Source organism: Panthera onca, chromosome C2 (assembly GCF_046562875.1).
Source record: "Panthera onca isolate mPanOnc1 chromosome C2, mPanOnc1 haplotype 2, whole genome shotgun sequence".
Lineage (NCBI taxonomy): Eukaryota > Metazoa > Chordata > Mammalia > Carnivora > Felidae > Panthera > Panthera onca.
The window spans coordinates 46,482,536-46,549,522 of NC_138347.1; the positions used below are offsets into that span (position 1 = coordinate 46,482,536).

The window sequence follows — 66,987 nt, forward strand, 5'->3', positions numbered from 1 at the left end:
AAAAGTTATATTGTTACATGTACCTCAGTATCAACTTCTGCTGGCAGCATTGGATCTATTCTTTTTAAATTTTTATTTATTGTATGGCATTGAAAAAATCCAATTCATAATAATAAATATCTGCAAATGGTTCTTTTTTAAAAATTTTTTACTGTTTATTTATTTTTGAAAGAGTGAGAGGGAGAGACAGAGCATGAGCAAGGGAGGGGCCAAGAGAGCAGGCGACACAGAATCCAAAACAGACTCCAGGCTCAGGTCTGACAGCAGAGAGCCCAATGCAAGGCTTGAACTCACGAACCGTGAGATCATGACCTAGGCTGAAGTCTATGCTTAACCAACTGAGCCACCCAGGCACCCCTGCAAGTGATTCTTTCAAAGAACTCAACTTGCAGTCTCGGACTATTTCCATTAAGCTGAATCAGAACTTTTAAAGAGCACTAATTTCTTGCATTCTTTAGTGTAAATACAAAAGTCTGACACATATCCAAAATTCACAGTTAGCATTAACACCATCTGTATAAAAATATCAAAATATGACCAAGTTATGTGCTCAATTGCTTCTATCTGAGTACTGATGTATGAGGAAAACAGTCACCAAAAGGCATTCCTGGGTCTTGCCAGGACCACAATCATGTAAGCATTATCATGGTATACTTAGCGGTGTGCATTTATAGGCTTAAATCTTGCAAATGTGAAGCTATAAACTTTTTTAAACAAATCTCTTATCTGCAAGAGCAATGTATGAGCAGAGCCAGGGTAAACTCTGAAAGAAAAGACCATTAAAGAGGACTAGCCTTGCCAGATATTAGAAGATATTATAAAGCTCTAGTGATTAAACTGTGTGTTGAAATAGACAACCAATGAAAGAGAACAGGGTACAGAAATATATATATGAGATATGAATATGATAAAGTTGAGCACTTCAGTATAAAAAAGATGACTTTACCATTTCTTGGGGGAAAAAGCCATATGGAAAACAACAAAAAAAGAACCTGGATCTCTCTCCTCCCTTATGTCAAAATACATTTCTGGTGCAGTGATGTGCTAGACCTGGCATATACCAGCTGGCAGGAGCCCATTGTGCACATCTTTTCCTAACTAACTCTGTGTTCAGTTCACATTGATAGCTGATAATTGAGCAGGATGGGAATGTTTACACTTCAGTAATTGGCAAATACTACAGATCAGGGCTGCTGTTGTTTTTGTGTTTTGAGACCCAATTTTCCAGTCACCACTGCTGGTAGAAAAAAATCATACAAGATACGAACCAGAAGATAACATGAAGATTTTTCTTTTTACAACCTTAGAGGTGATAGAGAAAGTTTTTTATACAATCCAAAATATTTTTTAAAAGATACACTGACAAAAAGCAAAAACCTACTCTGAAAAAATTCTATAAGTCATGTTAAAATTTAAATGTCAAAAGAGGGAAAAATAAACACACATATAAAAAAGGGCTCATTTTCTTATGCAGAGAGCTCTAACAAATTAATGGGGAAAAGCTGAGCAATTTAATATGAAGATGACAGACAGCAATTGACAGTTAACAGAAACATAAATATAAATGGCTAATAAGTACATGAAAAACATGCTCAACCTCATGCATAATGCGAAATCCAAAATGAAAAACATATATATATTTTTTAATCTATAAAATGGCAAAAATCTAGTGTAGGCTGTGATGTTGAGGGTAGAAGTGATGTAGCCCATTCATTCACTGTGGGACATTGTTAAATTAAATTTAACATTATTAAGTAAAATTTACAATTCACACTCTTTCCAACTCAGTAATTTTACATCTAGGAATTTGTTTTATAGGCTTTCACAGTCTCATAAAAATGAGCAGATGTGGATGACTGTTACGGTTCTGTGTGTGTAGTAGTTACCTATTACTACATAAGAAATGCCCCCAAGACTGAAAAGCTTGAAGTCATGTTAAACATTATTATCTTATACAATTTCTGTGTCTTGGGAGTTGGAAAGCTGCTTAGCTGGGGGAGTATTTTTCAGGAGATTGTAGTCAAGGTGTGGGCGGAGGTGTCTGAAGGTCATTGACTGGGGCTGGAAGAGCCAGTTCCAGTGTGACTCACTCATATGGCTGACAAGTTGAAGGAAGCCTCAGTTCCTCACCCCCCAGACCTAAGTCGGATTACTGGAGTGTCCCCATGACACGGTAACTGGCTTCTACCAGACTGAGTGACCCATGAGAGAACAAGGCAGAAGTCCCAATGCATTTTATAACCTACTCCCGGAAGTAATACATCACCATATCCATAATATCTTCTTGTTACACAGGTTAACCCAATCCAGTGAGGGATGAGAATATACCAAGGGCATGAATATCAGTGGATGAAAGACACTGGAGGCCATCTTTTGAGGCTGATCTCAACAGCCACTAATAAGGTGCAGGTTAAATAAATTTCCTAACTTAATGAAATGTCGTAGAACCTTTGAAAAGAAGGAAGCGGGAGCAGCCTACATGCACTGCTATGGGGAAAATGCCCAAATTTGAAGCACACATTTATGTGTTTATAATACGAATCTCTGAGTATTCTTATAAATATAGGCATATATGCACAGTTGCATAATTATATGCATAAGGGTACACAATTTCTGCAACAATTTATAAGGAGTTTTATTAGTGGTTAGTGGTTAAAGATAGGTAACTTTTTTTTATGCACTGGTAATGTTTGAAAAAACGTTACTATGCACATATAATACATTCATAATTTTTAAAGCTAGTTTAAAAATATGCTTCACAGATATTTACAGGACAGATAAACAAAGGGAGATATCATTTTAGCCAAGGTCAGATGACAGACTTCCTCCTTACTCTAGCCCTTGCTCAGAGGAGCTGAGGGATAAGCAGGAAAAAACACAACAGGGTTTTCTGAATTGAGGGTTGAGCACTATGAAGTCTCCCTGATCTCCAGGTCTCCAGACTCTGCAAAACTGGATTACATGAGACAGGAATTATCCCAAAGGAAAAATCTGCTGTGGTCGATTTCTCCCAATTCTGAGGCCACAGAGTCCAATGGAGGGTCTGGCAGCTGAGAACGTGCAGGAATGTCAAGGCTTGCAGTGGGTAGCAGTTACACAGGGTCATTCGACCATGGAAAGCCTCTCAACACCTTAGTGTTAGTGAAACTCAGTGCCCGTGGATTCCTTCATCATCTGCTCCTAGGAAAGCAGGGCATGTGAACCTGGGTCCTAGAAGATCCTCAGGGACTACCACTGCAAGAGTGATCACTCTTGGTGGATTATGATGATGGGGATGTGGACACAGAAAGCCCATGCTCAGTTTATTACGAGGTCCAGCTTGTGTTACAAGGTCAAGAAGAGCTCCGCTGGGTTGAGGGAGAGGACAGCTGAGAACTGTGTGCAGCAAGCATGAGCAAGATAGAGTTATAGATTTTTAAGGAAGCTTCCTAATAGCTTGTATAAAAATCCCAAAAACACAATGATAATAATTATATTATCAGATGCAGCTGATATTTACTGAATGCTGATTATTCATTTACTAATTGTGCCCATTTTAAAGTTTAAAATGCTGAGAATAGGAGAAGCCAAGCGATCTTCCCAAGGATATTACATAACTTATTTTGGAATTTCAGTTTTAACAAATAATTCAAAAATGTAATTTAAAAACATTTTGAATCGAACATTTTAAAGTTTTATTTATTTATTTTGAGAGAGAGAGAGTGCATGCACAAGGGGGCGGGGGGCAGGCAGGGAGACAATTCCAAGCAGGCTCCACACTGCCAGTGCATAGCCCAATGGGCTCAAGCTCACAAACCATGAGATGATGACCTGAGCAGGGATCAAGAGTCAGATGCTTAACCAGCTGAGCCACCCAGGCACCCTTGAATCAAATATTTTAAAAGTAAGTACTCCCGCTCAAGAAATCTGAAAACTACTGCTTTGCTGATCCAACACTGAACCAGTGAGCAGAATTTACAGAAGGGTAAATTTCTGTTCAGTATAAACTTATTCATAATGGAAGTGTCAATCATGGAAGGACATTTCCTGAGATAGAAAGCTCCCCATGACTGGAAATGTTCAAGCAGAATCGCTACCACCACCTGTTAGGTATCTTCTAGACAAGGGTGAGCAGCACCCCATTGGTTCCTTTCATAGCTAAGCTCTGATGTTACCACTGAGAATAGAGCTTTACATGTTACCCTTCAGGTTGAACTGAGCTGAAGCTGCTGATTGCAGAAGACGTGATTAAATATATTTCCTAAGATTGGGGGGTTTTAGTGATAATAGCAAATACATACAAAGCACTTAATTATATGCCTGGCACTGTTTTAGGTGCTTTACATATATTAACGTACGTGATCCTTTCTATCACCCTAATGAAGCATGTGTTATTTACACAGAATTATCTAAGATCCTAACCTCAAAATCTGGCTACCAAATCCATGCTCTTCAACACTGTGATATTGCAGTGAGATAGTTGCAATTTATCCCTACAAAGGGAGAAGAGTTTAGCTAAAACACTGCAGATAAAAGAATAAACAGACACAGGAAGTGGTTTGTTATGTAATAGGGAGTTTCTGTCCATGTTTCTAGTTCTGTCTCCAAATCACAGGTTGATACTTCAAAAAAAATCAGTGCCTCGATATCAGTAACATTCCTTGTTTCTGAATTCAGTACAAGTCAGTTTAACCTAAAATTTTTAACTTAATGGAGAAAAAAAAAGATAAGGAGAAAATCATAAGAATAGCTTAGTAGAATAAGAGACTCTTAAATTAAAACTGAGAACAAACTGAGGGTTTATGGGGGGTGGGAGGGAGAGGAGAGTGGGTGATGGGTATTGAGGAGGGTACTTTTTGGGATGAGCACTGGGTGTTGTATGGAAACCAATTTGACAATAAATTTCATATATTGAAAAATAAAAAAAAAATTAAAAAAATAAAAAGAATAGCTTAGTAGAGTGTAAGTTCCCTAGCCTTTTTTTTATTTTTTTGCATAACAATGGGATTTGTTTTCACAGATCAACAACCAGGCACATTTACAGGTCCCTTATTGAATGCAAACCATGGTTAAGTGCTGAAAGTGGCCAACTGTGAGGCAAAGTCTCTCCAGTCCACTCGGAGGCGCTTTCCCACCTCAGTGATTCAGAGTCAGACATGGCTCTACACAGGACTCCGTCCTGTGGGGCAAATACTCCCACCCCCACCCCCCACCGCCCCACCTCCCCACACCTCAGTTTTTCTCATACATGTAATGGGGATAATAGTACCTGTCTCATAGGAAAATTTCTTTTCTTTTTTTAACGTTTATTCATTTTTGAGAGACAGAGCATGAGCTGGGGAGGGGCAGAGAGAGGGAGACACAGAATCCAAAGCAGGCTCCAGGCTCTGAGCTGTCAGCACAGAGTCCGACGCAGGGCTCAAACTCACAAACTGTGAGATCATGACCTGAGCTGAAATCAGATGCCTAACTCACTGAGCCACCCAGGGACCCCCTCATAGGAATATTTTAATACTGAGTAACCTCATGTAATTTTAGAACAGTGCCTGGTACACGGTAAATCGCCAATTAGGTTAGCTATTAATGTTAGCTAGTGTGAGGAGAAATAGGGCATTTATTATTATTAATGTTTATTTACTTATTTATTTATTTATGAGAGGGAGAGAGACAGAGCATGAGCAGGGGAGGGGCAGAGAGAGAGGGTGAAGAATGTGAAGAAGACTCCAGGCTCTGAACTGTCATCACAGAGCCCGACGTGGGGCTCGAACTCACGAACGGTGAGGTTCAACTGAGCCGAAGTTGGATGCTTAACTGACTGAGCCACCCAGGCGCCCCAGAAATAGACCATTTAAATGTACATCTAAGTTTACAAAGACATAAATGATACTGCTGAGCAGTGTGTAAGAATCTGATGAGTTACAGATACTAAGTATGCCTGGGGTCAACATTGGGTGAGATGGATATGGAGAGAGGACTGGGGCTGGCTGTCAGGGTGGGGAGGCTCCTGCAGGGCCAGGAAACCAATTCTTTTGCCCACCTTTGATGTGGCATAGTTTCAAATGCTGTTAGGAGTCTGTGCTGCACACTGGACCATAAGGGAAAGAAACAAAATACAAAGAGAATTAGAAAGTTAAACAACAGATGGGAAACAGTGCTAAATAAAAGAAGACACACAGAGGTTAACATGTTATTTCCTTCTGCAATAAGTAAATAAATATATGTATGTATGTGTGTATATATTTGTATAGATATGTGTATATATACATATACAGTAAAACCTTGGTTTGCAAGCATCATTCGTTCAGAAAACACGCTTGTTATCCAAAGCGCTTGTATATCAAAGCTGATTTCCCCATAAGAAATAACGGAAACTCAGATGATTTGCTCCACAACCCAAAAATATTCATATAAAAATGATTGCAATACTATAATATCATACAAAATAATAAAGAAAACACAAAATAGAAAGAAAAATAAACAAATGAACCTGCACTTACGTTTGAAAACCTTCCTGGCTGGTGTGTGGGAGACAAGAGACAGGAGGGTTATTGTGTAGGATGACTTTCACTATCACTAAGAGAATCACTGCTAAATGGAATCTTTTTCTGCATGGGGGCCAGTATATACGCATACAGCCGCACAGATGTTGACTACAGTACAGTATTGATAAACTCTTGTCATATACTGTATTTAATGTAACTGGCAATAAGGCAGCAGAGGAAAGGGTCTATATCTGCAGGCAGCCTGACCTAGAATGAAGCAGAGCAATCCTAAGCTTACCCTTACATGGAAAAGCAAAGGGCCGTCCATAGGTGCTTTGAAGTGACAAAAAATGCCCTAGTACCAGTTGTGAACACCTTCCAATGTTCTGAAAATTCACTGATTTCTGCCAAACACCACAGACTGAGACCAAGCATCTGATCATGGAAGACGATCATCCACAATCCCCAGAGAGAGAGAAAGAGAGAACCGTTGGGTCAGTTGTGATCATGTGATGTATGGCATCACATACCACTCGTATTGCAAGACACCGCTCATTTATCAAGTTGAAATTTATTAGAAATGTTTGCTTGGCTTGCAGAACAAGTTACTCTCAATCCAAGGTTTTGCTGTATATAAGTGTGTTTAATATTTTGATGTATGTGTAAATATATATTACTGAATTGTTTTTCACTTTTCCAGCTAAATTCCTCCTTCAGATGACTCAAATTTCTTAGTTTTAAAACTAACGATTATTTTTGACATTGACTAGAAAAAGTGAAAAGCAATTTACCAAAGCCTCTCTCTGTAAAATCTAAACATGTGTGGGCATTTATAGTTCCCACCTGGAGGGGATTCCTGATGAATCTCATCTACTCTTTCAAGTGTCAACTACTCATTCATCTACTTTTCTACCTCGTCACTTGTTTTAATGAGTTTGGTGTGGTTTTAACTGATTTTCTAGGTACCTAATAATGTTTGGACAACAACCAGGTTACTGAGCTCTTTCCCACACATTATGTCACAGTAATGTTGAGAGGGGCATATTACTCATTCTAGTCTACAGAGTAGGTAACTTGAGAAGACAGTCTATGTGACTTTCCCTAGATCACAAAGGGGTGACTGGTCTATGTGGGGCTGGATGGTATGGGAATCTTATAAAAGGTTTCAGAAATGGCATTTAAGGGTCCCCTGGTGTCTGGTTAAAAAAGGAAAAGTGGGGGCGATAATACAGAGTCTCTGCTTGTAATTTTGTTGTTGTTGCCATTTATTGGTCTTACTTTGATTTCGTTTTTGATCTGAAAGAAAGCTAAAGGGTTATTTTTTCCTCACAAGCTTCAGAACCCTGCCAGAGAGAGCAACTAATTTCCACAACCCCCTGACAGTGGTCTGGGGTCTCTATTCAGGGGAGCAAGAGGTGTAGTGATGGAACAGAATCCCCCTCCAGCAGCAGGGACACACTGGACTGCTGGGTCCAGGGAAACTCTTCCCAGAACTGCCCCATTGCCTCATCCTCATTAGGGATTAAAGTAAATTATTAAAGCCACAACCCTGTGAACTGGCTGCATTAGCACCTACAGCCTAGGTTGGTAAAGCTACTTCCTACTATGAAACACTTTAGCAGAAGTGGTGGTTCAAGACAGGCCTGTAACAATGTAAGGATTTTTACAAGAGCCTGGGGGGTGGAGGGGTGGGAGGAGGGACATTGGAGGAGAGGTTGGCAGGAAGCCCAAGGTACCCCAGGAGCCTATGCATAAGCAGTCCTTGGCCACCAAAAAGGTGAGGAGCTTTACCCAATCCTGGAAATATGAACTTGTGGCCTGATGGTACTCTTGGAATTGAGTCTCTTTAGTGTAAGATGTCAGAAAATAAGGATTGAGAGAAGCTTCAAGGATTAGGGAAAATGGAAAGGGGGCATGTACAGAGGAAAACAAAGGCAGGTGGAGGGTAAAGGCAAGGAGCAGGCATTAGTGGTATGATGGTTAATTTTATGTGTCTACTTGGCTGTGCCACAGTGCCCACATAGGTGGCCAAAAATTATTCTGGATGTTTCTGTGAGGGTGTTTTCAGTGAGATTGACGTTTAAATCAGTGAACTTTGAGCAAAGCAGATTGCCCTCCATAAAGTGGGTGGGCCTCCTACAGTCCTCTTGAGGAGGGACCATAAGGCAAGCTGAGGGCAAAGCACAAGCTAGCACAACTCCCCTTCCCCCAGATGGGATGTGTATGCTATTCCTCAGGCACTCCTGGATGCCCAAGAACAAAGGAAAGGGAAGAAAACAGATGGTTAACTGATAGAGATCACAGTCATGAAGGACAGGAGTCTTCACCAGTTTACAAATGTCTTAGTAAATTACAAGAAAAAGGCAATCTTATCAATAGCCTAATCTCTAGAAACCTATAGACTCAGTTTCCTGGAACCCCTAATATCACCCTCCCCGCCCCCCAGAGTGATGTGGAGAACAAAGGCAAGATGGAAATGACAGGTAAAATTAACTTTCTTTATAACTTGCAGCCCATTGACAAATACTTGAGGCAAATACAGAGTATAACCCCCCTAGTGTCATCATGTTAATGGAGGGAAAACATTAAAGGAGGGAAAACAACCTTAACCTGACAATAGCAAGCCCCCTGGCATCTTATCAGTCCTCTTTAGCTTATGAAAGTCCTTCTGGAGGCCTCCCTTTTGTCTTTACTGCCTCCAACTCCATAGTATATAACCAGTCACTCCTCATAACCCCAGTGCAGCTCTTTCTGCCCACAGGTCCTGTCTCTTTGCTTTAATAAAATCACCTTTTTGCACCAAAGATATCTCAAGAATTCTTTCTTGGCTGTTGGCTCCAGACACCCACCACTCCACAACCTGATCACTCTGAACGTTTGAATAGAACAAAACACCCAACCCACTTCCCCTGAGCAAGAAGAAATTCTGCAGTACTTGGCCTTCATTTGGACTTGAACTGAGGCATCCACTCTTTCTTAGGTCTCCAGTCTGTGGGCCTTAAGAAGTGAACTGCAGGTTTTGGACTTGCCAGCCTCCATAACAGCATAATGCAATTCTTCAAAATAGGTCTCTTTAAGGGGCACCTAGGTGGCTCAGTTGGTTAGGTGGCTGACTTTGGCTCAGGTCATGATCTCGCGGTCTGTGGGTTTGAGCCCCAGGTCAGGCCCTGTTCTGGCAGCTCAGAGCCTGGAGCCTGCTTCCAATTCCGTGTCTCCCTCTCTCTGCCCCTCCCCTGCTTACTTCTGTCTCTTTCTCAAATAATAAACATTAAAAAATTTTTTTTAAATAGATCTCTTTAATACATATATACATCTATATATTTCTAGATCTCTTTAATATATATATGTAATGCCCCCGATTTCGAATCCGAGAGACCACCAAGGAGCTGATACCGATGCAAACGCACGAGGGTTTTTATTTACAAGCTCGAGCTTGGGCCCAAGCTTGGGCCCAAGTATACCCGACACAGCGGAGCAGGGACTTGGACCCCTAGGTTAAGAGGCGTAGCAGTTTTATGGGGTCCAGTGGCCAATGAGATTGTAACACACACAGAAAGTTGCACATTCATGTCAGTCCACACGCAGGTGGCCAATTGAATTACAATTTACCCTATAGTAACTGTTTGAACTAGCCTATCACTCTGGTCAGAATTGACACGCAAGTTTGGCGGGCAAAAGGCGGGGTTTACATTCTTTGGCGGTTAGGGGTTCTGCCTTCCTAAATGAGCCGGTTTCCAGTAAGGGTGTGCTCAGAGGCTTGACTAGGGTAGGGGAGTGTCTTAAGCAATAAGTAGGTCATGTGGGGGTTATACATGAGATGGTGGGTGTAGCACAAAATGGAGTTAGTCTTGCTCTGCTTGTCCAGGGGTACAGGATTTTTGTTAAATTTCTTGAGTCCCACAATATATATACATCCTGTTGGTTTGACTTCTCTGGAGAACCCTGACTAATGCAAGTGAGTTGTAATCTTCAGGCTACAGGAAAGAAAATTGCAGCCGGTGAACAAAAACCAGGGATACAGCACCAAGAAGCCAAACTGTGGCTCTGTTTGGCAAGCATACAGATACTGACTACACTCTTGGCTTCTTAATTTCTCAACATCAGTTTCTCTTTGCTAATCTTTCTTATTTTTAATTGAATTGATCCCATCATATCTTATGTGTTATTATTATGAATCACCTTAATTCTTTTTCAGGATAAGTTAGAAGTATAAATAAATAAGTAGATTTCATCATTTGAAGTCATTATGTAAGGCTAGATTTATATTTCTACATATAAGGAAAGAACATATGAACTATCTAAATTGAAGAAGAAATGATGAGATATAGCTGATAAATTCCCAGAACTTAAAAAGATGTTCAATGAAGTCCTAGTGTGTGTGCAAGGAAAAATATTTTAGTAATAGAAAAGAAAGTGTTTTTTTAAGTTTATTTATCTTTGAGAGAGAGACAGAGAGAGACAGAGAGAGGGCGCACACCCTCACAAGCAGGGGAGGGGCAGAGAGAGAGAGACACAGAGAATCCCAAGCAGGCTCCACACTGTCAGCAGCATGAGCCCAACGCAGGGCTCAAACTCACAAACCGGAGATCATGACCTGAGCCAAAATCAAGAATTGGATGCTTAACTGACTGAGTCACTCAGGTGCTCCCCAAAAAAGAAAGTATTGAAATTAATCCAGAGGACAAAACATCAAGCTACAGAGATGGGTTAAAGAACCAAAAACTCCACATTAAAAAAAATAAAGGACAGGGGCGCCTGGGTGGCTCAGTCGGTTAAGCGTCCGACTTCGGCTCAGGTCACGATCTCGCGGTCCGTGAGTTCGAGCCCCGCGTCGGGCTCTGTGCTGACTGCTCAGAGCCTGGAGCCTGTTTCAGATTCTGTGTCTCCCTCTCTCTCTGACCCTCCCCCGTTCATGCTCTGTCTCTCTTTGTCTCAAAAATAAATAAATGTTAAAAAAATAAAATGTAAAAAAAAAAAAAATAAAAAAAAATAAAGGACAGTTTACAAAAAGGGGAAAATGAGTTTGTGTGAGTTGATCTGCCTAAATTTTTATGAGATTTATGGAATTAAAAATATTTTATGGTGGGAGAAAATTAAAAGTTTCAAGGAAAAGACATATATATGAGTAATGAAACATTGTGCTATATTGTCTCTGTACATCTGTTTTTCAAATGTGTATACTTCTAACTATAAACTATTTTTCTAAGTTAATAATAATTCAGGTACAATTTCATGCTATGCCATCAGGAGGAGTCTGAGACATTCATGAGTTTATGTAAGATTATAGCAAGGCACTGAAAAATTCTGAAGAGCAAGCAACTGTGAGAGATTGTCCCACCACAAAAGGGTAATAAGATAAGAGTGAGGACTCCAGCCCACCTGTCCACATGAGAACCTGGCCAGCATGCAAACCCAACCCTGTAACAGCATTGCAGGAAAGCCCAAAGGTTTCAGAAAGAAGCATTCTTCAGCTTATAACTCATTTCTCCTAAACAGAAAGTGTCCTTCAATCTCATCTCTTTGCTCACTTGTGTTGTATCTCATACCAATCCGACCACAAAGTAATGGCATTATGGTGGCTGCACATGAATTGTGTGACAGTCCAGGGAGGAAGCCAGATATTTTCTCTAAGACCTTGGGTTGGCTCATTTCCTCCATACAGCTTCCTCTGATTTGGTGGGAATCAAGAGGGAGCATGAGGAGTTGTGGGTTTTTGTTCTTTAATTGGGTAACTTTCCCTTCATTTCCCCATTCTAGTGATTGCCAAGGAAACCATGTGGAGGTTTTTCAACCATTGGTAGCCGGCCCTTCAAGTGTCATTAAAATATAGTTTGAAGAAAACATAAAGTAAAGCTATAAAAACTGAATATGAGGGGGTTTTTTAGGTTTCTTTCTTTACAAACACAAATATGCTCAAGTTCCTCTATAACTCATGACATGCCTTTGTGGTTGAGCCTGAAGGCTACTGCATTAAGAAAACATAACCCAGAAACTGTGGTCAAGTTGTTAGATGGTCATTGATTTCAATGTAACTTCTAATCTCCCAAGCTTAAACTTTAAAGAGGTCACGTATCTGGGGCATTGTCCAGCATTCAACCTCTGAAATACCTTCCCCACATACCTTGATGTGTATGAATTGTGTATGAAATCTGTGACTATACAGTTTGAATTTTATGAACAATAATTTTACTTAAAGCATATTAGCATATATAGAAAAGATACTTGAGTGCCAGACAGAAAGTTCTATGAATCCTGAAGAATTATTAGAACCTGTTAAATAATTCTTTTTTTTTCTAACCATATCTGATCTCTTAAAGTTAGAAATAGTTAGAACATAACATGCATTTAATTAATCTTAACAGTGAGGTTAAAAACAGGAAGAGGTCTTTCAAAAGCACCGATAATGACAAAAAAATTAATGTATCAGAATGGAAAGTTCTTTCTGATAAGAAAAACCTACATGATGGAAAAATATGCATAAAGAAATGATGGTTTGAGACGTTAAAAAAATCCATGGCTTTTACTGTTTAATATTTGTATTAATCTAATAAACAAATGTCTGCAGTTTAAAAAATTGAATATAAATAAAGGCTTATAATGAAAAACAGCCTTTTTCTATTCCATTTCTATCCACCCCTGGTCCTGCTCTCCAAAAGCAACCACTTTTATTTTTATGTTTTTTTATTAAAAAATTTTTTTAAACCATGAGAGAAGAGAGAAAAGAAAGAAAAGGGAGAAAACATGAGTGCTGGAGGGTCAGAGAGAAAGGGAGACACAGAATTTGAAGCATGCTCCAGGCTCTGAGCCCTCAGCACAGAGCCCAACACGGGGCTTGAACCCATGAACTGCAAGATCATGACCCAAGCCAAAGTTGGACGCTTAACCAACTGAACCACCCAGGTGCCCCCCCCCCCCCCGAAGTAACGACTTTTAAATCTCTTACATGTATTTTCTGTTTGCCTCCACATTTCTAAATAATAAATTTAAGCTCTTATCTATCTGAGGATATTTGCACTACAGGTATGTTTGTCTATTGTTTCTGCTTATTTTTCTCTCTCTTTCTCATATTTGGGGATTTCCCCCAAATATCTGATGATCCCTTCCTTTAAAGAGCACTAAAAACTGGATTGGAAGCTCTGGGAGTAGAGGGTTGGTGGTGGGAGGCGGGGGGGGGGGGGGGGGGGGGGGAGGGAGACACAAAGGATAGAGCTAATCATTTTGTGATGAAAACACCAATGCTCCCAGTGGTGAAGTATTATTTTTTTCCTTAGAACTGCACTAGAAAATAGTTTTCTATAAAACAGCCCTTGAATCTTCTGCCCAGCTGGAAGCCAAATTCTCTGGGAGAAAGAGGGTGAGCCATGGCTTTGAGCCCCCTGCAAATAGCTCACTTTCAAGAAACCCATTTTCATCTCAGCCTATCCTATGCCCTTGAAAGTCTAAAATAACAGCGGGAAATACTTAAGACATAAAGGGGAAAAATCAGGATACAAAATTATATACACATTATGATTTAACTATATTCAAATGTGTGTGAGATAGCTAAAAAGAAATACACCAGAATATTGAGTGGTTATGACTATTTCTGAGGAGTGCTATAAAATGTGATTGCTATTCCCTTCTTGCTATTTTTGCTTATTTTACAAAATTTTTCTACAAAGCATTGGCATTCATTTAAATATTAGGGAAAAAATTTGGTTTTTAAAGAACACGTATCAAGATGTCAACAAGAAAACCCACAGAGGTGTATGTTGATATCAGAGAAAAAAAGTTTCTTGGCTCCTAGCTTAAAAGATTTACAAGTAAATATTTAATATGTATTAACATTAAGAAATACGAGTAAGATGCTAAGAAATTTCGTATCGATATGCTGATATATTAAAATGGCCACTTGAGAACTTGGAAGCCCTGCATAAACCCTGACTCAATCCTTCACCTGAATTTGTGTTTATCATTGGTTTTTCATTAGTTTTATCATTTAAAAACAGTCTATGTGAAAATTACAGCCTGGGGCATATAGTCTGTAGTATTCTAATAATGTTATATGATGGCAGATGATGACCACATTTACTGTGGTGGGCAATGAGTAACATATAGAATTATTCAATCGAATTGCTATGTTTTACACTTGAAGCTAACACTGTATGTCAACTAAACTTCAATAATAAGAAAAAAAGTCTGTGGTCTAGCTTTGTATCTTTTGAATTTTATACAAATGAAATCATACTGTATGCCTTATTCTACAGGGATTTTTTTCGTTCCATGTTTATGAGTTTTGTGAATAATTGTGGTATTTATATTTCTATTCTAGTGAATACCTCCATTATCACATCTTTATTGAACATCTTAGCTCTCCATTTCTTTATTTTTATTTATTTATTTATTTATTTATTTATTTATTTATTTAGAGAGAATGAGTGAGCAGGGGAGGGGCAGAGAGAGAGAGGAGAGAGAGAGAATCTGCACTGCCAGTGGAGAGCCCGATGTGGGGGCTCGCACTCACGAACTGTGAGATCATGACCTGAGCTGAAATCCAGAATCAGACACTTAACTGACCGAGCCACTCAGGTTCCCCTTCATTTCTTTGGACAGTATCCATTAGTTCCCTTTAAAATCAATGAGAAATTAGCATATTTACATTTTCTCCCCTGTAACTCCAACCGGAAGCCAAGATGCATTGTTATTGTTTTCTTTCTTTGATTTATCAATATATTCTGCTTATTTCTCCACTTTCATGTTTAGTCCTTAAAAATGTAAAAATGCACACTATTTATATGCATAAGCGAATTTTGAAATTTTTTAATTATGTGCCACTAATTTTATACCCCTAAAATATTCTTGCTTATTTATAAATTAAATATATGCATTAATGTACTAATTTATTGTGGACAAATCATTAAGTCACACACAAAAATAGAACTTTTGAAGGGATAAAAAAATGTTTTCTTACCTTTCTTCACTGAATATCATGCACTTCCCCTGGGGTATAGGTGCTTTCCTGATTTAGATGAACTGTCCTTAGTCTTTCAGGATCATGTATCCTTCTGAACATCAAATTAACATTATGGACTCTCAGAAAAATGCACACATTTCACATGGTTTCAAGCAAACCACAACTCAGGAGCTCCCTAGGAATTCAACCTTGCTGGGTTTATAGACATTGCCGACTCCAGAATCTGTAATAAAGAGAAAAATGAAACATAGTGGAGCCATTTGACAAGACACAAGCATCCTAGTTAAACTAACCCTCTGTGATTAAATATGTAATACAACTTGTTAAGATAATCTCTCCAATAGTCCCATAGTTGAATGAAGGAGAGATCTCACAGTTCTCTTATCTTCTCTCCTGTCTCCCTCTCCTTTTCTTTCCTGTTCTCCCTCTCTCACCTTCCTCCTCTCCCTCTCTCCTTCTCTCTCCCTCCTTGTTTACTTCCCTTTACTTTTTCTTCCTTCTCCTCCCACCCCAAAATAAACCCTCCAAAACCCAGGATTAGATTTTCTTCAACAAATGTGCTCCACCTACTGGTACTTTAAAGAATTTCGTATTTAAATACAATTTGGGGGCGCCTGGTTGGCTCAGTCGGTTGAGCGTCAGACTTCAACTCAGGTCACAATCTCACGGTCCGTGGGTTCGAGCCCCGCGTCGGGCTCTGGGCTGATGGCTCAGAGCCTGGAGCCTGCTTCGGATTTTGTGTCTCCCTCTCTCTCTGCCCCTCCCCCGTTCATGCTCTGTCTCTCTCTGTCTCAAAAATAAATAAATGTTAAAAAAAATTTAAAAAAATACAATTTGGGAAACTGGAAACACTATCTGACACGTTAATGGAAATTATTTTATCACCTAAATTTTAGTACCTTAGAAGATCTTGGTAATTTAGGGTCTAAGATCATTTTTAAAAATCTAAACTTAATATGTGATTTATCAAACTTATTTACATAGAACATGTATTATTTTAATGTCTTCTCATATGTGGAAACACAGTCACTGTATAATGTTTTAAACCTCATTACAATCACATCCAACTTGTCCCTTTTGATTTCCTTCTTCCCTGTTCCATTTGCTCCAGGAGCTGCTTCTCTTCCTCCTTCCCTGACCCCTCTTCTCAAGCTCATTTCTCTGTCCCCAGTTCAGTCTCTGACTTTGCTTTCTTATGACACTGCATGCACTTCCTTGGATGACTCCCCTTCTTTCACTTTTTCAATTATCAATACAAATAATTGGTAAATATTTGTTTCTAGACTGGACTTCTCTACTGAGCCTTAGACCTGCATCTCTAAATACTGGCTTGAAGGCACGTCAAGACCATCAAAACTGCTCTCCTCTTTTGTTAATGGCATCTAACCCGTTCCAATGTCCACTGCACTTGAAGAAGCCACCCCAAATTTAATGACATAAAACAGCAACCATTGTATATGTTCACAGATTCCATGAGTCAAGAGTTCTGACACAGCATGTCTCTGCTCCACATGCCTGGGCGTTCTCTGAGAAGACTGTCTTGCCCTTACAAGGAAGATACCATATTTCCTTCACATTACTACAAAGGAGAGAGAGAGGTAATGATGAAAAGTGGGTCCTTATTCTTCGTTTCCTCAAAATATTCACATTATTTAAGTAGTTCACTGTTAAATGGCATAGAAGATCAAGTTCATAATAAAGAATAAAAACTACTCCCAGCAAAAGTTAATTTGTAATGATATAACTTAAACGTTCTTTGAGACTATCTACTGAAATTTTTAAATAAACTGCAACTTTAACTGCAAGAAATTGATAAGCTGGGTTGAAATTGTGTATATTAAACTTATTAGAAGGATGTCAAACAGCAGGCATGGAACATTCTGAAAGTCTCAGGCTGCCTCACCAAATCAGCAAAAGGGAAGCAACTTTGACCAAACCTGCATTTTATCTACAGATGCATTATTCCCTTGTTGTTAAATACAGGCATCCAACTGGTGCAAATTTATTTATAAACTTGAATTTGATACCTCCCTAACCATTTCATAAGCAGACGTGTCCATGATGGAGTCAATGTTGCAACTCTAAACAACTGCAAAGCCTAAATGACTTTCCTAAATGACCCTATTTGTGTCAGCTCATTGAAACCAACGAGGATTGAACTGTGCCAACTTCTGTGCAAGCATGTTTTGAAGTACAGACTGAATTAATAGGTGAAGCATTCTTTATAATACTGATTACTGATGAATGAGTTTAACTTCTAGAATCAAAACCAAGTACGTTGATTGGAAGGTGAAAGGCAGTTTAATTACCTTACTCAGCTGGTATGCTAGTGTGTACCTGGTATTAAGGACCTGTAGAAACAGGTCTGTGAGGTTTTATGCTGTACCGCCTGACTTGGTTTCAGGCAACAATACCAAATCTACTCAGCTATTTGTAAATATCTAAGCTTCTCTACTTAAATGTGCTAATTTAGGTTTCTTATGAAATTGGAATTTTACACGAGTGTTTCTTTAGGAAGAAGGATCAATTTTTTTAAATATGGGATTTCAAATACATAGTACTTGTGGCAGAGATAATAGAATACATCCCTGAGAACCATTTTTTTTTTTAATATGAAATTTATTGTCACATTGGTTTCTATACAACACCCAGTGCTCATCCCAAAGGGTGCCCTCCTCCATGCCCATCACCCACCCTCCCCTCCCTCCCACCCCCCATCAATCCTCACCTGAGAACCATTTCTAAATGGGTTCTAAGAGATGCATACAGGGAACTTCTGTCTTCACAGACTAGGAATAAGACAATTACATAGAAAGCCAAGCAATACCAAGCCTGATTACACAATATGTTGCAAAACAGCGTTGGAAGGGTTAACAAATCACCCACAACATAGTAGGCAGGCATTATAAATAAGGGAAGAGCCACCTTAAATATTTTCTGTGGTGAAAGCAATGCTAAAGATAAAATGTGCTGAAGGGGTGGAGATTGATTCCAAGGAAAGTTCTTGGAAGTCTGAACTGGCTATGGAAGGATGGACAGAGCATAAGAGATTGCAAACAGGGGTTGTAGCAGCCTGACTAAAGGCCAGATGGGAGAGATTTAGAAACTGTTCAGAATAATGAGTAGGGTGCATGAAGGCTGAGGCTGAAGGGCAGGGGAGAACTGCAGAGGAAAAGGCAGAAAGGAAGGACTGGGGTCAAATGAATAGCCTTGAATATCAGGTTTATCGCATCTTTTCTGTAGAAGTGGAGGATGAATAGAATATTTGAGGAAAGCAATAGTCTTGGGATTTGGGGAAGTTATTGTGAAGGGAAAGAATGGAGGTCCAAGTGTCCAGAGACAGGTAGGGTGTTGGAAAAAGTTCAAGTGAAAGAGAACAGTAGAGTGCTGACAGCAGACAGATTAGGAAACCAAGAAATATTTCAAAGGGATACTCAACAGGATTTAATTAGGGCAATAAAAAGAGGGAAAGTCAAATCTACTTTGTGGTTTTGGGATCTAATGCCCTTCCCCCTTGAATCTGAAGCCGGCCTTAATGATACACTGTAACCAGTGCACTTTAGAGGACGTGATACTACATAACCTCTGGGGCTAGATGAGAAAGAAGAAACCACGCTGCCTCTGCCTTGTTTGGTGGAATACCTGTTCTCAACCACCTGTATGTTACAGACCGAGCTGAACCTAGTCTTTGAAGTTGTCCCAGCCTAGGCATACAGGTGTCAGATGATTCCTGTCTGGATGAACTGTAACAGCAATAGACACATGGAAGGATAGATTGTAAGGGAACAGTGTTTGACCTAATATGATGCTCTTTAGCATGCAGAAGTTTTTCTCTCATTGAACATTCAGTTGAATATGTGGGTAAGCAGAGTTTAGTGATGGATATAAAATAGTGGTTAGAAATTTGCTCCAAAGCATTTACACACCATTCCTCAAATTTCCACCCCTTATGACCACTAATATGCATGTTTAAGACACCAGCAGTTAGGTGTTCTGGCCATTTGGAGGTACACCCTGGGCCTCTAGGAGACTCAGAATAGACATCAATATGGATTTAAAACAGAAATTCATTTTGAGGAACAGCAGAATGATCTATTTTCCAATAGTTATGCAATTCTGTCTTTTCTCCCATATTCTCATCTGTAAGAGGAATACACACTTATTGAAGAGTATGAAGAACTGATGCCCTGAAATTTTGAAATTTCATCTTAGTCGAATGCCCAGACCCCAACAGCCCTAAACACAACTAAACAGACTAGCAGATCTTTATAAGGCAATTTTTATCGTACAAGGTAAACTGAGGTTTATTTGAACATTTGTTCCTATATGCCTGTATATTTTTTTCATTGAATCAGCTTTATTGAAGTATAAATCATATACACAATAAAAGTCCATGTTTTTCAGTGCCCCAGTCAATAAGTTTTGATAAATGTAAACAGTCTGGTAACCACTGCCACCATCAATAGATAGACCATTTCCATCCCCTCAAAATACTCCTTGGTTCCCTTCCACAATCAATTCCCCAGCTCTAGCCCCAGCAACTACTGATGTGCTTTCCCTTGTTCAAATTTTGGCTTTTCTCGGTTTTCACATACTGTAGTCATACAGTGAGTCTTCTTCTGTGTCTGGCTTCTTTCCCTTGGCACAATGCTCTTCTGCTATTCACCAGAGTGGTTGTTCGTTTTCACTGATGAGTAGTATTTTCACATACTGGTAAATCATCCTTTGTTTATCCAGTCATCTGCTGATGGGTATCGGTGTTGTTTCTAAGTTTGGGCTATTGCGAAAAAAGCTGCTATGGAAATCTGAATGCAAAACTTCTATTTTTCTTGGGTAAAATACCTAGGGCTGAGGAATGATGGCTTTAGTGCTAAAAAATATTTATCTTCCCTATAGCAATTACCCCTAAAAAAATGAAAAATAGAAACATCTCTTAGTCATATTTCATAAAATTTATCAGCAGATCTGTTGTAAGATAGTTGAAGAGTCCATACATTTCCCAGCCCTAAAGAGTCACATACACAATCACATACATTTAACATATTCCAAGATAATGCTTAATAATATGAAGATACTATTCCTTACAAACTTCAACATATTATGAGTAAAATAAAATACACTCACATTATTATATGAACAAAGAAGACACACTATTCTATTGTGATTTACTACACAATCTCTAATTTAAAAAGAGGGCAACTTTAACTAGTCCATCTTACAAAGAAATATATTTATAAAATGCCTACATGCTTTTCACACTAGTTATGTTGACTTTAATTAAGGAAGGAAAGTATTTCTCATTTCCCAAATGAGAAACATTTCCTAACTCAAACATGCCCAGGATTGTTCTTAATCTAAATTTGCATATAGAAATGTCTGGAATAGAAAATTTTAAATATCAGACTCCAGGGTTATAAGCTTTCACATTCAAAAGTGCAGAGAATCCAACATTAACAAATTATAGCTCTACAAAAATCAGAATTACATCTCAGATGTCCCTTATTTAAATAACAGTGATGTCACTTTAGAGTTAACAACTACAGGGAATTATTGAATTGTAACACATGCGGATATTTAGGAAATTTCAAGTGTTCCTAAATGTCATTATAAAAATGAACATTTTACAATATTATTATCTCTAGAGAAAAATATATAAAGGTTACGATCAACGAAACTTCTGTCATGACAAAGTAAATGTTTTACCTTCATTTCAAATTGCTTTCTGAAATTGTTATGAAGTTGCAACCTCACTGAATTAATGAAAATAAAATTTATCCCACCACAGATTTTCGGTGGCAGAAGCTAAAACTTTAAAAAATAGATAAAACAAAAAGAGCATGAAAAGTTTCCTGACGCAAGTTATATTTAGATTCCCTTAACTCAACACTTGGAAACTCAATTTTGTATTTTGTAAACTAGTCATATAAAATGATTCGGAAAGTATAAATGAGGTTTTTATCAACCAATTGACTCTGACAAGCTGCCATATCACCACCTGTCACTGGCAGCATCCTATGGAAACTTGTAGTACTTAAAACACACTCCGCGTCTGCCAAGGAAGCAGACTGCAGAGTGGAGAAGACTGGAGCTTAACACACAGGTTATTCACTGCCACACAGTGGCAACGCTGTGGGCTGGTGGAATGGGGCACTCATTCTGTGTCCCCCAAGCCCCGGGCAGGCCACTCCACCTGCATTAATGCACCCAGTCTCTCGGATGGCGCAGAACTTCCAGAATTTCCGCTTCTTTGGAGTTCTCTGGGGGTGAATGCATGTACTCCCATCTATACAGGTCCAAAACAAAAGCAAAACATGCAATAATAATAAAAATAATAATAAACAACACACATACCTCTTTACTTAAAATAAATGAAAATTAAAATTCTAAGAGTAAAAAATTTCTTGTATCTCCTTGTCTCCAATGTACTTAATATGCCTTTTACCCACTAGGCTTTTAAAAAATATTTGCTGCTAAAGAAATAAAATATTTTAATAATTCCTGAGCATCCTTTGGCTAATATTAATATCTCAGAGCTAAAATACACTTTTACTAGAAACCAGGTTTCACAAAATGTAGAACCACAGAGGATCCACAGGCAAACTTTTTTTAGCTTGGCATTTATGCATTTATTTTAATGTGTTACTTTCTATTTACAGCAATATTATCGGTTTGCCTTTTTAAACAAATTCTCTCTCAGAAAAAATAAGAGTATAAAATGTAAGTGAATACCTCAGATAATATACAAATATAGTCAAAATGGTTAAGCTGTAGTATGAAGTCTGGCAAAACCTCGTTTAGACCAGGGGTTAGCAAACCTTTCCTACAAAGGGTCACATTAATAAATACTCTATTTTTACTTTTTTTATTAAAAAACTTTCTTTTAATGTTTATTTATTTTTGAGAGAGAGAGAGAGACAGAGTGCGAGCAGGGGAGGGCAGAGGGAGAGGGAGACACTGGATCCGAAGCAGGCTCCATTCTCTGAGCTGTCAGCACAGAGCCCGATGTGGGGCTTGAACTCACAAATTGCAAGATCATCACCTGAGCTGAAGTTGGATGCTTAACTGACTGAGCCACCCAGGTGTCCCATATAAATACTTTAATTTAGGCTTTGTGGGGCCACATACAATAAAAAAAAGAATACAACATTCTTTTTTGTTTTTAATAATCCTTTAAAAATGTAAAATTCATTCTTAGCTCAAGGGCTGTACAAAAACACATCACAGGCGGACTTGGATTCATCTTGCAGCCTCAAGTTTGCACGCACTTGGTATAGACTAGAAGAAGCTAAAAGTGACCTGTCATGTGAACTATGCAAATGAGCAAGGGATTGATTTATAATCCACCCATATCTGCAGCTTACAATGTACCTTATAATCAGGGGCCAGCAGTAATCAGGAGGACTACCTGAAGCCCTTAACTTATCTCTAGTTTTGGGGCACCTGGGCAGTTCAGTTGGTTCAGCTCCTGACTCTTGATTTTGGCTCAGGTCATGATCTCACCGTTCATGAGTTCAAGCCCCACGTCAGGCTCCACACTGACAGTGTAGAGCCTGTTTGAGATTCTCTCTGCCCCGCCCCTACTCATGCACATGCATGCATAGGCTCTCTCAAAAATAAGTTAAAAAAAAAAAAAAAGAACTTATCTCTACATCTTATTCACATCTCACCTCTAGGGTGTCAGGAATACCTAACAGTGACATATATGAGCTTTTGCTACAGACATGAGATCCCAAGAACAACAGTTTTACAAGGACAGAGACAATGCCATTTTGAAGACAGTGACAACTATATGGGCTACTAATCTCACCAGGCTAGATCTGGATGGCAGAATGAGGCAAGGCAGACCTTTAGTGCCATCCAGCAGTCCATTCTTTTTTTTTTTTTTTTTTTTTTTAATGTTTATTTATTTTTGAGACAGAGAGAGAGAGCATGAATGGGGGAGGGTCAGAGAGAGAGGGAGGCACAGAGTCTAAAGCAGGCTCCAGGCTCTGAGCTGTCAGCACAGAGCCCGACGCGGGGCTCAAACTCACAGACCAAGAGATCACGACCTGAGCCAAAGTCGGCAGTCCATTCTTATTTGGACATCTACCCTCAAGGAGAAATGAAGATTCTAGTGCTTATAAAACAAGCAATGGTAATTTTTTTTTAATCTTTTCTATTTAGTCTGGACACACATCATTCTCACTTTCTTATACACAAAAAGTCAATTGTAGATCTTTATTAACCTAATAGCACCAACAGAAATTTCTTTCTTTCTTTCTTTCTTTCTTTCTTTCTTTCTTTCTTTCTTTCTTTCTTTCTTTTCTTTCTTTCTCTTTTTCTTTCTTCTTTCTTTCTTTCTTTCTTTCTTTCTTTCTTTCTTTCTTTCTTTATCTGTCTTTAAAATCCCCCTCCCCCCCATTTTCAAGTAACCTTTCTGGAAGCTCACCACAGCATCATGTAAAGCACAGACAGAACGTGGAGCATGTGCAACAATCCCTCATACTTTCACACATGTTTGATATTTCATAGTGGAGAGTAAGACTTCCTCACAGGTGTAAAAATTACTAACAAAATTAAGTTGAAAAACCTGACATACGCTAACAAATTTGCTTCGCCCACAGCTCTTCTTAGAAAATCACTGAGTGGGCAAGGTCATTCTGGGCCCCTACACACCATCATCCACCCTATCTTCTTATTCCCTCTATACTTTCTCACCCCTCCCCCACAGAGCCATATCATTCATCCTGCCATTCATTCGTTAAAAAAAAAAATAATTTTCCAGGGTGCCTGCATGGCTCAGTCAGTTAAGTGTCCAACTCTTGATCTCGGCTCAAAACATGAACTTATGGTTCGTGAGATTGAGCCCCATGTCGGGCTCTGCACTAGCAGCACAGAGCCTGCTTGGGATTCTCTCTTCCCTTTCTCTTTCTGCTACTCCCCAGCTCACTCGCTCTCTCTCTCTCAAAATACATAAACAAACATGAAAAAAAAATTTAATAAAATTAATTTTCCTTAATTATTTGACTGTGATTTTATTATAAAATCAGCAATATCAAAACCATTGAAGTCGTTAGGTAAGACACTGGAGTGTTCATATTTTCACATTTTGTACGGGTTAGCAGATTGGGAGTGGAGGAATAATTACTATAATGAGTTATTCTTACCGAGCAGTTAGAGGTAAAGACATCAAGATGCTTTCAATCCTGGATCCTGGAGTGAAGAGGCCAAACTTTGTACCTCGATCATACACAAGGTTAAATTCTACATACCTGACGTAAAGACAACAAATAACATTAAGGGCCAGTTGAGTAAAATCTTTCTTGGCCCATAACAAGTACCTCAAGGGCTTGGGGCGGGGAGGGGCCTCTTCCTGCCCATTGCCCCTCTCCCTCCCAATCAGCTGAACTGGCACAGGGAACACCAATCTACAGTCAGTTCGGTCTTGCCCATCTGGACAGGCATAAATAAAAGGGTATCCTACCCAACAAACAACAGGATATAGATTCGGCCCCAACATGGCACAGTTACAAAACAAGAAGATTATGTTTTCCAATAAGAAAACAGAATGGACACAAAAATGAGAACTTCAAGGCAAAAAAACAAGAAAAAGAAACGACATCCTGTATTAGGACAGAACAGCTCTTTCTGGTATTCCCCCATGAACTGAGATGTTTCAGAAGACCTCATTTCACTACCTAACTTCCATTTACTAAGATAGTGCAAAACGTTCGTAATTGAAAGGCCAGGCACAGCTAACAGCAGTCTATTAATAATTACTAATATATCCTAGATATTCCCTTTTCTTAAAGTAGTTGATAGCACTGAAACGCAGTCATATAATCCAGTCTTCCTGCAGATTAATGGCAATCAAAATAAAAAGCATTGGTTGGGTTGCAGGGCTAAATTTTATGTTTCTAAGAAGACCATCCTTAGCATCAACTGAAATTTGGTTTGGTAAATTTGTTTTCCACTAACTGCCACATGGTGTCAGATCTAAACTCTGTCTAGCTGAAAAAATCTGTGATTGGCTTTAACATCATGGGATCTCTTGTAAAAGGTCATTTAAACTCCAAAGATAATTTTTACTACTCCTAAGAATTTAGAACGATCCATAAAGCTGAAAATTCAGTGAATAGACACCCTTTCAGATCATTTCTCAACTCATTCAGAAACTACTTTCTTGGTCTAAACTTCCCTCAGGGGGCACCTGGGTGGCTCAGTCGGTTAAGCGTCTGACTTCGGCTCAGGTCATGATCTCATGGCACATGAGTTCAAGCCCCGTGTTGGGCTCTGTGCTGACAGCTCAGAGCCTGAAGCCTGCTCATTTGTTCACCCACTGGTTAGTCTTTAATCACACCTGGAGGAAGATATTCTCTAGAATTCCACAGTACATCAATTTTTAGAAAACACCCTTCTGTGTGCAAACTTGCCAAAGGCCTTGAAAAAATTTAAATATATCCATGAATCCCTTTTTAGTCCTCAGCATTCATTTATCATGGATTGAATTTTATGCATTAATAACTATTTAACACCTTCTTATAAGCCTGTTTCAAAAGATAATGTAAGTGAAACTTCTTAATTTCTTCCTCGCTAAGAGCACGGAAAAGAATTTGTCTCTCAGCCACCTTTTTCACCCCAATGCTGACTTTCTAAAACATGGTATTTAAGGGATGGCTGGGATTCTCTAGTTTGTACTAATGTCTCTTTCAAAGACTCCTGTATGGAACTCCCTATATGAATTTGTTGTAAGGATCCTTGAACTGCTTTCCTTTTTTGGGTGAAGGATGCCCCTTTCCTGACATTAGGCTGACTCCTATAAGGTTTCACTTAGTTCTGATCTTTCTTTTTTTTTTAATTTTTTTTTTAACGTTTATTTTTGAGACAGAGGGAGACAGAGCATGAACAGGGGAGGGTCAGAGAGAGGGAGACACAGAATCTGAAACGGGCTCCAGGCTCTGAGCTGTCAGCACAGAGCCCGATGCGGGGCTCGAACTCACGGACCGCGAGATCATGACCTGAGCCGAAGTCGGCCGCTTAACCGACTGAGCCACCCAGGCGCCCCAGTTCTGATCTTTCTGATCCTTCCCATACATTTATCCTCTCTGAAGTGCCTGTAAACCATGAATGAACTTTAGCCATTCCCTTCAATTTAACAGATGCCTAAATTTTATCTTGTTTCCCTTCCCTAAAATACAGCAAAACAACAGTAAGTTAAAGATCTTTTGTTTCCTGGGCACCTAGCTGGCTCAGTCGGAAGAGCATGTGACTGTTGACCTTGGGGTTGAGAGTTTGAGTCCCATGTTGGGTGTAGAGATTAATACATACATACATAAATTTTTTTTAAAAAAATTCTAATAAAAAAAAAAGATCTTTAGTTTCTGCTCTCCTGTGAAAAAGAAGACTGCAAGAGTGAAGTTCAAGGTCTGGGGAGAGAATAGTAGAAGTAGGTAAGAGACTAAAGGAAATTCCCAAGTAAGGGACTCAAGTCGAAAAGGAAGCAGCCTGACCACAGCAAGGGAAACTCCTACTTGGAGGGGAAGGAAAGGAGCGAGGTATAACGTGTGAAGGATGCAGATAGGGCTGTGAGTGCAGTGTGTAAAAAGGGGAAGACAATGCTGACAACCGTAGTCAGGACCTGTGGTTATCTGAAGGCTCAGAGTTTACTGCCATCTTAAGGCCCAGAGATACAGGGGGTAGGAGGTTCTCAGTGAGAAACGCTCCCATGTCGCATCACAGAAAATTCATCTAACACCCCACACTTATACGTAACTCAAAAAATACCTGATGTGCAAGGATTCACACAAATGGAATTTTCAAAATGTCTTGTCATTACATAATGAAAAAGCAGAAAACAAAAGAACGCAAAACATTGTTCCTATGTCTAAGAAGTTTTAAGGCTTCACCTCATTAGTATTCACAAAATCTGCCAGCTTTGCACATCAAATCCTGGGCAAAACTAGAATATTGTACTTTCCAGAGGGTTTTTTGCAAATTTTCATTGGCTATTTAATGTATAATCAACAGTGCTATGTTGGTTTCAGGTATACAATATAGTGATTTAACGATTCTATACATTACTCAGTGCTCACCACCACAAGTGTGCTCTTAATCCCCTTCCCCTATTTCAGCCATGCCCCCATCACCTCCCTTACAGTAACCCCTAGTTCGTTCTCCGTATGTGTTTTTCTTGTTTGTTTCTTTTTGACTTTGTTCGTTTGTTTTGTTTCTTAAATTGTACATGTTATTCAGCCATAAAAAAAGAACGTGTCTTGCCACATGCAACCACATGGATGGAGCTGGTGGGTATCATACTCAATGAGTTAAGTCGGTCAGAGAAGGACAAATACCATATGATTTCACTCAAACGTGGAATTTAAGAAATAAAACCGCATGGAGTTTTAAATCATCCTCTTAGGTATACCTTCCCCCACTAAACCATGAGCTTCTTTTCACAGATGCATGTTATACTCACCACTGTAGCCGGGACAGTGCCTAGCCATAAGGGTTGCATAATAAATATCAAGGAAATGAAAAAAGGAAGGAATAGTAAAAGTATTATTTGAGAAATCATGGGACCAAAGAAAGAGTCCCAAAACAGATGCACTAAGAAACTTCTAACAAGAAAACTTAATCAACTTCCATTTTCCCAAATTTCTAAATTAAAGGACCAGATAACACAGGCGACCATAAGAAAGAATAAACACAGATATTTCTCTTTAAACTTGAAACATTATTTAAGTTGACCTCTTCAGGGACTAACTTTACCTCCTCAAATACTGAAAGTTTTATTTGCCTGAGACAGAATTGACATGAAGGAGAAAATCCATGTTACAGCCATGGACCAGTACTACAAATGAAATTAAGACAGCAGTGAGAAATTGATGTGAGCTCGCAGGGTGGATCATTGGAGCTGATCTGCAAATATACCTCGGGTGAAGATGACCTCAATGTGGTCACCCAACTGGGCTCTAAGCTCAATGCACAGAACAGGGTGGCTGAGGTTGAGTATCTAGTAAGAAATCCAAACCTGCTTCAACTACTTAACTTCCTTTGTGTATGGGAAAGACTACCAGTTTTGAGGTCACGGTGACCTGCTTCTACATCTGGGATCTTTTATTTACTAGTTGTAATCCTGGGCAAGAGACTTACTTTTCGGGGAGGAAGTTTTACCACCTGTAAAATGATGATAATTACACCAATCTCACAGGTTTGTAAAGAAAACTAGATGCAATCTGTCTAACACTGGCTGGCACACAGTAAGGACTCCATCATTAATAAGTATTACCATTAAGTGTAAATAATTTCTGAAATGGTTATTTCCATTATAACAACTTCCATGAAACCTTAAAATGGATGGAAAAGTGTGGGCTTCCAAATCTACAAAGCAGCAAAAACATTAAGTGATGCCCATATCTTGGCGTAAGGCTGCAAGGAACTGCTAGAAGACTAAAAGAAATCAGCTGAATTAAATTCAGCAAGTACTAATACATGGCTCCTACGAATCTCTCACATACGGACAAATGAGGTAACCTCTGCTATTTTTACAACACTATTTCAGACAACTCTTAATATTCAGTTGATATTCACCTAGTTACCAAAAGAAGTTCCAGTTAGTACTAATACAACTCTAACAAAGTACCTGCCCAAGGCAACACATCACCCTCCCTTCATTCACCCACCACAGCTGCTCCACCCTCCCCCGCCCCAAGTCTTGCAATGAGATGGTCTATTCTCCTGTCGCTCACTCGTTCGCTCACTCGTTCACTCACCGTCCTCTCCGCAGCTGCTGCCACAGCTTCTCCTGGGGGGTGAATGAGTCATCACAGTGCTTTTTCACAAGAGGAATGTATGAAGGAACCACAGCCTGGGCGCAGCTCTGCACGAAGCGAAACACTTCTTCCTTGGATGGAGAGTCAAGGTCATCAAAAAAGATGCCCCCGATGCCCCTCCGCTCCCCACGATGGACTATAAAAAAGTAATCATCACACCTGGAAGACACAGCAAGGCCATGTCAGGGATCAAAGGGGGAACAAAAGGCATGAACGTCAATGTGAGCATTTCAGCTTATCCTTGACTAATGCCAAAGCAATGTCCTTACTTTTCTGCCCAACTATGAAAATGAAACTAGGGCTTTAGACACATTTCCTGTAAGTAGCACCCATGTAGAAAATGCTTATGCTTTCATCTGCAAAGCAAGGAATGGAACACATATTTAAAGGATGTGGAACTCTAAGAACTTTAGTGAAAAAGAAACAGAGTCCAGTATTAAGAGTGTGTTTTTTATTTACTTATTTTGAGAGAGAGAAAGAGAGTGCATGTGCTCTCGAGCACGAGTGGGGGAGGGGCAGAGAGAGAGAGGGAGAGAGAGAATCTTAAGCAGGCTCCACGCTCAGCATGGAGCTGGATGCAGGGCTCGATCCCATGACCCTGGGATCACGACCTGAGCTGGAATCAAGAGTTGGATGCTTAACTAACTGAGCACTCCCAGGCGCCCCAACAGTGTATTTCTTAAAACAAGTGATGCTGCTGCCTTCAGCAGCACTGGGGCTTTTGCAAGAGGCAGGACAGGAATCCTCCACCAACACCGCCAACCAGGTCTGACTGGGTGCCAACCCTTCGGCTCTCAAGTCAGGTCCTTTATTCGCCAAAGGAAGGCACAGCAAATAATGTCTAAGGTTCCTTTCATCAATACAATGCAGAGTCTCCATAGCGGGCATGACTGAGGGAAGGGCTGGTGGAAGGAGACGTTCAGAGAACGTCTAGGGACGTATGAAAGCTTACCCCTGTGAGCCAGCACATGAAACTATCCATCTGCTCCTGAGGCTTTCCCCTCTGTGCCCACTAGAACAGCTTTCCTAAAAAGTCATTTCCTAAATGCTCAATTTGTAGAAAATAGTTTACATTGTGGAAACAACTTTTTAGATGATCTCTATAAACAGAAAAACCTGTACAAACAAAAACTAAAAGCTATTTAAAAGGTTCCATTAAAAATAGCCTTAATAGCTTAAACCAACGAAACAAAACAACAAAAAACAAAACCAGTAGCAGATGCAAATCCCTAGAACTGATGCAATGGTATAATTCACCTTGACTTGTGACTTGTTGGCTGTCCTTTACAGGCACATTTTATTAACATAGTTGAAGACCATCCTGGGCAAGGCGGTGAAGTCAGCTTTAACCAAATCACACTATTTCAAAATCACCAGAAAATTAAGAAGTTTGCTAAATACTTATACTAAAAACTTCTTTTTTAACTAGCCTGCATCCTAGATGTCTTAGTAACTAATATCACTCAGATAAAGTCATCTCAATAATGGCAATAAGAGGAAACCAAAAAAAGAGAATGTCACCCAAACCAGTCCTCTTCCTGGAAGGAGGCTGATTTGTGTGTGTGTGTGTGTGTGTGTGTGTGTGTGTGTGTGTGTGAGAGAGAGAGAGAGAGACAGAGAGAGAGAGAGAGAGAGAGAGAGAGAGAGACAGAGGGAAAAATCCCTCCATCTTACATTCATGCTTCCATAGCTGTGCAATTTTCATTGGTAGTATCAATCAAAAGGAGAATATATCTTTTCTGAGAATTTTAAAGCTGAATTCCATACCCTTACATAAATAATATCAACATCCCACAATTATTAGCTCTAAAAACAATGCAAAACAACAACAACAACAAAAACACCAAAACCTTTCCTGTTCTTCCTTTTTCAAGAATGTCAATTAGCTCTAGGCAGAGTTGAGTACTTTATTCTTATTCCAAACAATTTATGCTTATACTCCATTTCACTTCTGCCAAATATCCTGGATCTCCTCACAACTCATTTGTTTCCCTTTTCTTTACCATTAGAGTTTCCTTAACCAAAGTTTCCAATCCCAGTCTTCTTCTTGTCCAAATCTCTGGTATATCTGTATCTTTCCCTAACAGTTCTCTGACTCTTCCCATGTCTGAATATTCCCATGGCAACGAACGTTCTCATCTGGGATGAGAAGTTAAAAGCCTACCCCAGGATTAAAAAACCTCTGATTCTCAGGCATAGATCACCTTAAAATTTATATTCTAAATCATTTGGGATCAAAAAATACACTGCTACCCAATTATTCAAATATTCCTAAATAAACAAAATAAAACCACTTCAAACTAGCATTCTACTTCTGGTGCCAAAAAAAACCCAGATCAATCTTCATAAGCTGAAAAACATATTCAGTGACATAATATTGCCTTCAGGATCTACAGGAGGAAGCAACAGAATATATTTTAGGTGTTATGACATCTTTACCTACCATTTTTTAAATTTAGGGTAGAGATCAGGACCATGCTGGTCACAAGCCTCCTTTAGAGTTCTGTGGAAATGGACAGCATCTTCTTGGTTCAAGTATGTTGGAGTGAGGTCACATCCACCACCAAACCACCACAGCTTGTTACCTACAAAATCGAGACGTGTGATTTTCATGCAGACTTCGGACTTTGAGATGTAGCACACTACTCACTGTATTAGCAAACTTAATTTATCAGCTTAGCTTAACATGAAGTGGGTGACAATCAAAAAATATTTAGGGGCATCTGGGTGGCTCAGTAGGTTAAGCATCCAACTTTGGCTCAGGTCATGATCTCATGGTTCATGGGTTCAAGCCCCGCATCGGACTCTGTGCTGACAGCTCAGAGCCTGGAGCCTGCATCTCCCTCCTTCTGTCCCTCTCCTGCTCATGCTCTGTCTCTCTCTCTCAAACATAAATAAACATTTATATATATATATATATATATATATATATATATATAAAATATAAATTTATATAACATTTATATATATATAAATGTTATATAAATTTATATATATATGTGTATTTATATATATATATGTGTATGTGTGTGTATATATATATATATAATTCAACTAAATTTAGCTCTGAATGGCCAGTAAAGCCTAGGCAGGAAAGAAAAGGTAAAAGAAGTATGAAATCAAAAAGTGACAGAGTAGATCCAGGCAGGAAAATGATATGCATGGCAGAGAATGATGAAACACCACATGGGTGGACCAGGAAGTAGATCTCAACTCTGGCTGCACATCAGAATCACACGAGGAGCATAAAATGCCTCTGCTGGGTCACAATTAAAAAAGAAACAAGCAAACAAAAAACAAACAACAAGCAAATCTCTGGCCCAGGTATCTGCAGTTTATAAAAGTTCCCCAGGAGATTCTGATGTTCCCTGTATTAAAAACCACTGCCCGTCCCACCTTAAGCCCAGAAAGGGCAAAAACACTTACAGAGGGACACAACTTACCATTTGAGAATAACTATTACATGTGTTTAGTTGGGTCTATAGGCTGTCAGTACCAGTTACCAACTTCTAACATTAAAAGGTTGAACCAAACTAAATGTCTTCAAAATGAAAGTTAAATACATCGACTTTAAATACCACCACCTCCAGAGAGACCACCAGCCATAGAGTGGCACTGCACAGACCCTCCACAGGGTGGTAACAGGAGGTCTGGCTAATTTGGAGACACGGGCTGAACTACACGTCCTTAATGAGGCATGATCAACTCCACCCTATCTTAAACCCACTGATAACACGCTGGTGACTAGCAGAGCAATACACTTGGAAGATATTTTCACATAAGCAAGTTCTCCATTTTGACTTAACCTTATACGTGAGGTTTTCCTTTGGATTTTCTTTCCTGTGCAAAGAACCCTGTGTGCACTTTGAAGCTGAGATTCATTAAATCATTCCTTCTGCGTTGGAGGAAATATGGGGAAGTTCAGAGCCCAGCCAATGCTATTTCCACTTTTCACCTCTCATGCACAATCCATTGCACCTGCCAAGGAATAAGGCTTAATACACCTCCTGAAAACCTCGTTAAGATTTATATATTCTTTCTCACATTCTTAAATTATGCCCCCTGGCTTTTTTTAAAATTCATATTTGCACAATAATATTTTGCAAGCTCCAGGGATGCTTACCATCAGCTTCTTCTACTTCAAAGTATCTGTAGTTGAAATGGATAGTAGGAGCATGAGGATTCTTGGGGTGGATAACAGAGCTCACGCCCATAGCAGAAAACGGCAATTTACCTGGAAAGCAAAACATGTGGTGAGCTCCACTTAATCATCGGGCTTAAATCACTCCAACTTGGTTTCGGGACCAATTTTCAAAAGCTCCTTTTTGTCTCTTAAAATACAATTTTTAAAAAGTAAATGTGAACATGCTTCTTTGGCATGTGCACCCTAAAGTTTTTTTTTTTTTTCCACAGAAGCAATATTTATTGTACAAATAGAACTCATGGGGAATAAAGGTTTGCAGGGACTTTTAAAGGCTGTCGAGACTGCCTGATTTACCATCTTTCGTCTTCAGAATTTTCCCTCTGCTTCTCATTTGTTTCGCTGCTTCCTCAGAAAGATTTCCATGAACAACAGAAACGCTCACCCCAGCCTTTTCAAAAACATGCCCATCTTGAAGTACGCAGCTGATGCCACCACCTCCTGTTTATAGAAATACAAAATGAGGAGAGAAGGTAAGGGTGTATGCAAAATCGAAAACAACCCTTGCATGAAGGTGGTGGGATTGGGAGTGACTTTCCTCCTCTACTGTCCAAATCTTCTAGACCATCAGGATATTTAGCATTTTAAACTACGATAAAATTAGATAACTAGCGTAGCTTGATGACACTGCGACTGCCTAGTGGGCAAATATTTTATCTTTCCCACAGCACTAAACTGAGTATTTCTTCTACATCTAAAATAAATCACTGGACGGGCGCCTGGGTGGCTCAGTCAGTTAAGCATCCGACTTGATTTCTGCTCAGGTCATGATCTCAAGGTTTGTGAGATGGAGCCCCCACCCAAAGGGCTCCGTGCTAATAGCTCAGAACCTGCTTGGGACTCTCTCACTCCCTTTCTATCTGCTCCTCCCCTGGACAAGTTTGCTGGCTCAAAATAAATAAATAAACTTTAAAAATAAAATAAATCACTGGAATATTTTCCCTTCAAATACTACTGTCCACAATGGCATCCATTGGTTATGATACATGAGAGAAGTCCACAGTTAAAAACAGGTATGGGTATGTTTGAGGAATGTTCTGCTATTACCAAGTTTAAGAGCTCTGTATTAATTGTTTTTTCTGTGTGCTGTGTACCATTTAATTTTGTTTATAGGCACTTAAAAAACAGTAGACATTTGAACTCTTCAGGGATTTGGGACTTTAAACTGAATAAGATACACATTAATATTTAGGTAGATGAGATTTACTACTAATAGGTTTTTTTTCTTAAGACCCTAGAGTTACCACAAAGGCAACTGTTCATAGAGGTACTTGTTTGTCTTTATTTCTAAGAATTTTTAGAGCTGGATGGGACATAAGACTATCCAGTGCAACCCCTGTACATTTCAAGTGAGAAAATGAGGCCCAGAAAGACAAAACACTTTATCCAACATCACACAGCTGGCAAGTGGTCCAATTTGTTTTAGTGCTTTCTATGCATCAGACAATATTTTAAGCACTTCATATATCATCATCCCTACAATCCCCTCATATAGTATCTAATCTCATTTCAGAGAAGAGGACACAGAGGCACATCAAAAATTAAGTAACTTCTGAAGGCCACGCAGTTACTCTAGTACTTGTAGTTGGGTCCTTGTTCAATGGTCTTCACTTGAAAACATTGTAAGATAGATAACACTACAAAAGATCAGATTTAACCTCAATAGAGATGAGGCAGCATCACAGCTCAAAAGCTGCTGAGGAGAAGGATGCTGTAGTATTCCTAGCTAAGAAGCCAGGAATTCTTCAAGTTTATGACCAAGATGTGGGCTTTCCCTACATAGGCAATAACAAGGTCATAAATACATGATTCTATAAAAACTGGATTTTTCTTTACTGAAGTACAATCGACACATAACATTATATTAGTTTCGGGTGTACAACACAATGATTCGATATTTGTATACATTGCAAAATAAGTCTAGTTACCATCCAACACCACAGAGAGTTACAAATTTTTTTTTTTCTCATGTTGAGAATTTTCAAGATCTACTCTCTCAGCAATATATGCAATACGATATTTTTGGCTGTAGTCACCATGCTGTACATTACATACTTATGACTTATTTATTTTATAACTGGAAGTTTGTACCTTCACCCATTTTGCCCATTCTCCTCACCCCCCTCCTATCTGGTAACTACTAATCTGAAGAACTGGGTTTTGCCACTGGAAGGGAAGATTGTCCTAGCAGGAAGTCTGAGGGGTGCTTTTGGTAGAACTACTGACAAGCCAAATATTTCTTGTGCAACTTGGGAAAAAGACATAAGGACACAATGACAGCCTCAGTTGGAGGAGTCTGGCCAACACTTAACAAATAGGAGGCAAGTTAATCTTTCCATCTCTAAAGAAGGAGGAGAAGGGGGAAATGCACCCAGAGAAGCGGATGAAATGTGAGGAAAATCGATGCTCAATTACAAATATGGACACCCAAGCCTGTTGGCTGAAAATAACCCTAAAACTATTACGAAAAGCACCATTAAAAAAATCGCATAGACTTTGAAACGTCCAGGATTAGAGTAACAGATCTGCATCTAGAGGTCTGCAAACAGAAGCCTGATGACCCTTACAGTCTCAATCTTCCTGAAGGTGTCCCTTCTAACCTAGCAGCCGCTCTCTAGGTACCCCTTTCCTACTCCCAGCCCCTATTCTCCGTCATCTGCTGCCAGCAACCTAAATCTCGATCTCTAACCACCCCCCCCCCCCCCACCCGCCCCCGTCTCCACCTCCCGCTAGGCTCTGGCCTCCTCACCTTCCTTCCTCTCCCACCGGTCCACGGAGAAGCGGGCGCCCCCGTCTACCTGTGCCAGAGCCTGGCACACCTGGGCCTGGGTCTCCAGGATCAGCAGCTCCATCTTGGTCTTCATGTCGCTCGGTCTCCCACGCAGCTCGCGCAGGTCGGTCACAGGCAAGGCCATGAAGCAGCTGCAGCGACGGGCCAGCTCGTCCTCCTCCTCAGGCTTCCCCGACGAAGAGCTCCGCGCCCCCGAGCTCTTGGGCACCATCTCCGCCCTCTGTACGTGCCCGAAGGCGGCGGCGGCCAGCCCCGCCAGCCCGGCCAGCCCCGCCAGCGCCGTGGTCAGCCCGGTCCCCAACCGGGAGGCTCCTCCCGCGGTCCGGCCGTGCCCCAGCCCGCGGCACTGCTCGGTGCCAGCGGAGCCCGGGGGCCGGCAGATGCGTCCCGCGGAGCAGCGCCCCGGCCAGGCGCACAGCGCTCCGCGGCCGCCCCGCGCAGCTTGCCAGCAGGAGCCCGCGCTCAGCCTGCCCAGGTGCAAGGCCATACTGCCGCGCTGTCACCTCTAGCAATGCCCACGTCCCGGAGATCGGTCCCTGAGCTTCTGGATGTCCCAAGCTGGGGAGCAGCTCTGGGAGTGGAAACCTTGGCGGAGAAGAGCTACTACCGGGTCGGCACTCCGGCAGCGGGCGGAGGGGCGGGGGATGCTGGGAGCTGTAGTCCGGCTCCTGTCGCCGCCTGCAGGGGCGCGCCGGGGAGATAAAGAATCCAGTCCCCAGAAGGGCGGGTGCCAAGACATGGGACCTGGATGCCGAACGTGCGAGAGGGCTGTGTAAGTAATGAGATAAGAGGCTTTCTGGTCACGTACAACCTCTGGTCTGCTATCCAATCAACCACAGGGTGTAGACAAAGTACACTGAGGACGCTGAGGACCAATGGAGCAGAAAATATGGCCCGAGTCCTTCCCCATTTACATTTACAATTTACAAGTTACATTTTCAAACAGAGTTGCAAATCCTGGCTCTGAGTGTATAGGAGGCCCCTTCGTGCCCCGTTTCCAGTCCAGGAGACCTTCTAGAATTTGTAGGAGGGGCTTGGGGCGGAGCCTGAGAGACTCCTTCGGTGCCAACAGTTTTTAAAGCGAGTCCGCAAGGTAGTAAAGGGATGCTAAGAAAATCCTAGTAAAAGACTTTAGGAGAGTTCATCATTGCAGTCTTTCCAGTTCTTGATCCTGCACTAACCAGTTGATTCTTTTAGAAATAGGAAAAGCAAAGTGATCATTTTACTAAACACGAGTAAAAGTAATGCCCTGGTGTGTTTGGGTGATCAAGGAATAACATTAGACTTAAAAATACATATCACCCTACAATTGTGGCGTGCTGCCAAGTATTTCTCACCTTTTAGTACTTTAAACAACTCATGTAAGCTAGGCGGGGCAAACATTTGCCCTGCTTTCTCCCTGCTACTACCAACACACACACACACACACACACACACACACACACACACACACACACTTCAAAAAAGATGTAAGAAGCTAACATAGATTTGACAGATTTTTGTTCTTATTGTTCCTGTAACATACCACAGTTTTGTGTTGTCTGAACATGAAAGTGTTAGAAAGACTGTCATGGAATGATTTTAATTTCCAGTAGTAGATAATAATTTAAGCCACTTGTGGTGGTCTCTACAAGTTTTTAGTGGCTAGATGCAGTGATGGAACTTCATGGCTATGGGTCAGACAAGCTGTTCAAACCAGTGTATCTTATCCATCCACAATTGCATCTGGCAACTCTCAAAGTAGGACACAACATTAGCTGGGTAGGTATGCTTGACTCACTAGCAGATTCAATAAAAGGTAAAGGTTTGGATTGAGAAGTGAATAGACTACTTCGGGGGAAGAATACCATTGGATTTTAGCCATAGTGTAACATGTTGGGAGGCTGAGTTGCAGGAGGAAAGGGAAGATAAGAACTATCACTGCAGTAAGAGTTGTTTGCCTCTCCTAGATGCCTGTGATAAGGTTTGGCTGGGCCTGGGGATAGCAATTGAACCTCATTAATGGAAAGAACCTCTCCAGTGCATTTTTCTATAAGAACCCCATTCATTTTTGCTCTGATTCTGAGAATACTCATAAAGCTAGGGAAAGATAAGCAGACACAGGCCGCTTTGAACATATGCACAGTCAGATAGTCTGGTCTTGAGCCAACTGTGTACTAATTTGCAGGTTTCCATCCCTCCCCATCCTTGGCCTCTCTTTGCAAAGAGCTTGCTCTCCTTTCCTCTGGTTTCCAGAGACTTCCATACCCTTACCTTATTATGCTATGCTAAAGAAAGGCCTTTATAACTTTCAAACTTAAAAATAAAATAGCTAGTTATTTAATCAGCAAAAATGAGTTTATCTAGGCATAGCGGAAGAATTGTAACTCCAGACATGCAAACTACACCACACCATAGGCAAGAACAACAATACAGAGGAACAAAGAAAAGGAGCTTCCTTTTATAGAGGAGAGAGTTGGGAAGGGTTGTTTGGAAGAAAATTTCATAGGAGGAGAAAGAGAGTTCAGGGTTGTGGTGTCTTCCCACTGGCTGAGTTGTGACAGTTTCTCATTGGCTGGGTTGTTGCTGGGTGAAGAGTAAATCTTCCTCCTTCCTGAAGGGGTATGCAAAGTAAGATGTAACTGATACTGAATGAGAACCATCCCTTAATTTTTTCCTGACCTGATTTTGAATTGGGTTTCATTTATTCATTTTCACAAAGCCTGGTTAGTGTGAATGTAAATTACCTTCCTGTGGCTACAAATAGTCTCCAAGAGATTTAAGACCTATTTGTCAGCATGGAATAAAAAAACATCCCCTATTCAAGCAATTTCAAGCTTTTTAAAGCTAGTGAGGACAAATAATAAGTTTATAATAAGGTACAAAACATAAAATGTAAGGCTTCTCATCCTTTTTTGAGCCTGGTTTCCTGCACTGCTTTATGTTCTATATGATCCTGCAAAACAAAAAGATTTTGAATAGCCTTGTACAAACTCATGAGGCATATATATATATATACATATATACATACATGTATATATGTATATATATATAGTGGTTATGTATATATGTATATACCACTATATATATAGTGGTAGTGAGATAGCAAAGAAGTGGACTTTTTGATATTTTTACTCAATTTTTTAGAATTTATATTTTAAATGTTTAGGTCTTTATATAATTTTATTTTAGAGGGAGATCGTGTGTGTGAGTTGGGGAGAGGGGCAGAGGTAGAGAGAGACAAAGAATCTTAAGCAGGCTCCATGCTCAGTGTGGAGCCCAGTGCAGGGCTCAATCTCACAAACCATAAGATCATGACCTGAGTGGAAATCAATATTTGGATGCTTAACCCAACTGAGCCACCCAGGTGTCCAGAAATGTTTAGGTCTTTAGAGGCAAATATTTACATATTTCATTAAAGTAATTGGTTCTTATAGTTAAATGTAGGTTAAATATCCAATGCAATTTGTTGTTACTGACTTGCTTTTTCTTTATCTGAAGTAATTTTAAGATTAGTTTCTCATAGAGGTATAGATACCACCCAAATAGTCAAGAAAAGTTTTATGAAAGGGAGGAATCATGGTGCCTGCTCCTTAGTCCTTCACCTTTTGCCTTTAGCCCCTCCATATTTCTTCTCTATAGTAATATGCATGTGATATCTGGAGTTGCAGCAACCATTTGTGATGAAGACTATAAAAATGACATGAAAAAATTTGCAGAGCAGTAAGATAGGAGGAGCCTGGATCCTGATACTTCCTTGAGCAGATGGAACTCCTGGGCTAGAGTTCTTGTTATATGAGAAAAATAAATAAATTAAGGTACTATTTGTCAGATTTTCAGTACCTTCAGCTTAAGTCTTTCTAATATCCTAATTATCCCATCTTGATTCGATGTCTACCCTGGAGCCAGCCAACAATGGCCAGGGGTAGAGGATGGAATCATGTTACAACATGATGACCTCCAGAGATGCCTGGGTGGCTCAGTCGGTTAAGTGTCCAACTCTTGATTTCGGCTCAGGTCATGATTTCATGGTTCGTGGATTTGAGCCCTGTGAGGGGATCCATGCTGGCAGTGCGGAACCTGCTTGGGATTCTCTGTCTCCCTCTCTCTGCCCCTCCCCTGCGCTCGCTCTCTCTCTCTCTCAAAATAAATAAACAAACATTAAAAAAAAAAAAGAACATGATGACCTCCCACTATAATTGAGGGGAATGGTCAGTATGGGATATCGTTTCCAGAAAAAAGGGAAACATGGTAAGCAGATAATACAGTTGATGCCCAGGATAGAGATAAATTTTTGAAGATAATTCCGGGGTATTGAGCTTATGAATCTAAGATGAACACAAATATGGAATTCAGAAAGAACTAACAAGTTAGGTGTGACAGAAGGTAATAGATTTAACCTAGACAGTTATTAAAAGTTATTTCTACCGGTTCAGCCAAAGCTATCCAGCTGTTCCATTTGCCTTAGGTACAATAGTTTCCTGACCACCCTGCCCCTTCACCATATAATGCTCTCAGCAACCATTCTTGGAGGCTTTAGAACACTATGGGTCAACTGAAAGGGAGAGTCATTTGGGAAGATGTTGGGGACAGCGTGTTTGGGTATATGCAGGTATCTCTTCTGTTTAGGCAATCAAGGGACAATGGGCATGGGGCAATAAAGACATCAGACAGCAGTAAGAAAGACATTTAACCAATGTCATGTGTATCTGCCTCCATGGTGTTTTCGTGGCACTTTCAACTAATATTATTTGCTCAAGAGATGCAAAGCTGCTTTCACTCACATCATGGCAAATTCATCTCATCTGGTGAACTAGAATGCTTTCTTGGAAAACACACATCTAAGGCTTTTTAACTTAAGCCCATATGAACATCTTTTTAAACTTAGGAGTCAAGAATTAGTTCCCTTTGTTCTCTACGTCTATCTAAACATTTTCTTCCATGTCTAACAGTTTAGCAAAGAGCAGGACCTGCTTCTAGAGGTTGAATGAGTACAGAGGGAGAAAAAGGCACTTTTGAAATATTTTCTTTTATTGCAAGACATGCTGAGATGCTGGTGGGTTACAAATGGAAATATGAATCCTGAGGAGTGAGGGCTGGAAGGGTAAAGATTTGTGAGATACCCACCATGCTGGAATGATGGAAAGTTCATAGAGGAACCTTTAGAAGAAAAGGATAAAGGGTTCAAAGTCAGAACACAGCACATAAGACACATTTAGGGACAAGGGAAACAAGAAGTCGTAGGGCCTTTGGTGCCATGTCACAGAAGTATGAAGGGGAGAAATCATCAAAGAGGAGAGTGTGGTCCGTGGGCAGAGATCTGCACTCTCTGCTCAGAGAACACAAGGGCTGAGTACCAGATTATGAAAATTATAAAGTCATTGGCTGCCTTTGAGACAGAGCTTCAGAGAACTGGATGAGGTGGATGCTAAATTGAAAGGATATATAGAACAATAGTAACTCAGAGTGGGTAGTTATAAGATTGATCTTTGGTTTGAGGTGGAAAACTTGAGCATGTTTTTTGCTGAAAGGAGTGAAGCAACTGAGCGAGACTAAAAATTCAAGAATATGCACCACTAGGAGACCTTATGGCCAGAACCAAGCTTTGTTTTCTCTGCTACTTTTCCAAACTGGACCATTTAATCTCCATTCAGATAGCACAAAGATTAGGGGGCATGGGAATGAGGGCTGGGCCAGAAGATTCAATGCTCCTGGTCCTAACATATGTACCTTCAAGGGATCTGGACTTCTCACTCCAAATGTTTGCCCCCACCCTCACTCTCACCCTAACCAGCAGCCTTACTATTCCAGGCTCAACTGTAATAGAAGGGCTATGAGAACTTTGTAGGGGTGACTATTCTTGGTCAAACTAAGTCCTGTATCATTCATTTTTCCTGTAGACATTTATTTAACACTTTCATGTGCTATGTTAAAAACAACCACATAAAGTGGATGGAAACACTGGTATTGCCCTTACCTGCTGGATCAGGAAACTGAAGCTTATGTTTAGGCATAGACCAAGTTTCTAACGTGGACCTTGTTTCTAATGCTCTTTTAACATCATTCCACTGTTCTTTATCTTATCCAGAGTTGTTTTCCACTAAAACAATGAAAGCAGTATTATCTAACACCTACACCTTACCAGGAACCAGGGCACACAAAAAAGTTACCTCCCTTTTCCTATCCTCCCAGAAACGGATATTCCATTTGAGCCACCAGATAATCTCTTCCAGTGAAATACTATACAGGCAGTTCCCACCTTGCCGGGTACTGTGAAAATCACTGTGAAAACAGTGGACCATAAAAATCACTGTGAAAACAGAAGCCAAACAAATCAATCTTAATAATCAATGTGAAACAATTATGATTGTTCTGTGACCTTTAAAACTTTCCGCCAAAACACTAAGAATTCAGTTACTGTAGGTTAGAAATGAAAAAAAATATCAAAATTCATATTTATTTGGTACACTACAATTTAAAGGCTTAGAAATATTCAGAATTCAAGTGTCTTATTTCTCTGTACTTATCAAGAATAGTTTGAAAAGTGCTGGGCTTCTCTTCTTATTCTGTAATTTCTGACCCAGAGTGAGCATCTTTTCTATACCTTAGTGAAGTGTCATGCTCTTTCTAAGTTTAAATTACCTTCCAACATTTTGTCCCTTGTGCCTTCAAAGTTGTGGAATATTCCAAGAGTTCCTTTCAGTTTTTATTTAAGTAATCTCTACAGCCAATGTGGGGCTTGAACTCACAACCTTGAGATCAAGAGTCACGGGCTCTCCTGACTGAGCCAGCCAGGTGTCCCTCCCACACCAAGAGTTCCTTTAATGTGAAATTGTTGTTGTTTTATCAGTATCACTTCTGGCTTGCCATAACCACTTTATTCCTTTATATTAATATGTTTCCTTCACCAAGTTCCTCTGATACTTAATTTTATGTCTCAACTCGGTTGGGGCTATGGTGCCCAGATATTTGGTCAACATCAGCTTTTCCCTGGGTTTCCAGCATGCTGGCTCACTCTGCAGATTTCTGACTTGCCAGCCTTCATAATCATGAGCCAGTTCCTTAAAGTAAATGTCTCTTTACACACACACACACACACACACACACACACACACACACACCCCTAATTGGCTCTGTTTCTCTGGAGAACCCTCACTAATACGGTTCCTATGGCTGAATATCTGTCTCAAAATGTGGGAGGAATGAAATTTCCATGGTCAGCTATTTCTTCTATAATTTCATGTACATTCAATTAGGATTTCACTTCCAGCGTTACCACTTTTTGTTTCTTTACTACACTTTCATCTTTGTTGCCCAATTACCACTTTCCTTAATCCATTTTGGTGAAATGTCATGTGGACTTATCACTGAGAAGCGAGGAAGCAACATAGCTACACACTTTGCTCTCTGTGCATAAACTGAATAACAGACATTTGGTGACCGATCACTAACAGACTTGCAGAAAAATAACGTGATTGGTCAGTGACCATTGTGTGCACCTGTTATTTATGTTGTTATTTGTGGACTGAAGAGGTAGCACAAAGTGTGTACTTCATGCAAGTACCCATAGTTATATGATGTGGTAACTGAAATTTGAACTGTGTTGTTGGAGACCTGGTGGTATTTAACTAAGCCACAGTAACTAACTGTAATTTGTGCATATTGAAACCATGCAGTGCAAGGACTGCCTGTATTTACTTTTAAACCAGTTGTCTAGATCTATAATTTAGAAACCTTTATCATTAAGGACCGTAAAGCAAAGGAAACAAGGTTCTCAACTGAATCAGCAGCATCTCTATAAAAATTCTATCATTTTATTAACTGGAATTCTTGAGATACCTGATACTTATTTTCTTTGCTATTTTCTGTGAATAACTGGCTGCTTAGAGAATCACATAAGAAATGTACAAATCTAGGAAGTGGTTTGCGGTAGAGACAACTACTAAGAATCTATTTTCCCTTTCTCCCTTTAATGATGGTACTCCAGGTTTAGTGGGGATATAGCTGCCTCACGAAGGACCACATTCCCATCTTTTCTTAAAGCTTTTGGCCAGATTCTGGCCAGTGGGTTGTGAGCAAAGCTGTTGAATGCCACTTCTGGGTTTGTCCTTAGAAGGAATGGATGTTCTCTTCCCTGGCCTTTTCTCCACTGGCTGGTATACAGATGCAAGACCAGGAAGTGGAACAGACACTTTGAACCCAGAAATTGAATCTGTGTGTTGAGTGGGGGTGTCAGAAATCCCCTATATAGACTACTATTTCTGGACAGTTATATCAGAGAGAATAAATGTCAACTTTGTTTAGCCATTACATTGTAGGGTCTTTTGTTACAGACATTTAACTCTAACCTAAAAAAAAAAACACATGGATGGATTCCTGTTTGGGAATAAGTAATAGCCTATCATAGTAATACAGGGGATTTGTACACATCATACTAAATAGTTAATGGATTCTCCCCCTTTCTAACTTTAAGAAGCTCAGAAGGGAGATACTTCTGCAAGTAGTTAGAAGGCACAAGAGAAAAACAGATGGATCTTGGTCCAATCCCCTTCTGACATAACAAATTGAGTAGGGCCTACTGAGGACAATTAATGATGTGATGAAACCACCACAGATAAGACGAGCAAAATCTGCCTCTTGCACAGAGAGGTTTTGGTGTTTACCATAAACACTTACTGTGCACTAAGGATATGAGCCTCCATTCCTAACAGCAAGACTTGTGGGATTGGAGCCTTCCAATATTTAAATTGAATTCCCAGGAGCTATTGAGGTATGATGAGAGAGACAGTTATCTGGCAATATTTATATAATACTTCCGTGACAAAAATCAGTTTAAGATAGTATTAATAAGTTAAGACATTGACATGTAAATAATTTATCCTAATACAGTCCTTAAAATTTGTACATCATGAAATTTGGCTATTTTGTACAAAATTGATAAAAGATCAGATCCAACACCAACAAGTGTGTTAATGCTCATATGTATACACTAGAGGGCACTCATCTACTATTTTCTGTTTGAACAAAATTTACAGTAATGGTTTTCAAATCAGTGCGTAGAAGAATCATCTTGGAATCTTGTTTAAAATGTATACCTTTGGACTGTGGAGAGGCCTGAGAATCTGCATTTTTAATGAGAGGCTATAGGAGAGCACGGTAAAGAGCATGACTTGTGGAGCCTGACTGCCAGGGTTTGAAACCTGGTTTTGCACTTGTAAGCGTAAATAATTATTTAACAAACCTCTGTGCTCAGTTTCTCATCCATCAGATTAAGTTAGAAATAGCACTTACCTCTTAGGGTTGTTGTAATGATTAAATGAGCCAACTTAAAACATACAACCTAGTGGCTGGCCATAAATATTCACTCTATTTTACAAGCATTATTTTTAGTAAAGATATTCACTGATTTTGTTGTGGGAAGATTTGAGAAACACATGACTACTTTTAAAAGGAAAAAAGATATACTCTTGATAGTCTGTGCAGCCAGGCTAAGACTTCAGGTTCTGCCCCTCAGCTGAGTGATAATGGAACGGCAGGAACCGAAGGAGCAGGATGCATGAGGCAAAACAAGGCTGACGTTCATTCACATGTTCTGCCAAAGAACTGGTACTGTATTCAGGAGTCAGTGGAAATCCTGTGAAGGCACTGAAGCAGAAGGTGGCACGATCAGATTTACATTTGAGATAGATCATTCTGTAAGCAGAATGGAGGATGGAATGTGAGGGGGAGGCTGGAGACAGGTGGATAGAAGAGCTCAGGAAGATGCAAGGCTGCTCCCTTTTGTTCCCAAGGGAGAGTCTCTAGAAAGCATTGGGGTTATTCACACAAGTGACTCTAATAATAACAATTTGAATCTCGTAAGTCCTTTCTTTTTAGGAGCTCAAAATAGAGTCAAGTTTGTGATAAAACACTCTCTCTCCACTCCCCCGCGCTGACTTACATGCACTGTATACTATACAGTACCCAGTAGGCATGCTCTCTAGGTTTTGAAGCCACAGATCCTGCAAATAGGACTCATGGAAGCTCTGCAGTCACCAAGGAAAAACCGGACTGCTCACCACAGCACCAGAAGCTCAGAAGGGAGATGATACTTCTGCATCTCACTTGGTGATCTTGTAGATGGCGGGGTAGATTTCCAGGAACCATGGCAACTTTGAAGCGTCTAACCTAAGAGGAATAAACTTTAGTTCTGCTCCCTCATGTCCCAAGCCAGTGTGGGAGGACCTGCGCAGGGGAGGAGAGGACAGGGGAGGATGGGAGAGCTAAGGTCACAGTCTCCACCTTGGCTCTGCCTGTAATTCACCAGCAGGGTTCTGCTACCGTCAAATTAGCAGGGTCAACAGTGCCAGGGAAAATAGCTACCTGAAGAGTGACTGTATGACTTCATGAGGAAGGAATTTATCCCTGGGGGCTGCTCTGCTGTATCAGTTCCTGCTTGTGCACTCAGCCAAGCTTCATATCTAGTCTCTGTGTCTCTTAGAAACATATCTGTTTTTAAGTCTCTGAAAACATGCAAAATGCAATTAGCTAAAACAGCTCTTCCCTCTGTTACAGTTTTGAAGATTGCAGAATCATAAGCCATTATCTTAGACTGAGCTAGAACCTAATCCAGTGGCTTTCAAATTGTTTTGGTATCAGATTCCTTGAAATGAAATCGTGTGAAAAAGTCCAATTAAGATGGCAACAGAAAGAGCTGTTTCTATTGAAGGTGGTTTCTGGCTGGCAGTTGCCTCTCCTGGTTGTCAGACTTCCCACATCATATCATGTGACTTCATTCTTCAAACCCCTTGGAACTAGAGAGAAGCAAAGGTCCCGATTAAACCAATTCTCCCATTTTACAGAGGACAAAAAAGGGGCCCAAAGAGATACTGATTATTTGGGTAGAGTGTAACGGCAACTGGGGGCATGCATAGAAATAAAACTGAAGTTACTATTCAAATTCATGGTAGAGAACAGAATTTGGAAAGGATTTTCTTAATGGTTTCTTTGGAGTTGGATCAGTATGTCAAGAAGAACAAGACAAATTGGAATGTACGAGGAGTGAGGACAAGATTTGACTTAGATCCAGAAGAGGATTTCCAATAGGAAGAGATATAAACTTTGGAACTTTGTTGTCTCCTGCCTAGAATTTGTTTAATGTAGCAAAGCTACTTATCTGTCTGGAGAGAATCAAAGCAAGCTATGAATTATAGTCTTGCATCGAAGTGGAGACCTTTAGCTCTCCCAACCATTAGTCAGCATCGTCCTTGGCGTTATCAAACATGCATTAAAGGTCTTTACCAGTTAAACACAAAGGTGCTTTTCCCACCAGACACTGTGAAGGTCAGTAATTTAGACAGAAAACAACAGGGCAATTTCCTGATAATTCATGGGAGAAACATTCCCTAGTTCCAACCTATAGAGGCTGCTTTTAGGCAACAGGTTTGAGCAGTGGAAACTTCAGCAAGGAAAAGGGCCCACGACAACCACACTGCTGAGTGCAAACAGGCTCCTTAAGCAACACACCTCTAAATCGCCATAGGCCCTAAGTGACCAGTGACAACGAGGCACAGTTCCTCAAATTACCAAAAAAAGGAGAATTCCATACATCCCCATACTCCTTCACTCCATCCTTCAACCATGGCCCCTCATCACCGCCTTGTGGCAGACAGTCTCTCCTTTGCTGTCCTGCCCACCATTCCCTTGCAGTGTATTCAACAAAATTCTATCTCTTTTGTTCTGTCTTGGGCGAATTCTTTCACTGGCTCATGCCACTAGCCCACACCCAGTTGGAATGCCCCACATTTGGTGCCCCCCCCCCCCATCCAAGTGAAGCACACCACATAATCTTTCTCACTTTTTTATCTATGTTCAAAATCAAACTCAAAACTTACCTGGTCCAGGAAATGTGTACCCACTTGATTCAATTCATTATTGTTCTTAGCAACTTCTATTCTTTTTTTTTTTTAATTCTAAGGTGCTGTTTTATTTACTTTTATTTATTTATTTATTTATTTATTTATTTATTTATTTATTTAATTCTCAAGTTAGTTAACATACAGTGTAATCTTGGCTTCAGGAGTAGAATCCAGTGATTCATCACGTACATATAACACCCAGTACTCATCCCAACAAGTGCCCTCCTTAAGGCCCATCACCCATTTACCACACCCTACCCCCTCCATCAACCCTCAGTTTGTTCTGTGTATTTAAGAGTCTCTTATGGTTTGCCTCCCTGTCTGTTTTTATCTTATCCTTCCTTCCCTTCCCCTATGTTTATCTGTTAAGTTTCTCAAATTCCACATATGAGTAAAATCATATGGTATCTGTCTTTCTCTGACTAACTTATTTTGCTTAGCAAAATACTCTCCAGTTCCATCCATGTTGCTGCAAATGGCAAGATTTCATTCTTTTTTTATTGCCGAGAAACTTCTATTCTTTTTTTTTTTAATTTTTTAAATCTTTATTTATTTCTGAGAGAGAGAGAGAGAGAGAGAGAGAGAGAGAGACAGAGCGTGAGCCAGGGAGGGGCAGAGAGAGAAGGAGACACAGAATCCGAAGCAGGCTCCAGGCTCTGAGCTGTCAACACAGAGCCTGACGTGAACTCACGGACCATGAGATCATGACCTGAGCCGGAGTCGGAGGCTTAACCGACTGAGCCACCCAGGCACCCTAGCAACTTCTATTCATAACTTACCTCACTGAACCTCTGTTCTTTGCCTATAAAGTGCAGATAATAAGAAAGATTTCTCAGTGTTGTTATATGAATAAAAGGAAATAAGATATAATAGATGTTTAGCACAGTGCCTGATAACAGTTATTTAAAAACAATTAGTTTCTTCTCTGGGACGGATCTCTGATAGACCAACTTAATAAAAATTTTTAAGGGGTTAAATTTTTCTATAGATATCTTCCCTTTTCTTTTAGAATCCACTCTAATTGTGGGCTGTCTTAGTCTTTATTTCTTTCCTTCTCCTCTGCCTTTTTATTCTGGAATAACTATGATAAATTTTCATTAACGTGGAAATTAACTCATTTGTTAAGAACAAAGTGGAGAATGAATCAGACACCAATATTCAGTACTGTAATTTGCCTTTAGTTACAAAATTTTTAGATTGCTTTCCCTTAAACATTCACAGCAGAAGTGTTTGTTTCTCATGACTGTTACAACTCTAGATGGTTAGAGAACATTTTTTATCTGTAAATAATTAATTATATAGCCTTGACCAAGGGTAAGTGTCTCTGCAGATCAACATTTGGTCAATCCAGACCAGCTGAAATTAACCCAGGTTAGTGACGTGGAAATGCTAAAACTGGAAATTTAAATACTTGAAATGAAAAATTCAGTGAATGGGCTTCACAACTGATTGCAGATTTTATAAAAAGGAAATTGGTTAACTTGAAGACAAATCAATAGAAATTATAATTCAAATTCAATAGAAACTGAACAACAGAAAAAAATGATAAGGATGAACAGAGCGTCAGTGAGCCTCAATTTTGTGAGACAATGTCAAGAAGTCTATATATCTTTATAGTCAGAGGGAGAGAAAGCAGGGGTGGGGGAGAAGGGAGGAAATGGGCAGAAAGAATATTTGAGGAGATAATGGCCCAAAGTTCCCCACATTTGATGAAAAACATCAGTTCATAAATATAAGAAGCTCAGCAAACATTAAGTAGGATAAATACAAAGAAAACCACACCTGGAAATTATAGTCAAACTAATGATCACCAAATAAAGAGAATATCTCCAAAGAAACCACAGATAAAAGGCATATTTCATACAAAAATAAAAATAATATGAAAAATAGCTGATTTCTAATGGAGACCATCAAACAATGAAATTGCATACTAGAGTTCCAAGAGAAAAATATCTATCAACCCCAAGGTCTATATCCAATGAAAATCTTCCTCAAAAATGAAGAGAAAATAAATTTGCAGATAAATAAAAACTGAAAAAATTCATCACTATTAGATGATCAAAGACTACTTTTTTATGTTTATTGTTGAGGTGGGGGAAAGGCTGAGACACAGAGAAAGAGACAGAGGAGTGAAGCACAGACTCCGTGTTGACAGCAGAGAGTCCGATGTGGGGCTTGAACTAAGGAACCATGAGATCATGACCTGAGCCGGTCAGGTGCCCCGTAAAGACTACTTTTATTTCTTAATTTAAAAAAGGAACTAATTGCTTAAAGCAAAAATAGCATTTTACTGTTGGTTTCTAACATATGTATATATAAAATGTATGACAACATTAGCACAAAGGATGAGGGAGGAAGTATATTGATTATGCTGTTGTAATGTTCTTAACTTTACCTGAAGTATTACAATATTAACTCCAAGTTGATTGTGATAATTGAAGGATGAATAATATGATTATTAGAATGCCAGTTAAAAAAAACAAAGAGTTAGACCTACAAATACAGTAGAAAAATTAAGATAGAATGCCAAATTTTTTTATTAATTCAAGAGAAGGAAACAAAGGAGGAATAGAGAAACAAAAACAAATTGGAGAAATAGAAAATGAATTGCAAGAGGGATTTACCTGTTCATCTTGAATAGAAGTGCTCCTTTTTGTGAACATCCTAATCATTCTCATAGAATTTGTTCATATTATACCTTGCACCATAGTTATTTGTTTACAGTTTGTTGCCTCTTACTAGGCAACAAGCTCTTTGAGGATGAGAACCATGGCCAAATGGAAGAAGAGAATAAAAACTATGCAGACCTTCAAGTTCACTAAAGATTCAGTTGAAGTATCTTCCAAGTGACTAACTTGCTTCCATGTGAATACAAAAAAAGAAAACCCAAATGAGTAGCAAAGGGTAAGTTTGAGCAATCTTTACACACACGCTTATCATATTCCAAATGATCTTATTTCCCCACTGGCCAATTGGCTTAATCATTTCTATATGGTGCCAACTGATCAAGAGGTCACAAAAACTACCTCTAAACCAGATGGTAAAGAGGCTTCTTGTTGATTAGGGCCAACTCCAACTAACGGGTTGTGTGGCCACATTACACTCAGCAAAGAAGAATATCACAATTGCCTTATTGTCAGCCATGAGTACAGGTGGGAGAAGTAACAGCACACTTGGTATGTAGCATGATCCTGACTTAGAGTGTCATAATGCTGATGTTTGCTCTGTCTATAGTCCCTGGATTTTCCAGAACTATCCCATAAATACACTCTAAGTTATCAGATAATGTGTTCAAATTTGAGGTTTAGAGAATATGATCATCATATTTATGACAATATTATTCACATGAATTGACATGGAGTTCCCTAAAACACTCTTTAAAAGCTCATCAATTCTTATTGTTCCCATAGTCACTCTGCAAAAGGTGAGATGAACTTGCTAATTTTGGTCCAAGAGTAAATAAACTCACTTCATTATTACTACTGTTCTTTTGAGGGCTCCCCAGAGTAGTAGTTTGCAAATAAACACCTTTGGAAAAAATGTTTTTATATATGAGCCTTGATGATCTAGGTGCAGGTGTGCTGAATGCACTTTCAGCATTTACTAGTGGACATTCTTTTTTAGACCCTTAATTTTCACATCATATTTGAAAAGACAAAAGAAGTGTATTTGCCATTAACTACATGGCATTTTTTTGAAATGAATTAATTTTCCCTAAAGCTTACTAAAAGTAAAACCTAACCCTAAAGTCATAACCAAATGTTTTACAGTATGAGAAAGCAGAATACTAAGAAGCAAACCCAGGAAATAAGCATTTATTCAAATACTCTTTACTCGGTGTCTAGTCCCATTACATATTTTTAAATTACGCCACAGAAGCAGCCAGTAACTCTATAGATGTTCATCAGCTGACTTCTGGTCAGAAAAGTGTCAAGGAGTTATTTGGCTAACATTTCATAAGAAAAATTTACAGCAAATATCTTTCTTTGAAATTTTATTTTCTCTTGGGAGTCTATTCATGGGCATTTTCAAATGATATTTAAAATCTTATACCTAAATGATTCAATGCTAAAATCTGAAACCATCCAAATCACTTTACCCAAAAAGTATAAAATAGATACACATATGAAAAACAACTCATTTTAACCAACAGAAGAGAGATTATTGAATGTAGCATGGATTTTAGCTTTTTTTTTTTCCTTTTAATACCACAGATCTCATACTTTCTGAATTTGGAGTCAATAGCAAATTTTATAACTTACTTATTTGTGCTTTTTGTATATAACAAGTTTATTGAGATATAATTCACATACTCTACAATTCACCCATTTAAAGGGTAATTATTTTTTAGTTTTAACACATTCACAGAGTTGTACAATCATTGTTATAACCAACTTTAGAATATTTTCATGATCCTAAGGAGAAACTCTGTACCCACTACAGTAACTTCTCATTCTCTTCAGTCCCCTCAGACCTAGGTAACCAATAACCTAATTTCTGTTTCTAAAGATTTTTCCTATTCTGACCGTTTCATATAAGTGGAATCATAAAATGTGTGGTGCCTTGTGACTGGCTTTTTTCGCTCGGTGTAATATTTTCCAGATTCATCCATGTTGTAGTACGTTACAGTACTTCATTGTATTTTATTGCTGAGTAATATTCACTTGTGTAGATATACCCCATTTTATGTATTTATTCATCAGTTGATGGATATTTGTGTTGTTTCCACTGTTAGGCCATTATATAAATAATACTATTTTGAACATCCATATACAAGTTTTTTTAGGGGCATAAATTTTCATTTCTCTTAGGTATATAGCTAGGAGTAGAATTGCTGGGTCATATGGTAACCCTCTATTTAACCTTTTAAGGAATTGCCAGGCTATTTTGCAAAGGAACTGTATCATTCCCACCAGCATCTCAATTTCTCCACATCCTTGTTGAGACTCATTATTATTTGTCTTTTTTATTATATAGATCCCAGTGGGATGATGCAATACCTCATTGCATAGAAATTGCTTTTTGTTCCCTGTTTCTTAGACACTGAACAGCATAAAATTAGTTTTATACTTCTCTTATTTCCGATAAGGCCTAGCCTAGGTGACACATATTGTAAGTGACCAATGAATTCTTCTTTAAAATTAGATTAACAATGATTAAATGTTTGTTAAAACATCTAAGGATCTAACACACTTTCTGGGAACTGATTTAAGAAGTAGTAGCCTACAATAGGGACCTTGGCAAGCTGAAAGACAGCTAGAGGGGGTATATTTCTTACAATCCATAATGAACTTTCAATTTCTGGTAATGACCGACAGAATAATTTTGACCAATTGCTCCCATAGAGAATAATCAGAAAATCTAGACAAGCTTTTTCCAAAAAAAAAAAAAAAATTCCTTGTAGGTATTTAAGAGCTAACAAGGCATGAAGATCATTAGGGCCAAGATTGAGGAAAGGAAGGAAAAGAATAAGGGTGGAATAATAGAGATGAACCTGCCAGTTTAGGCATTTTGTCCTAAGGGTATATACCAACTATGGAAGAGATGAGTAAAAAGTTGAATAGAGTTTTTGATACCCTCATCTGGATGGAGGACACAAACTGAATAAGAGGACTAACCAAAGAATGGGGCAGGGGCCAAGGGGGTCCTAGTAAATACCCTGAAGTCTAAACCATACGAATATAGAGATTAAGATTTAGCCTAGCTTTATAGTATCTCCATTATGATATCATATCAAATGAACTTGCATTGCTAACAGTTTTAGAAACTCCTCAGATAAATGTAAATCCACTTAAGAGGCTTAGAGTGAATTTTATATCCTTGGATGCAAGGATGAGAAAAAGAAAACAGCCTTAAATTAATTATCTAAGCATTCTTCTCTACAAGTGAAAAAAAAGCAACTTATTCCTAAAGAAAGCAGAAGGAATGAAATCATAATGAGCATGGAAAATGATGAAATAGAAAAAACAAAATTCAACTTAAAAGGTTTACAAAGTCAAAGTTGTTTCTCTGAAAAAAATTACAATTCCCTGGTAAGACTGTTAAGAAAAAATAGGAAAGCACAAAGAGATAATAAAACGAATAAAAAATGGACAAACTAAACAGACAATAAAGATAGGGTTCTATGAAATTCTGAACACTTTTATGCCAATGGATTTGAACATACACATGGAATTGATAATGTCAAAATCAACACAACTTTCCAAATACGATGAATAAAAAGTATGAATAAATCTGTGATTACTTAATCTGAAATATAAAACCTCTCCACAAAATATTCTGGGCCCAGTAGACTTCAGCAGTGAATATTATCAAATAGTTAAAAAAAAAGTAACACCAATCTCACACCAATTTACTCATAGAGCATTTTAAAAAGTGGAAATACTTCCTAACTCATTCTGTGGAGCAACATAACCCTGATACCAAACTACAAGGACACCATGAGAAAGGAAAATTTGAAGACAACTGCACTAATCGACACAGGGCAAAATTTCTGGACAAAACATTAACAAAGTCCAAAAATATAGAGAAAGGATGATCTATCCTGAACAAGATACATTTAGCCGAGAATGTAAGGTTCCTTTAAATTCAAAGATTAAGCAACATAATTCATCACAGCAACAGAATAAAGGAGAAAAATCGTAAAACATCTAAACAAGAGGGGCCCCCCCTGGGTGGCTCAGTTGGTTGGGTGACCGACTTCATCTCAGGTCATGATCTCATGGGTCATGAGTTTGAGCCCCACATCGGGCTCTGTGCTGACAGATCAGAGCCTGGAGCCTGTTTCAGATTCTGTGTTTCCCTCTCTCTCTGCCCCTCCCCCACTCACTCTCTGTCTGTCTTTCCTTCAAACAATATGCACATTAACAAAAAAAAAAAAAGCATCTAAACAAGAGAAGATAAAAGCACGCAAACTTCAACATTTATTCCTGATTTAAAAAAAACAAAAAACAAAAACAAAAACAAAAAACAGGGGCACCTGGGTGGATCCGTTAGTTAAGCGTCCCACTTTGACTCGGGTCATGATCTCACTGTTGGTGAGTTGGAGCCTTGCGCTAGGCTTTGTGGTGACAGCTCAGGGCCTGGAACCTGCTTCAGATTCTGTGTCTCCCTCTTTCTGTGCCCCTCCCCTGCTTATACTCTGTTTCTCTCTCTCTCTCTCTCTCTCTCAAAAATAAAGAAACATTAAAAAATAATAATAAAAAAACCAAAAACAAAAACAAAAAACACCTCTTTGGTACTGCTACACTGGGAAATAATTTGGCAGTTTCTTACAGAACTAAATATAAAGGCACCATATGACTCAACAATTGCACTCATGGACATTTATCCCAGAGAAATGAAAACTTAGGTTTGTACAAAAATCTATACATAAATGTTCACGGCAGCTCTACTGATGGTAGTCAAAAATGGCAACAATCCAGATGCCCTTCAATGTGTGAATATTAAACAAAATGTGATGTATCTGTACTATGGACTACTACTCAGCAATAAAAAGAAATGAAGTACCATATTTATATATGAAACAACTTGGATGAATCTCCAAGGAATTACACTAAGAAAAAAGCCCTGCCCCAAAGAGTACATATTGTATGACTTAATTTATATAAGTTTTTAATGTTTATTTTATTTTTGAGAGGGTGAGAGTGTGAGCGGGGAAGGGGCAGAGAGAGAGGGAGACAGAAAATCCCAAGCAGGCTCCGTGATAGAGCGCAAAGCCCGATGTGGGGCTCGAACCCACAAACCATGAGATCATGATCTGAGCCTAAATCAAGAGTTGAAAGCTTAATCGACTGAGCCACTCAGGTGCCCCTGATTTACATAAAAATTTTAAAACTAAAAATTTTAGAAATAAGGAACAGATTAGTGCTTACTAGAAGTTAGCGATAGTAAGCAGGAGGAGAATGGAAGGGAAAAAGTTTTGCTTACAAAAGGGCACCAGAAGCAATCTTTGTGGCGATGCTGCTGTTCTGTATTTTGAGTACAGTGGTATATACAGGAACTACATATGAGATAAAATTGTATAGAAATAAATACACATGAGTACAAATAAAACTTGGAAAATCTGAATAAAATGGGTAGATTGTAATGTCAACTAACTGGAATATTATACGATAGCTCTGCAAGATGTTATCATTGAAAGGAACTCAATAAAGGGTACAAAGAATCTCTCTGTGTTATTTCTTACAACTGCATATTCACCTACAAATTACCTCAAAATAAAAAGTGTCATTAAAAAATAATTCCTAACTAACTAGTAATAGATGAGAATTTCCAAAACTAATCAAAAGTAGTTCTAAAAAACATAACAACAAACATCGTGTTTCTTGAGGAAATATTGAACTTTTCTTTAATATAAAGAACAAAACAAATGCCTGCTTTCCTCACTTTTATTCACCACTGTATGAGAGGAATAAAGCAAAACAAAAAATAAAAGTTATAAGGACAGAATAGAAAACTGGCATATTCATGGAGCTCCTGGGTGGCTCGGTCGGTTAAGTGTCTGACTTCGGCTCAGGTCATGATTTCACAGTTTGTGAGTTTGAATCCCGCATCGGGCTCTGTGCTGACAGCTTGGAGTCTGGAGCCTGCTTCAGATTCTGTGTCTCCCTCTCTCACTGCCCCTCCCCCATTCTCACTCTCTCTCTCTCAAAAATAAATAAAACATTAAAAAATATTTTTAGAAAACTGTCATATTCACGAATCATGTGGTTGTATATGTAAATTCCAAAAGAATCTACAGATAAATTTTAATTTTGATAAATGTATTATTAGCAAAGACACTAGAAAAGTCGATATATAAAAACTGTATATACAGTATACGAAAATAAATTATATGCATTAGCAAAAAATGGAAATAATCTAAAATGCAATAAATTTGTACTTATTTGTTTATAATAAAATAAGATTAAATGCTTAAGAATAAATCTAACAAAGTTGTGCAAGTCCTCTACATAGAACACTACAAGCATCATTAAGAAAAATTAAGAAGATCAAATAAATGTAAGTGCTATAAATGGATTTTTCAAAATCAGTATTTTGAAGACATCAACTTCTTGAATTGATCTATGGAGCAAGTGCAATACCAACCAAAATTCTAGTAAGTTTTTGTTATTGTTGTTGAAATTGGCAAGGCAATTATATAATTTATGTTGAAATATAAAGAGGTAAGGGGAGCCAAAACACTGCTAAAGACCACCAGGTTTTCCCACCAGGGAAACTTTGCCCTACTGAGAATTAGCTAGGAGAATTATTAAATTCTTCTTAAAAAAATATTTTTTTCATGTTTTATTTATTTTTGACAGAGAGAGAGAGAGCACAAGTGGGGGAGGGACAGAGAGAGAGGGAGACACAGAATCTGAAGGAGGCTCCAGGCTCCCAGCTGTCAGCACAGAGCCCGACGTGGGGCTCAAACTCACAAACTGCGAGATCATGACCTTAGCCAAAGTTGGTCTCCCAACCAACTGAGCTACCCAGGCACCCCTTAAATTATTTTCAAGATATTAAAAAGCTATACAAGTTAAAGGAGTGCTGGCACAAAAATAAACAAAAAGACAACTGGAATGTAATAAAAAATGCAGAAACAGATAATGCTTAGGTGGTTACATAATTATGACGAAAGTAGTGCTGCAGAAAAGTAGGTAAAAGATGGTCTTTTCAATAAATGGTGCTGGGTCAATGCATTAATCTTCTGTAGTTGTCATAACAGATAACCACAAACTTATCTTAAAATAGCACAAATTTCTTTTTTATGGCTCTTTCTGTCAGATGTCCAACACAAGTCACAATGAGATAAATCAAAGTATTGGCAGGGCTATATTATTCTCTGGAGACTTGAAAGGAAAATCCATTCCCTTTCCATGCCCAGTTTCTAGAAGCCACCCGTGTTCCCCACTCACTGTTTCACATTGACTCATGGCCCCTTTTCCTCCATCTTCAAAGCCAGTCATATTACATTTCTCTGATAATTCTTCCCTAATCACATCTCTTTCTGACCACAGCCTGGAAAGGTTATCTTGTTTTAGGGACTCATTTCATTGTATGGGGCCCACTGAGAAAATCCAGGATAATCTCCCCATCTCAAAGTTACATCCACAAAATCCCTTTTGCCATGAAAATGTCCATGATTGGGACACGAACATCTTTCTAAAGCTATCACTCTGCCTACAACAGTCAACTAGGCATCCCTATGTAAAAAAATAAGAAATACTTCCTTTACCTCTTACCATACACAAAATTGATTCCCGATGAGCTGTAACTCTAAAAATAAATAAAGTTTTGGAGGAAAATATAGAACATCTTTATGATATTAGGGTGGTAAATTATTTCACTACCTGGACACAAAAAACATTTAACATAAGATTGAGAAATTGGTTTATACTAAAATTAAGAACTTTTCATTAAAAGATTCTATAAAAAGGTAAATTGCAAGTGACAGAGTAGGTGAAAATACAGGGAACACACACCATCAATGAAGAGTTGTATCAAAGTTTGGGTTCTCCTGAAAGCAGAGCCTAAGAAGAGGACCAGGGTGTAAAAGCTTATGTGACACTTTACAAAAGTACAAGTTAACAACATCGCCCCAAAAAAGGTCTTAGATGTAATAGATAACATTTATTAAATGCTTTCTATGTGCTAAACTCTGGTCTAAGCATTTTGTGTATATTACTCAATTAAGGCTTAAAACACGCCCAAGAAGTAGGTTCCTTTATAGATCCCATTGAGGAGGAAGCTGAGTTACAGGGTAGTTCATGTCCTAAAGCTACTAAATATTGCTTGTGAAGGCGAGGATTTTTGTCTCTTGTTTACTGCCACATTCCCAGTGCCTGGAAAAGTGTCTCTTAATTGACTCAAGTGGCAAAGACAGGATTCAAACCCACACTGTCTCTGGTGACGATTGTATTGTTAACCATGTCATGATACAACTCATGGTATTTCTCATTAATTTCAATTCCCTATTCAGGTCCAGGCTATGAGAATTATAATAAAAGTATGGGAAAATGAAAATTAATTTAAAAATTTCATCCATTAATCTAGATGTCTTGAGAAAAGGCAGATGAGAGAAACCAAAGGCCTAAAGAATGTTGTAAAACACTTCTCTCACACCACTCAGTGTAAGATTGTGTTCCTGTCATTGCTAGTCGCCATGTTGGTCCTTACCAATGAACTTCACGGATTATAGAAACTTACCTTCATAACCCTTGTCTCAACATCCCAGCCCAATCCTTCATGACCCTCTCCCAGCTGAAAGACATGTTAGTGTTGGCTGTTGATTCAGCAGTTGTGTTACAGCCACTAAGTCATAGTTAGCTGACATCAAACCAAATACATGTTCCTCTAAGAAGCAGACAGCTGGGCTTTCACACTAAATACTGAGCATTTTTTCCCAGTAGTCCAGGAGCCTTAGCAGTTCAGGGAGGTTGATCAAGACTACAGATCACTGTTTAGAAGTTTTTATTGCTGGTGGTGATGGTGGGATGTTGCTGTTGGTGATTGTGTGTGTGTGTGTGTGTGTGTGTGTGTGCATGCATATGAAATCTATGTGGAAAAGTTCATGCAATAGTATGCTCTCATTTTAAGAAAAGTGATTACAGTACAATTTCATATAATAAAGACACTAAAGTCTTTTCTGAGAGATCACAATTTTTTGGACAAATAAATATGAAAAATATGCAACAGAAGTGTCATATATTAATAAATTATTAAAGAAAATAATTTTCTTAAATATAGCTTCTTCTGTTATTACTTAAATTATTCACACAGTAGAGGACTCGATATTTGATTTAATCAAATGTGTGGAATTATACCCTTATTATATGTAAGTACTTTAGAAACCAATGCTACCAAAAACTTGGTGGATTCTTTAGACAATTCCATCATTATTTAGTTTTACATGTTTCTTATCTCTCATTATGATGCTCAGAACTTCATATATGAAAACTTTTCTAACTTCTTGAGGTGTACTTTTAAGAAGTTTTATTGGTAATGAACTACCTTGGGTACCTTGTTGAAAATAAACTGACCACATATGTATAGATTTATTTTGAAACTCTCTATTCTGCTCTATTGATCTGTATGTCCATCTTTATGTCAACACCACACTGTTTTGATTACTTTAGCCTTAAAGTAGGTCTTGAAATCAGGTTGTTTTCCTCTGCAAAACTATTTTGACTATGCTAGTTGCTTTACCTTTCTATGTAAATGTTTTGTTTGTTTGTTTGTTTTTTACCTTTAACCCTTTCCTCCATCTCTCCCATCCCCCAACCCCTACCTTTGGCAACCACCCCTCTGTTCTCTTTATCATGGGCTTGATTTTTTTTTTTTAAGGTTCCATGTATAAGAGAGATCATATGCTATTTGTCTTTCTCTGACTTTTTTCACTTAGCATTAACTCCCTCAAGGTTCATCCATGTTGTCACAAATAGCAAAATTTCCTTCTTTTTTTATGGCTGAATAGTATTTCAATGTATGTATACATCACAACTTCTTTATTCAATCATCTCTTGATGGACACTTAGGTTGTTTCCATATCTTGGCTATTGTAAATGGCGTTGAAATGAAGATAAAGGGTGCGTGTATCTTTTGAAATTAGCGTTTTCATTTTCTTCAAATAAATGCCCAGAAGTGGAATCGCTGGGTCATATGGAAGCTCTATTTTTAAGTTTTTGAGGAACCTCCATTCTCTTCTCCACAGTGGCTGCACCAATTTACATTCTCACCAACAGTGCACAAGAGTTCCATTTTCTCCACATCTTGCCAACATTTCTTATTTCTTATTTCTCTGATAATAGCCATTCTGACAGGTGTGAAGTGGTATCTCATTGTTGTTTTGAGATGCATTTCCCTGACAATTAGTGATGTTGAGTATCTTTTCATGTACCTGTTGACAATCTGTATGTCTTCTTTAGATCCTCTGCTCATTTCAGATCCTCTGCTCATTTTTTAATCAATTTTTCTTTTTCTATTGAATTGTGTACATCCTTTGTATATTTTGGATATCAACCCCTTATCAGATATATGATTTGCAAATATTTTCTTGCATTTGGTAGGTTGCCTTTTTATTTTGCTGTAGTTTCCTTTTCTGTGCAGGAGGTCTTTAGTTAATGTAGTTCACTTGTCTTTTTTTTGCTTTTGTTACTATTAATTTCTCTGTCAGATTAAAAAATCATCATTAAGATCAAGGTCAAGGAACTTACTGCCTGTTTTCTTCTAAGAGTTTTATGGTTTCAGATCTGACATTCAAGTGTCTAACCCATTTTGAGTTCATTGTTGTATATGGTGTCAGATAGTGGTCTAGTTTTATTCTTTTTCATGTGGCTGTCCTGTTTTCCCAACACTATTTGTTGAAGAGACTGTCCTTTTTCCATTGTATATTCTTGGCTCCTTTGTTGTAAATTAATTGACCATATATTTATTTTTAGTTCTGGGTTTGTGAGTCTTTTCATATTCTTACATTAATAAACCAGAAAAAGAAAGCATTTATTTGAATACAATGAGATGAATAGCACATTAGAAAAAGCCCGAGTTTTTGGAGTCAAACAGAGATGAGGTCAAACCCAGACTCTGCTACTAGTTAACTGCGCGACTGTAGGTGGGTGACTTGACCTCTCTGTTTTTCACTTTCATAAGAAGGAATAAAACACCTGCTTGGCAAGATTGTTGTGAAGAATTTTTACCCATCAATTTCATCAACGTTTCAAGCATTTATAAATCCTACTATCGTATAAAACAAATATTGAAATAAATAAAACTCTCTTGCATCTAGTTATGCTATAGTTCATCAACATCTCAAAAGTGTGGCACCAGAATTAAACAAAAATATGATAAGATGCTAGGTGATAAGCTCCTCAAGTCCTTGATTGTCTTTATTACCATGCAGCACTGGCCAGCTAGCCACTTCTGGGAGGTGCTAGGTAAGTGTGTGTTGGATGGCTAGACCCTGTGAACATGAGTCAGTACATAGTAAGAGCAGGACTGGTTATCTTCGGTGATCTGGTTACTAGAATTGCTTATTGAAGACTGAACAGCAGCCATGAGGATTCAGAAAATGCTCATCTCTAGTATCCTTCACTGTGGCAAAAAGAAGGTCTTGGTTGGAACTCAGTGGGACAAATGAAATTGTCAATGCCAACTCCTATCAGTGGATCTGGAAGCTAATCAAAGATGGGCTGATCACTCAGAAGCCTGTAACTGCCCATTCCCATGCTCAGTGCTGAAGAAACACCTTGCCCTGGTGTAAAGGCAAGTATAATGGGCACGAGTATGCAAAGGGCACTCTCAAATGCCTGAGAATGCAGCCTGGGTGAGAATTCAGAGCTGGCTGCTTAGAAGATATGGTGAATATAAGACTCCCCACCACAGGTATCACAGCCTGTACCTGAAAGAGAAGGGGAATGTGTTTAAAAACAAGCTTTTTTTTTTTCTTTTTAATGTTTATTTATTTATTTGGAGAAAGAGATAGAGAGTGAACAGAGGAGGGGCAGAGAGAGAAGGTGACAGAATCCCAAGCAGGTTCCACTCTGTCAGTGCAGAGCCCAATGCGTGACTTGAAGCCGTGAACTGTGAGATGATGACCCAAGTCAAAACGGAGAGTCAGACGCTTAACCGACTAAGCCATCCAGGTGCCCCAAAACAAGCTGATTCTTAAGGGACACATCCACAAGCTGAAGGCTGACCAGGCTGAGGCTCATAGGAAGCACCTAAGTGCTGTGAGGAACAGCTCCAGGTAAAGAGATCAAGACTGAAACCAAGAACTGAAGCTCCCCCTGTTTTGTCTGTACATGTGGCCTCAGCAATTCTGTAGCTCCATCGTTATCCAATAAAATAAGCCATTATCTGTCTGAGGGGTCAAAAGTGAACTGCATTTGTTTTTCTGCCAACTCTTTAATTCAACCAATTAAAAAATCTAAGTCTTTGAATAAGCTCTCCCTCTTTCTGTTTATGGATTATTAAATTACTGAACTAAAACATAGGATTTCACATTCATCTTTAGTTACAGTTTATCATATTAACTTTAGCCAATTTGATTTTACCTGTTGAGTTCTGTTGGCCCCTAATCTGTCATTATGCATGCTAAGTGATTAAAGTGTCAAACTCTATTCACCCAAAATGTTGACTTAAGAAAAATAAAAGGAAAAGAAGATAGGATGGAGTATAATGCCTTGTAATATGTCACCAGAGCCTTATGCTAAGCGGTTCCCAATCCAATAAACAGCATCTCTGATTTTCAGATGCTGATGGGGGTAATTATATCATCATCTAGTGCAAATTCTTGTATCCTTCCACCAAGACATAAAAGCCTTTGGTTGTATTTTGGCATTTCTCTCCACTATTCTTTAAATATTACCAATAGTGCTTTTCTTAAGTTACTTCCAGAAATCATTATTTCACCCAAAGAGTAAAGTTCACTTAGACTTGGACATGTGCCCTGATTTAAATTATCTAGGTACTCTTTTATTCCCTTTTACACTACTTAGACTTCCCTCCTACTTGTTATGTCCCTACTATGCTGCTTGTATTTCTCTATTAACATTTGAGATTTGTTGGTGTTAGCTTTAAATATATATATATATATTCCTAACCCTCAACACACGTGAAAATTTATATTTCTTGATACTTTTTTACATTTTCACTCCCGTCATGTATTTGTCTTCCATCTTTTTGTATTTGCCCTTTAAACATTTGACCATTTACTTACTGTTTCATAGTGAATGAATAGCTATTGGCAACCTGCGATGTCCTGGTCTTTCCTAGATGATGGCCAAGTCATGACCCAAGCGACTACTTTCAAGGAGCTCATACACTAATAGAGAAGACATACAAGTAAGCAAGCAGTTGCAAAGGTGTGGAAAGAATTACTATAACCAAGGTGCGCAAAGCGGGGGATGCTAAACCCAAACTGTAAAAGTCAGAAAACATGTTTTGGAGGATATGACAGCCATGCTAAGTCTGGAAGTAGAGGCTGCAGGATATGTGCGCAGGCACAAGGATTTCTGTAGATACCATCCCTTTCTTTCTCACCAGACTCATGTGTGAATCTTAGCGTCAAGGCTTACTATTGAGCTATTTCAATAAATTACCTCACTCATTTACTTTTTCACCCATGAACACTTTTTAAAGACCCACTCAGTGACTGGGATTGTTAAATATTGTCTTTTCTTTCAAAGACCTATGACGGAATTCCCTGCTTTCTCCCTCCCACGTGATTTTTGGGAACTTTTGAAATCTGCTTTTCCAAAGTGCAAAGCACTCATTCGGCTCTGTCCATTGTTCCTTTCTTGACAAGCAACAACTTTAAACTTTCAGGTTCCTTTTTACTTTCAAATTGTTCAGTCACTATAATTCACTGAGTGCTTTCTATGGGCCAAGGCACTTTATTATATGCTCTGGGAGATACAAAGATGACTGAAATGTAGGCTCTCTCCTCATGAGACTGAAAACGAATAGGGACAACATGTGCACAAAGAACACAATAAATGCTCCACTAAAGATATTTTATTTTTAAGATAAAAATTTCTTGATTAGCCTTCTTTCTTAATCATCAGGAAGATGATAAGGTGAACTAACAGGACAGAAAGTGTGAATTAGGTTTAAAAAAACTTTAAGAGGAGTTATCTAATTAAAAAAAAAGTGTCTTTGTATTTCCAGCACATTCCAGGGGAAAGGGCACATAGACCAGTCTGATCACTTTCTATAATTCAAAAGTCAATTCATTAGGTTACCCAAATTTAATGATGGTATTATGGATCAAATTATATTTAAAAATACATATAGGAACTACAGTGTTCCCCATGGACTTTCACTTCTACATTATATATTGTAATTTTGGAATACTTTATAATGATCATACACTACATTTATAATTAGAAAACAAATGATATGTTCATAAATATGTATGTGGAGCTTCCATTAGGGAAAAGCATTGTGTTAATTCTCTAGAAAGGTTTTAAGGTTACTTTTCAAAATGAAAATATAGAGAGAGATTATAGAAGCTTGAGAAAATATGAAAAATAGAAAAAAGAAAGAAATCACCTGTAAAGCTCCCATATTCACACAACAGTTACTGATGTTGATGATGTATTTCTTTCCTCCCTTTTTTTTTCTATATATTGGCAAGTTTGTTTTTAAGTGATCAGATGGTAATGTTTTTTAATAATGTTTAACCCACAAGACCAGGAACATTTTGTTCATACATATCCAGTTCTGTGTTTTGGAATGGTAGCATTATGGAATGTTTACATGAAAAGATGTTATAGATAACCTAGAAATTATCCAACTCTCATATTATGTCCGTGTAAGTAAGATCTTTATCTTCCAAATTTACTATTTTGGAAATGGGGTCATATTAAAGTAATAGCCCAGATTTTATTGTCACTTTTCCCCATCTGTTCAGGGACCCTGAACAGGGTCTGTTAGGACCCTAATCTCCTGAAGTTTCCCCAAATTCTTTTGGGATTTCGGGCAATATGTTACATATACTATGAGCACCACCAGTTGACCATGTGGTTAGCTGTCATTTTCTTTCCTCTTCCCCAGCTCTAACCTTTGCAGGCCAGATGTTGCTGAGCGCCCTGGCACTGCTACATTCCCAGGCTGCTGCCATGGAGGGTCTGGAAGCCCTGACAGGCCAGAGCAGTGCAGGTGTGTGGAGAAGCAGCGTGGAAGGCCCCCTTCTCCTCTCCTAGTAGAGGGCTCCTCAGCAGTGCCATAAGTGTTCCATGTCTTGGCACCTTAGCTATTCAAAATGTGGCAGACTTTGCTACTCAGTAGCATTTGGCAGGCTTTTTAGAAATGCAGAATCTTAGGGTGTCTGGGTGGCTCAGACAGTTGAGCATCCAACTCTCGTTTTCTGCTCAGGTCATGATCCCAGAGTCGTGGGATTGAGCTCCATGTCGGGCTCCTAAGATTCTCTCTCCCTCTGCTTTCTCCCCTCCTTGTGTATACTCTCTCCCTGAAAGACAGACAGACAGACAGACAGAAAGAAAGAAAGAAAGAAAGAAAGAAAGAAAGAAAGAAAGAAAGAAAAGTAGAAAGAAAGAAAAAGGAAGAAAGGGAAGGAAGAAGAAAGGAAAGGAAGGAAGGAAGGAATGGAGAAAAGAAATGCAGAATCTCAGGCTCCAAAATCAGAATGCACATTTTAACAAGAACCCCAGGTGATTCATATTCAAATAACAGTTTGAGAAGCACCTACAGTACTTCTCTGGGATTAAAGGCATGAATTCAAGTGGGGACAAAGGCAATGTTGGGTCAGGGAACAAAAGTGACAAATGATAGGACTTTTTATAATGATTCCTTCCCTTTGATGACCTTATCTTTGTGATTGGGCCAAACTTGGAATCTTGGGTCCTTCTCTTAGGAAGACCTCTCCCTTGGGAGATGCTCTCACTCCTTACTGTCTCATAGAGTTTTGATGACCTGTCACATCTATTTCAGCTCAACTAAACATGGCTTAGGCTCAAACTAAGAATCCACCAGACCAGGAGAAATTTTACAGGGCTGCACATATAAAATATATTTTTATTTAGTAAATGTTGACTTAGTACCTATTATTTACAAAATACTTCATTATGGGCTGTGGGAATACCAAAATAAGTAAAACAGTCTCTGCCCTCCAAGGAGGCAAATAAAGAAGGTGTGTGATGAGACAGGTAGGGACTTTTGAGGACAGTTTGAGGAAGGAGCCAAAAGGTTGCTAAACGAAGCAGTCTTCTGAAGTTTGGAGAAACCACTGTATATCTTGTCCCTACAGCCTCTGTGTGCCTGTTCTCCAGGTGGACGCCCTGCTTCCATTTCCATTTCTCTACATTTTACCCACCCTCCAAGGCCAATTTCAAATGTCAATTTATGAATAAAATCTGCCCCAATCCTCTCAGCTAAATGTGCTTTTGACACTTT

The 66,987-nt window shown here is 39.0% G+C and overlaps 1 protein-coding gene across 1 annotated transcript; it reads right to left on the reverse strand.

Moving 5' to 3' along the window:
- Nucleotides 1-19,677: 19,677 nt before the first annotated feature.
- Nucleotides 19,678-36,844, reverse strand: CPOX (coproporphyrinogen oxidase). Its single transcript, XM_060640182.3, has 7 exons — nt 36,176-36,844; nt 33,724-33,867; nt 33,349-33,459; nt 31,669-31,810; nt 29,166-29,384; nt 24,561-24,665; nt 19,678-21,697 (listed from the first exon to the last, which is right to left on the reverse strand). The coding sequence occupies exons 1-7, from the start codon at nt 36,702-36,704 to the stop codon at nt 21,610-21,612; spliced, it is 1,338 nt and encodes a 445-aa protein (XP_060496165.1). The 5' UTR covers nt 36,705-36,844; the 3' UTR covers nt 19,678-21,609.
- Nucleotides 36,845-66,987: the final 30,143 nt, after the last annotated feature.

Bases quoted from the DNA above. Each gene is read 5' to 3' on its own strand.
- CPOX (XM_060640182.3), bottom strand. From the start codon at position 36,704: ATGGCCTTGCACCTGGGCAGGCTGAGCGCGGGCTCCTGCTGGCAAGCT. The intron at 33,868-36,175 runs GTGAGGAGGCCA...TTCTATAAACAG, and splicing joins CCGGTGGGAGAGGAAGGAAG to GAGGTGGTGGCATCAGCTGC. The intron at 24,666-29,165 runs GTGAGTGAACGA...TCTTTACGTCAG, and splicing joins CAGCAGCTGCGGAGAGGACG to GTATGTAGAATTTAACCTTG.